This window comes from Mya arenaria, chromosome 14 (genome assembly GCF_026914265.1).
Source record: "Mya arenaria isolate MELC-2E11 chromosome 14, ASM2691426v1".
NCBI lineage: Eukaryota > Metazoa > Mollusca > Bivalvia > Myida > Myidae > Mya > Mya arenaria.
Window position 1 is genome coordinate 32117153 of NC_069135.1, and position 72089 is coordinate 32189241.

The window sequence follows — 72089 nt, forward strand, 5'->3', positions numbered from 1 at the left end:
TTACCAGAGTTTGATTGAGAATTTAGTTTCTTAAAACACTTCAAAAGACCTTTTCACAATACGGCCGTCCGACGGAGCACTGTCAAAACATTATTTTAGAAATAGGTTTGTCGAAGTGTTTGATGAAACTAATCACCTTCTCAAACTTCAGTAATTAAACGAAGGCGGGGCTCTTTTAGCGGCATAGACTGCCCTTTGTTTTATATAAAATGGTGTAGTGAAAGAAAAGTTATCTTTGATTTATTTTAAGCAAAATGTTGCCTTCCGACGTAGCATATATGACGTAATTTATCACGTGGTATACACAGACTGAAACTGTACTGTAAGCAACACTATCACAACCACTTAATTGGTTTATTGGATATTTTAATACCCTGCACAATATCGGGTCACAATGTTTTCATTTTTATTCATCTTCACTTGTAAAGGCTACTTGTTTTTTACTAAGGTATCACATGAGTGTGTGTGTGTGTGTGTGTGCGTGTGCGTGCGTGCGTGCGTGCGTGCGTCGTGCGAGCGTGCGAGAGAGAGAGAGAGAGAGAGAGAGAGAGAGAGAGAGAGAGATAAACTATGTACGTTTTTGTTGATACCAAACCAGTTTCAGTTTTGGTTTCAATAGTTTCAATAGTTACGAAACCAGTTTTGCTGGAAGTAACAAGTGCATGGATTAATATGTAGCTACTGATCTACACACTTACTATTATAACCCTTTTCATTTAGCTCATTTGCCCAATGTCAGGCATTGTTATCAAAAAGATTGAGTTTCAACAAACTTGGTTGATCACTTTCCGCCATGTTGTTTTCGAAGTAAACTAGTGTTCGGATGGAAACCCAGGTAGGGGTTTTGATAGTTTCCAAAACCAGTTTTGGTTTTTGTTAAAAACGATTAAAACTGGTTTTGGTTTTATTTGAAACTATTACAACAAATACACAGTTCGTGAAAACGATATAAAACCGAAACCAGTTTATTACCAACAAGAACGCACTAAGTTTGATGTTTTGTTGAGGTTACTCTATGGAACAATCATCAACATACCGAATACACACATCTTAAATATGAAACTTGGTAGAACATATCAGAGAAGTTATATCGGCACTATGTTCTTGTAACTTAAAAGGTGTACCATCTTTAGCAGTAGACATTTTTGTGTCTTAATCAGCTGTAGTCATCGAAATAGAAAAGTCAGAACTATGTATGACTTTATTCTGATTCTTCCGGCCCCTCCCCAAGAAATGAATCCATTGTGTGGTTCAGACACTTATACAAATAAGATAAGTCATGAAACTAAACTTGATTAAAACTCTTCTGAAAAAGTTTTCTTCGCCATTATTTAGCGATTTATGATATAGCTTCACTTTAAATAAGCTTGATTAAAATATAAAGAATTGTGTGTTGTTTTAAATTACAAGTTCTTATTTTACTGAGAGCATCATTCTCGACATATATGAAAGTGACCTTATCACAACAATAATAATAATATATACTTATCAAACATTAAGAGCAATAGCACTTTGTAAAATGCAGTGTGTTTTTTCAACATTAAAACATTTCTAAGATCGCTACAACGTTTCAAAGCGGTCGGAAAACGAAATTGGTCGCTGCCCTTCGCTTGAGCATACACCAAAGACGGGTGCTACCAATTTGATCACTAAGTGGTTTCATTGATTTCCTAGAAGTCTCCAAGCGTTTTATTTCTGAAAATTCGATTGGATTGTATTGTGATCAGTTTCTGTGACCTAACTGTGGTTGATCAGTTGTGAGGTGGTGATCGACCGTTGCTTTATCGGCGACTGGTTGCCAATCGTTGAAAAGTGGTGTCAAAGCGTGCGCCGATTATTCGACATTTAATTTGCAATATGCCACTTTTTATAAAATAATAATACCTGTTTGCGCATAACAGCATCATTTTGTCAGCTCATAGCAACGATTTCTTTTTTATAATATCATCTTTTTACAATCATATATATATATATATATATATATATATATATATATATATATATATATATATATATATATATATATATATATATATATATATATATATTGTGCGTAAAGACAAGAAAACAATCTGTACACCATCATGACTACAACATTTTTATTTAGTCTTCCTACGTGTACAAAACACAACTCTCTTCTAAATAACAAATACATGCATGTAGTATGTTATCGGCGGTCGATCGCCAACTAATCACCGGTCAGTCCGCGTCCGGTCGCAACCATAAACAGAGGATTCGCAGATTATAGTTCAGTTACCGCTAACTATAGATGCACCCGTTTGTGGTACAACAATTCCCCAGACGTTGAGAAACGTGCAGTGGAAGCCAGTTTCCTGTTTGGAGAAGTCTATTTCGAAATTACATATCATATGATTCCCCTAAAAATAAAAAAAATAAAAATTTAAAGAAACGTCTGCCCCGATGGAAAAAAAATCATGACCGTGCGTGTATGGTATTTGATACTTGTAATAAATACGTGAATAAGTTTTTATACGGTATTTAATAACGCTAATCGATTGTTTTGATTTAAATTATCTATGAACATTATCATCTGATAAACTATGTTTACATTTGAGAGATATGTTCAACAATTACGATGTATATAAATATATATTCAATTTTGAAAATATATGCACAAAAAATGTCAAAATGTACAGGCTTCTCACCATCGGCATCGTTCTTTTGTGTTGGAAATCTTCAAAGGTAGGACTATTTTAATTATTATTGTGTCCTAAGGAGTGTATTCAGGCATTTTAGATTTTTATAGCCAATGACTCTATAAAATGATTTTTAAAGGCGTTTACTATGGTGGCATATAATTGCCGTAAGATAATCTGCTAACTTTCGCGAATCATTCCGTGTTAACCACTTAATATTCTGGATAATTATCTAGCTATCTAGTTGCGGTAAGAAAAACACGAATCTTATCTAGTTAACGAATTATGTTATTTATTATGTGGAATTCGCAACCCCTAACTAGTTAACCTTAAGAGGTGTAAAGCTAAAAATCGTAATAGGTGGCAATTCTGGGCACTTTCACGCCAGTGTTTAGTCTCTTTGATATGTATCTAACCAAAATCGTATCGCGAATATTAACTAGATAGCTATTTAACTTTCGCGAAAATTAAGAACTTCACACAAAACATTTCGCGCAAGCTATCAGGTTATCTTTAGACAGTAATATGCCACTATTATTTACAAATCATATAATTTAAAAGAAGTAATAGCATAACTGTGCTTATGGCAGAGAATCGTTTCGTAAAGAGAATGAGGCTACAGGTATCTTCCCTAAGCGCCCAGCACAATAACGCAGCCACTTCATTGGAGAACAATTATGTTCATATTTTACACAACGATGATAATCATCATCGCGAAATTATGATCGGTGATATTTCTACAACTCATCGACTTTCGTTTTTACCTTAAAGGTAACCTGTACCATTTGTGACAATAAACCCTGTGGCTCCGGTGGCACTTGTACCTCATTAATCACGTCCCCGGGTTACGAGTGCTCGTGCTTCTCGGGTTTCTTGTCGCCAAACTGCGCGGACCGCGATGAGTGTTCAATGGCGCTCGGCGTTTGCAACAATGGAAGTTGCGTCAACACACCAGGAAGTTACCAATGTGCATGTTTCAAAGGCTTTACCGGAACTCACTGTAACAATGTGATGGAGGCTTGCGGGTATGTTTGCAATTTCCCTTTTGAAATATTATAATGCCCGTTAGAAAACATTGTACCTACGTTAGCCGTCGATTGCTCAATGGTATATCAAGGTCAGTGTTCTTATGGCACACATGTATTTTTTGTATATGTACAAAATACTGTATACTTTGTAGGTTTGCCATTGGCATATTTTAAATATAAAATAATTAATTATACTTTGCGACATTTATTTTCTCTTTGGTGCATTCGGATTTACATATCTACTTTCACTTTGTTTCATCCGTTATTTTTGCAGTTAATTCCATCATTGAGTTTCATTGGACGAAATTTTAATTGGCTATTCATTCGCGCTAATGAAATTCCTTGGGTAAATTGTGCGGTTTTTATCATTCGATCTTGATTGTCGTGGCAGTCAGTTGACTTTAAAATATATTTTCAATTTAACCTACCCACCCAACCCTTTTAATATTCTTCATTATGAAAGACGTTTATTTGTTTGTGTTGAATAAGAATTTCATGTCTGTTGTGCATTGAAGTATTGTGATGGTACTAAGATAGTTGTGTTATTTTTGTTGTACTAGGTTTAATAAGTGTGTTTATGTTGCTATACGTATGAGCCATGTTAATTATAAGTTGTGATATTGTACGTGTGCATCACATTTATCATGTTAATGATATGTACAACTTATTATTATGATAAGAACTTAGTTTATTTAACACTGTTGTTAAGTCTATGGCGAATATATACAAATATGTGTTGAGTTATTTCTTTGAAATGAGAATTATTTGTATTCTAATAAATGTCACGACATTATAAGCTACATAAACATGACAATCATTTGGCGTTGTTCTTATTCTTCCTAAGTAATGGTTTTTATTTTTAATAATTAGCTATATAAAGAGCTGAGGATAATTGGAAAATGTTACCCATCTATTCCGTCTTATAATGCCTTTAACCTATGCACTAACGTTAACACTCGATTGCTCAATGCTATGTCAATGTACGTTCACTCTCTTTCACCAGGTCGTCACCATGCAAAAATGGGGGCACGTGTTCGGTGACGTCAGATGGCAGCCACGTGTGCAAGTGTTACATGGGGTTCAACCCGTCTATGGACTGTGATGATATAGACGAGTGTAACATGGTTTCCGGCCACAACCCATGCAATAACGGAACCTGCGTCAACACTCCAGGCAGCTTCTCTTGTTCCTGTAACGCCGGGTACCAGGGGAAGTTTTGTCGCGACGACGTCGACGAATGTTTGGATCGGTCCTGTCCTATATGTGTGAATACCCCAGGGTCGTATTCGTGTCAATGTACTGAGGGATATACTGGACACGACTGCAAGATGGACGTGGATCCATGCGCGTCTAGCCCTTGTCGTCATGGATCTTGTGTGATCACAAACGGATCTTTCAAATGTAACTGCAATAATGGATTTAACGGGTCTCTTTGCGAAAATGACTTCACACAGTGCTTACCTAGTGTATGTCTGCATGGCAGCTGTCAAAATATGTCAGGCAAGTTTGTATGCGTCTGCAATAACGGATGGAACGGCACGCATTGCGATGATGACGTCAACGAGTGCTCATGGGATCAGCCATCTGTCTGCGCCCATGGACAGTGCACAAACACAAAAGGGTCGTACTCGTGTCACTGTGACAACGGTTACCATGGAAACACATGTCAAAATGACGTTAACGAATGTGAATTTCGTCCTTGTGGAAACGGTTCGTGTATAAACAATGATGGTTCTTACACTTGTAACTGTCCTTCGGGTTATTCCGGATTGCACTGTGAAAGAGATATTAACGAATATAATGATACAATAAAATATTGCAATAGAAGTGTTTGTATTGGAGGTGTTTGTAACAACACAGTTGGGTCGTTTCGCTGTGACTGCAATGATGAAGCAACTGGTGAATTTTGTTCAAACATTACTACTAGTATTATGCCGGCAAAAACTTCAAACTCTACGCAGCACCAGGTCAGTCTCAAACAAGGCTACCATTGAGAATACATCTATACAAAAGAAGAATGAATATGAGTGAAGAAATCTTTGTCTTATATAAACTGCATGCTTTCCTGAAAATCAGCTCAATTTAATTGTGTTATATCATAATTTCATATTTTATTACATTTAAACCACATATTATGAACTGCGTTTCTAGACATATAACAAATTATACTGCAAAGAATAATTATACACAAAACTAGCCTTATAAGGTTTGCTTTATAACAGTCTTTATCAGTGGTTAGAAAACGACTTTTTTAACAAACGAAAAAAAAGAATAACAAATCAGATCTGAAAGAAATATTTAACACTGCAAATCTTATAGAGCTGGTTGGACGGTCATGCCTGGGTTTTTGGCGTTGTCGGTGCGGTTGCCCTGTGTGTACCATTTGCCATATTGGTGGCTGTGAAAATAAGAAGGTAAGACTTTAACATTTCGTTTCTACTACGTATGCACACAATGCTTACTTAATACGTCTTTCAAGAATATTTTGATGGTCTAGATATATACAAAACAATTTTCAAATGAGTTTCTATAGATGGTTCATCTAGAGACTATTTGTACAGCAATTATTTATGCAAGATACATTAAATAATTTCTCTCGAACAGTCTCTCCTCTTGCAGAAGACGTCAGGCGAACGCCGCTGATGAACAGTTCGGGCGGCTGGAAATCTCTTCTAATCCCTCCGTTTCCAGCACGTTCGACTCCCGCATGGTAGCAGGGAACCTCCTGTTTATGCAAGACATATTCGAGGGAATCGACGAAATATAAGCTGGTTTAACAGCTTTGAATTTTATCTCAGTTACCGGTTCTTTAAAAATTTATTTGGATATGTTAGTTTGACGTTTAGCATGTTTCCAGAATAGTGTTACGGCTCAACGGACAAGACATCAATTTTTCGCAAGTTAAAGATATCCTTTACAAAACAATGTGTATGTTGGAAGGAGGCTGGGTGGTGTTGAAAGGGGGTTTGTGTGTAGAAAAGAAAATGTAAACATATTACCAAATATAAAACGTTTATTCAAGAAGTGTGAGAAGTTGGCGCGTTGCCCGTAGAATGACATCATCAAAAGGTTAAAGAATTGGCACGACCAATTAAATTAACAATTGGCATTATACAAAAAAAGTAATATGATTTTCAGATGGTCGATCTACGCTTTACGACCCAGTTTTACCTTTTTTGTTATTTTCATTTGTCGAGCTACGATATATGACTCACGTAAACCAAATTATGATATACTATGTTCGGCTTTAGTCGAAATAGTGAGCAAACAAACACACAGAAAAAACTAACTTAATGTGTGATATTTGCTTTACTTTTATTTTAAATTAGCAATCAGCAAGCATATATCTTTCAACTGATAAAAACACATTATAGGGTCACCAGTCAACACACGTTTAAACGCGGTTAATGCAGCTATCAGAGAACCTAACGTTTTACTTCAGTGATAACATTCCTATGTTAAATGATGGGATCTATAACCAGATGGCCTTGACCAAGTCATTTTAAAATATTTCAGCCTGTTTGATTTTTTATAAAATATCTGCATACCTGTGAAATAATAAAACGCCAGGAACTCGTCTATTTAAAGTTTTTTTTTTCTGAAATCAACGTGTTTCTGCGTCCGGTATTTTGATATAGTTTACTCCGTTTCCAAATCCAAGGGTTGAATGCGAAAAGGTTCTAAGTGACATAACATATAGAAGCAGATAGAACCGTTTCGCATTCACCCCTTGGAATGTCCAGTTTCTCAAAACCTCGTAAAGTTACAATTTATTAAGACATGTCGGTTTGACATTTTGCTTATTCCTAGCATAAAGTTTCGGATTAACGGATATTGTTTAAACGAACCAGACAACGATACTCTCAAACATAAGAGATATTCGATACACAACTATTTGATTCTGGATAATTGGATGCACACGATATTTTGAAAGAACTATTAAAAGGTGGGGAAAAAGAGAATATCTTCTCAAATTACCGAAAAAATATACATCAATATATTAAACAAGTTATTTTGGTGCTAAAATGTTGTAAAATATGCCGTTTATGTTAATGTTCGATCTCCGCTGATATAAGGAACAAGTGTTCGAACTGAAATCACTTCGTTCTAAGTACAGTCCCTAGAGGTGTTTGTGCGCATTTTTTGTCTAGAGCGTTTCTTTGTATATTTGTGTTGGGGGATGACTAAAGTCCAATTATTTCTATTCATCAGTAAGCAGCAAGCAAAAACGTTTCAACGACGTCTAAATTATATAAGGTCACCAGACAACACAAATTGTCAAACAGCTTGTACAGATTTCAGAGAAACTGTGGTAGTTGTGGATCGGAGCCATTGAAATACCGTTTGTACTGATCGTTAGAGGAGGTGTGGAAATTGTCCTGTACACCGAACTGTTTTGTTGACTTATTTTGCTGAAGGTTTTAACTGTGACTTATGTGTATTTGTGTGTTTTGAGACTGTTATTCAGTTTAATGCTTAAAACTACGGTAACATATCATTAATAAGATAAGAAAAGATAAGATAAGATAATCTTTATTTAAAGTCGGTTATGATAAACATGAAAACACTAGCTGATAGCTATTTTACGACTTAATAGATTATCCAATAACAGACAAACAAAAGACCTGCAAAGATTCAAGATCATAATATCACATGTTAAAACGTTAATACATAGGTTGCAAATCGTATATTATAGTGTTGTTTTTTTTCTTATGATAATATCAGATAATATTTCAAAACCGTCTAGAGTCAATCTGGTTATGATTATCATATTACCCTTTTTTCGTTCATAATAAATTGATGTCATTAAACGGAATTAAAGTTCGCCGATTTTTCTTTTGTTAAAGCTATGCATCTTAATACCGCCAATATGAATACCTTAAACCTCGGTAACACCAACATAGAAAGGAAATTGGTCGCCACTAGTCTTTTCAGCGTGCACAAAACCTGGCTGTGACCGATGTGATCGCTGAATGGTTACAATTGATCTGTTAGAAGTCTTTAACCGTTAAATCTTACTTTTGAAGATTGGGTGGATTGTGATGTCATCGGTTTCAGCTAGACAAAGTTTTGACTATTTCAACATTGGTGCGACCTATCTGATTGATCAGTGATGAGGCGATGACCGGCCGATGCATTAAGGCGACTGATTGCCGATCATTGTTTGATGATGGTTTCCAAGCGTGCGCCGATCATTCACCATTGAGGCAGCAATATTTCATTTTCTATAAAATAAATACTTATCTGCGCATAACAACATCATTCTGTCATATCTTTTACTTTTTTTATTTTACACTCTTCATTTCTGTGTGTGAATGCAAGAAACAAGTATGTACATAATAAGGAAAGCAACTTCAGCCATTTTATTGAGTCTTTTCATGCGTATAAAGTGCAACTGTTCTTCTATGAGCATAAATAGCTGGCGAAAGTCCAGTAAACGCTTATTTAAGATGCACCTGTTTGTGGTACAACAATTCCACAAATGTTGTAAAAGGGTGCAGTTGAAGCAAATTTCCTTAATTGTAGTTTTTCTTTCGAAATTACATAGTTTTACCTTTCAAAAAAAAAGTATAATTGTTAAGAAACGGCTTACCCGATGGAAAAGATATAACAAATCAAAATAGGGTGTGTATGGTATGGTACTTCCGATAAATGTGTGAAAACTTATTTTGATACGGTATTAATAGACGCTATTCGATTGTTTTGATTTAAATAATCTTCGAATATTATCATCCGATAAACTATGTTTACATTTAAGATATGTAACACAATTACAATATATAGAGATATCCAATTTTCAAAATATTTGAACAAAAAGTATCAAAATGTACAGGCTTCTCACAATCGGCATCGTTCTTTTGTGTTGGAAATATTCAAAGGTAAGAATATTTCTGATTGTTATTGTGTTCCCTTTAGTGTATATTCTGGCATTTTAGCATTATTTACAATAGCTCTAAGTGTATATGGCAGAGCATCGTTTCGTAGAGAGCAGGCCCCAATTTCTCGAAACTTCCTAAGTCCCGTATAACAGGATTAAGCTAAACTCAATGTTTTTGTTTTTCAATTAGTTGCATAATATTTACTTAGTTGTTATACCTTAGATAGGAATTATCTATATGCTTATTACATTTAACCATTTTTCATTTATCGAAATTCATTTCAAGTTTGTATTTTGGACAATTGAAATAAGCTACTTAAGCCTATTAAGCTTAAGAAATTTCGAGAAATTGGGGCCAGGAGGCTTTCCTTACATTCTCCTAGACCCCGACCCCATTTCACCTCAATGGAGCACAATACTGCTCATATTTTACACAACGATGGAAATTACTATCACGAAATTATGAACGGTTATGTTTTCATAAATCGTCCATGTTCGTCTTTAGTTTAAAGGTTAGGTGCACCATATGCGAAAATAAACCCTGTGGCTCCGGCAGGACTTGTACCCCATTGCTCACATATCCGGGTTACGAGTGCACGTGCTTCGCAGGCTTCCTGGCGCCAAACTGCACGGACCACAATGAGTGTTCAATGGCGCCCGCAGTATGCAACAATGGAAGTTGCGTCAACACACAAGGAGGTTACCACTGTGCATGTTTCAAAGGCTTTACCGGAACTCACTGTAACAATGTGATGGAGGCTTGCGGGTATGTTTTCTTTTTCCATTTTGAAACATTATAATGCCTGTTCGAAAACATGGTTCCAACGTTAGCCGTCGATTGCTTAATAGAATATCAAATTCAGTGTTCTTATGACACACATATAATTTCTGTATACGACTTTGTTTGAACTATCAACGACATGAAAGTTGCAACACTATCTTCACCAGGTCGTCACCATGCAAAAATGGGGGTTCGTGTTCGGTGACGTCAGATGGCAGCCACGTATGTAAGTGCTACCTTGGGTTTAACCCATCCACGGACTGCGATGATAGGGACGAGTGTTACATGGTTTCCGGTCACAATCCATGCAATAACGGAACCTGCGTTAACACTCCAGGCAGCTTTTCTTGTTCCTGTAACACGGGCTACCAGGGAAAGTTTTGTCGGGAACAGGTCGACGAATGTTTGAGTAATTCCTTTACCAATCGATATATGTTAATTGTGTGTCAATGTATTGAAGGATATACTGGACACGTCTGTCAGATGGACGTCAATCAATGCGCGTCCAGTCCTTGTCGTCATGGTTCATGTGTAACACACAAAGGAATCTTTCAAATGTAATTTTGATAAAGGATTTAACGGGACTCTTTGCGACAATGATATCACACAGTGCTTGTCAAGTGCGTGCTTGCATGGCAGCTGTAAAAATTTTGTGAAGAAAAAATGTTAACTAATTAACCAAAAAAGGTATACAAAAGAGTTGTGTGAAATTGACGCGTAGCTCGTAGATCGCATATCGATATTAATTGGCTGAGCTACGAAATATAACTCAAGTCAATCAACAAATGACATTTACATTCGATTGCAGTTGGAATGAAGGTCAGCTTTACACACTTACTATATATAATGTTCTCTGAGTCATTTTTTAATTACTTACATATTAATTAATAATCAGCAAGCATATTTCTTTCAAATGATATCAAAATTATTTATGGTCACCCCGCAGCACACTTTAGCATACGGTTAAAGGAACTATCAGATATAAGCTGACTTATTTGTGGGTTGGAGTCCTTTAAGTATGACGTTTGTGCTGACTGGTGGAGAACTAGTGAGTATTTACCAATGAACCGTTACTGGTATGCTGTCATATTTTGTTGATGATTATGGCTGTTCGAAATGTGTGTTTGCATGTTTTTTAGATTGATATTCAGTCAATGCTTAAAACTACGGTAACAACTCATTAAAACATCAGATATAGGGTACAGTTTATCCAATTGAGTATTATAGTCTGGTTTTTTTCTGCTGATAATATATTGATGTTAATCTTTCAATATCGTCTAGAGTCCATCTGGCTATGATAACCCCGTTATCTTTTTACATTGATAATAAAACTGATGTCATAAAATAGAATTGAAATTCGTCAATTAAGGTTTATATATAGCCATTTCTCTTTATACCGCCAATATTTATATCTCATGACCCAGTCGCTTCAATGTTTTTGAGCGGTCGCAAAACATTATCGGTCGCATCCAGTGTTTTGAGCTTACACAAGAGACTGGCTGTGACTGATTTGGTCATTTAGCGGTTTCATTGATCTTATAGAAATCTCCCAAAGAGTTCGTATTCTTCGTCTTTTTTCGATGACTGGCTTGCAATATGACACCTTCTATATAAAAATACCTGTCTGCGCATTACAACAGCATTTTGTTACATGTATTTACAGAGTTCACATAACCGATTCTTGCATTATCACATTTCTTCCCACAGATACGCAATGTGAACACAAACAAAATAAAAATAATAAATCAAACGTTTGTACACCATCATGAAAGCAACTGTAGCATTTTTATTTCTTCTGCACGCGAACAAAGTGGAACTGTGTGATATTTTTTTATCGATCGACAACTCGCCATTCAGTAGCAACCAGTCACAGAAGATCCGCTGACTGTATCCACCGACCGGTATCAAGCAGCCCTGGTTTTCTTTAACGCTTACTACATGCTTACGAAACTTCAGCTCCACCAATTATCGGTGTTGCAAAGAAATCGATTATTCTTTGGTTCAACTATGCCTTTTGTTTACTTGTTGATATGTTCCCGTATGATTTATATTTCATCTGATATGACATGGAATTTACCTTAAAGATAACCTGTACCATTTGCGACAATAAACCCTGTGGCCCCGGTGGCACTTGTACCCCATAACTCACGTCTTCGGGATATGCTTCTCGGGTTTCTTATCGCCAAACTGTGCGGACCGCAATGAGTGTTCAATGGGGTCCGGCATCTGCAACAACGGAATATGCGTCAACACACCAGGAAGTTACCACTATGTATGTTTCAAAGGCTTTACCGGACGTCACTGTAACAATGTGATGGAGGCTTGCGGGTATGATTGCTATTTCCCTTTTGAAACGTTATAATACCTGTTAGAAAACATTATACCTACGTTAGCCTTCGATTGCTTAATGGTATATCAAGGTCAGTGTTCTTATGGCACACACGTAATTTCTGTACATAAATTTATTTGACCTATCAACGACATGAAGATTTCATCACTATCTTTCACCAGATCGTCACCATGCAAAAATGGGAGTACGAGTTCGGTGGCGTCAGATGGCAGCCACGTGTGTAATTGTAACGTGGGGTTCAACCAATCCAAGGACTGCGATGTTATAGACGAGTGTAACATGGTTTCCGACCACAACCCATGCAGTAACGGCACCTGTGTTAACACTCAAGGCAGCTTCTATTGTTCCTGTAACGCCGGGTACCAGAGCAAGTTTTGTCAGGACGACGTCGACGAATGTTTGAGGTATTCCTGCCCTAAAACAAAAATATGTGTAAACTCCCCCGGGTCGTATTCGTGTCAATGTATTGCGCGATATCCTGGACCCAACTGCCAGATGGACCTCGATCAATGCGCTTCTAGTCCTTGTCTTCATGGTTCTTGTGTAAACACACAGGGATCTTTCAAATGTAACTACAATAAGGGATTTAAAGGCTCTCTTTGCGACATTGACGTCTCACAGTGATTATCTAGAGCATGCCTGCACGGCAGATGTCAGCATACGCTAGGCATGGCGGTATGCGTCTGCAATAAAGGATGGGACGGCGCGCATTGCGATGTCAACGTTAACATGTCGCATTAACATTAACGAGTGTTTATATCAGCTATCCGTCTGCGTAAATGGAAAATGCATGAACACGATGGTGTACTCGTGCCAGACTGACAACAATGACCATGGAAACGCGAGTCAAAATAACATCAACGCATGTGACACTCGGCCTTGTGGAAACAGTTTGTTTATAAAAAAAATGTTGGTTCTTACAGATGTAACTGTTCTTCGGGTTATTCCAGTGTTTACTATGAAAGATATTTTAACGAATGTACTGATACTCCTTACAAAGGATGTGATTGTGTCAATACAAATAGTTCGTTTCACTGTGACTGCCATACTGTAGGTACTGGTGAGTTTTGTCAAAACGTTACTATTATGCCGGCAAGAGCTTCAAACTCTACGCAGCCTCCGGTCAGTTTCAAACAAGGCTACCATTGAAAATACATCTTCACGAAAGAAGAATTAAAAGGAATAAAGATTTCTTTGTCTGATATTAACTGCATGCTTTCGGGAGGAAAACTAAGCTCAATTCGAAAATTTGTTATATCACTTTGATTATTTTAGTACATCTTAACCACATATTATTAGCCACGTTTGAAGACATTAAGCAATATATTTTTGCTGAATAGTATAATAACTTCGAATACTAGCCTTATAAGGTGTCCGTGTTATTAAAACGTATTGAGTATCAAACAGTCTTTACAAGAAGTAATAAAACGACTTTAATATAAACAAACGGAAACACAAAAATTATTGACAAAACCAAAATTTAGACCAGTCCATCTGGAATTTCAACAAATAAGATGAAATACAAAGTTTACATTGCAAATTTTTTAGAACTGGGTGGCCGGTCATGCCTGGAGATTTCGGTGTTGTTGGGCTGGTTGTCCTGCTGGTATCAATCACCATTTTGGCGGCTTGGAAAATAAAAAAGTAAGACTTCAATATTGCGTATCTATAACGTATGCACAAGCTAACAAAAATTACAAAGAAAATTGCTTGTTTTCAATTGTTTTGGTGTCTGTCTTTCATTGTACGTATATATAACCCTGATTCATCAGAATTATGATTATGATATATTCTATAACATATTTAAATATATTTCAGAACGTTCTTCTTAAATATTGCAAAAAAATATTGTGATTTATTCCAGAACAATTTGATGGTCTAAATATATCTAAAAAGTTTCAAATGAGTTATATAGATTGTTCATCTATAGACTATTTGTACAGCGATAATTTATGCAAGATGCACCAACATCTCTTTCGAACAGTCTCTCCTCTTGCAGACGACGCCAGGCGAACGCCGTTTATGAGCAGTTCGGCGGCTGGAATTACTATCTATTCCTTCAGTTTCAAGCATGTTTGACGACCGCATGAGTACAGGAAACCGCCTGTTTATGCAAGACATATGCAAGGAAATCTCAGTTATTGGTACTTCAATAATTTATTTGGATTTGTTGGTTTGACGTTTAGCATGTTTCCAGAATATTTTACGGTTCAACGGATATCGTTAAGACGGACTACACATCGATATATGCATAACTAAGATATCCATTACAAAAGAATGTGTCTGTTGGAAGGGAGCTGGGTGTTGAAAGGGTGTTTGTGTCCAGAAAAGAAAATGTAAACATATTACCAACCATGATTCTTATATTAAAGAGGTGTGAGAAGTTGGCGCGTAGCTCGTAGAATGATTCCATCCAAATATAAAAGAATTGGCTCAACATAAACAATATTGGTTATTAGTAAAATCTAACAATTTGTATGTTCATCAGATGGTCAATCTACGATCTACGATCCAGTTCTATCAAATGTCCATGTTATTTTCATTGGTAGAGCTACGACCGAGGTAAACCATAATATTACATATATGCTCGATTTCCGTCGAAATAATGAGCAAACATACAAACTAAAATAACTTAATGCATGATAATTGTTTTAATGTAAATTAATTCAGACACCAGCAAGCATATGTCTTTCAAATGATATTAAAACAACATAGGGTCACCAGGCAACACACTTTCAGATACAGCTAATGCAGCTATCAGAGAACCTTACTTTTTTGTGGGTCTAAGTCCGTAAAATAATATAAATTTCGAAATGTCAAATCGTGATTCAACTTACTCGACTGAGTTGAAAATGTTCAAAAATCATTCTTATTTTACAGTTATATATTTTTTTCGGAAGCCCATACTTGTGTGATGAAATGACGTCAGAAACTCGTCTATTTACAGTTATATATTTTTTGTGAAGCCAACGTGTTTCTGCTTCCTGTACTGTAAGTTATTTTAGTTCGTTTTGTCAGGAACTTGCTTAGTTAGAGTTATATTATTTTGTAGAGACCAATGTCTTTTCCCTTCATGCATTGTTTTAGTTATCTTAGTTCGTTTCCAATTGTTCAGTTTTGCAATACCTGGAATGTCCGATTGTTGCTTACATATTGTTCCCCGAACGATTCTTAAGTAAACGAAGGGGGTATAAAAACCAAGTTAGTTCTTAGGTTTTGACCACATAATTATGAGCTAAGTTTCGATACTTCGAGCAATATATTTTTGCTGAATAGTATGATTTTATCCAATACTTGCCTTATAAGGTTTCCATATCATCAATAAGTGTTGCATATTAAACATTCTTTACCAATAGTTAAACAACGACTTTTATAACAAACAAAAAGCGAGGAAATATTTAACATTGCAACCAATTTCCATGTGTATCAAATGGTCGATCTACGACCTACGATCCAGGTAACCCATAGGTTCATGTTGTTATAAATGGTTGGAGAAGTAGTAGAAATTGTCCATTGTATCGCAACTGTTGTGCTGTCATATTTGGTTGATGATTATGGCTGATCTTAATGTATTTGCATATTTTTATTAGATTGGTATTAAGTCATTTTTTACAACTACGGTAAGAAATCATAAACACATATGTTATAGTTGAAAGTCAGCAATGTGTGTTTATAAATAATATATGGTGATAATCTTTTATTATCGTCAAGAGTCCATCTAACTTTGATTACCCCCACTATCATTGTACACTCATAATAGTGTTGATGTCATACAATTGAATTAAGGTTCGTCTATTTAGTTTTTTTAAACATTTCTCTTCATACTGCAAATATTCAAGATCTTAAGGCCCGGTCACCTTGCGACGAAACATATTGACAATCGCTAAGAAGTTTAAGAGGCTTAGGTCGCTTTAATGTATCAGATCGGTCGCAAAACGAAATCGATCTCAACCAGTTCGTTAATCATGCACAAAGGACTGACTGACTGACTCTTTTGCAACATTTTGGCGACATATAAGTGAGCAGTGGTGATGTGGTGACCGTTCGGCGCTTCATCGGCGACTGGTTGCAGATCGTTGCAAAGTAGTTTCCATTTCCAAACGTGCGCCGAGCATTCACCGTTGATATTGCAATATGAAACCTTTTGTAAAAAATACCTGTCTGCGTATTACAGCAGCATTTTGGTCACATTTAGTTACAGAGTTCTCACCAACGTTTTTTGCATTATCACATTTATTTCCACTGATAATTGATGTACGTAAAGGCAAGTAAACAAAACACTGTCTGTTCACCATCATGAAAGCAACGGAAGCATTTTTGTTTAATTTTTGCACACGTAAAAATGGTTCTTATTCAGCAACAACCAGTCGCAAGAAATTCGCTGACTGTATTCAACGATCGGTATCAAACCTTGAGGTAAAAGTGTTCCTACACGGTACTTCATTCTCCGATTGATAAATATGGCAATTTAATACAAATAACAAATGAAATATAAATTTTATTCACATGCGTACAAATAAAAAGGCACAGTTGCACCACGGAAGTGTCGCCATTTTAATTTCTTGTACAACCGATAAGTAAGAAAGAAAGCACCCTGTCAAACTTGCTCAAATTACCAGTGAGTCGGACTCCATCCTGAAAGGCGTACCACAAGGATCAATATTAGGGCCTTTAGTTTTCAATGTCTTCCTAAACGGCATCTTCTATTTTATCAATAATGCAGCTTTGTATAATTATGCAGATGACAATACTCTTTCTGTGTGTGATATAAATCCTGATGTTGTTAAGACCACTCTTGAAGACGAAAGTAACGTTTTGTTAAACTGGTTTACTTCCAATCAAATGCAGGCTCACCCTGACAAATTTCAGGCAATTTCATTTGGCTCAAGGTCTGTTAAAGAAATAAAACAATTCAATACATTTAATCACACCATTGTTTTGAAGAGCAAGTGCAAACTTTTGGGTGTTGAAGTAGATAGTTTATTAAATTTTGATGCCCAGATTTCTAAAATGTGCAAAAAAGCTGCTAAGCTTTAATTCTGTTATCAGATCCAATTTCAACTACTGTCCTGTCGTTTGGCATTTTTGTAGCAAGACCAACACAAAAAATGGAAAAGATTCAATACAGAGCTTTAAAAATTGTTTTTAATGATTACACCTCAACTTACGAATATCTTCTTCATAGAATTCAATTGCCAACATTAAATTTGAGCAGGGTAAGATACATTGCTGTTGAAACTTACAAATGTTTGTATGGTATCTCACCAGAATATGTTCACAACCTTGTAACATTTAAGGCATGTAATTTTAATCTGAGATATGAAACTGTGTAGACGTTCTATCAGTAAGAACTACTAAATATGGAAAAACTCTTTCCGCTTTGAGGCCAGTCAGGTATGGAACAGCCTCCCAAAGGAAAAAAGGGTCTCCCAAAGCTACTTGGAATTTTAAAGGCTGATCTGTACCTGGACAGGTCCCTCTTGTAAATGTTCAATTTGTCAATAATACCATTTTTTCCTTTAAAAAATTAGAAGAAATTGAGAACTATAAGATGTTTCACTGAATATCTGTTATCCTTTGTTTTAACGGAAAAGGGAGTTTTGTTTTCAATGGGATGGCTTACACCCACTGGACAAGACATGACATTCAAATACTAGCAAAGATTTCAGCGGACTTCTTTGACAACTAACAACTTATTAAATTAAATTACATTGGCTAATATATAATTATGATTGTTCAAATTTATATAACATCTGTCGAAAATATACCACTACTTGTGTTTTTCTTTCGGCAAGTTTTTTGTTTAGGTGTTACGACTTTATTTGTTCAATTAACATTCTTTTACAGTGATAGGTGTAATATCAAAATAACATTAAACATATCATACCTCCTCTAAGCATCACTTTCAAAGGATTTTTTCTATCATGCTAGATTAATTATATGTTGTTTTTTTACAAACTACACATCGATGTGCAAAGCTGTTATTCCCTGTAATAGTTTGCTACTTACAATTTTGCTACTTCAATGTATATCACTACCCTTTAAGTTATACTTTTGAAACAACTAACCATTTTACAGTGGTATATCAACTAGTGGAACCGTGCGCGTGTGGACTGGCCGTACAGCCGTTAAAACTTGTTGGTGTTATCACTGTTCTTGATGCTCTAATCCTATTTTCCTATTTGTATTTGTATGCTTACTCCAGTATGTGTTCATTTTAACATATATACTCTTATTTCCAGGTCACAAGCTCATTGTTATTTTATTTGATATGTTATGTATGTCTGTTATTCATGTCGGAAAATAGCTCATTGAGCTAAAGTTTCTTGTTAACACATACCCGACTTTAAATAAAGATTCTTGTATCTTGTATCTGGTATCTTGTAAGTGATGGAGCTGGCGTTTAGTAGACGTGTTCTATAGTTGTTAAAATAACTTGCAATCGAGGCAAATCTTTTTCAGAGAAAAAATAAGAAACTTCTGACCCAATGGAAAAGATAAAAAAACTCATGATGTTGCGTGTATTGTATATGGTACTTCTAATAAATATATGAATAGTTTTAGTTTTTATATGGGTTTTATTAGACGCTATAAGGTATTATTAATCGGATGATAGTATTCAAAGATAATTTAAATTAAACAATTGAAAAGATGAATATTATCATCCGATTAACTATGTTTACTTTTAAGAGATATGTAATTTTAACACTGACGAAATATATAAATATTAATTTTTAGAAATATTTTCACAAAAATGAACAAGCTTCTCACAATCGGCATTGTTGTTTTGTGTTGGAAATCTTCAAAAGTAAGACTACTTTTTTGTTCTTGTGTTCTGTATTGTGGTATATATGAAAGCATTTAAGTAATATTTGCAATGGCTCTATGAAATAATATTAAAGATTTTTATCCATCAGAGAACATAAACGAACTGTGCATATGGCAGAGCATCGTTTCGTTTAGAGAATGAGGATATCCCTACCCCCCCCCCCCACCCAACCCCAGCCTACCTTCTCCCATCCACTTAGTGTGCACAATAATGTTCATATATAACACAACTATGGTAATGATCATCACGAAATTATGATCGGTTATGTTGTCATAAATCGTAGATTTTCGACTTCACCTTAAAGGTAAGCCGCACAAAATGCGACAGTAAACCTTGTTGCTCCTCCGGGACTTTTACCCCATTACTCACGTCTCCGGATTACGAGTGCACGTGCTTACCGGGCATCCTCTCGCAAAACAACGCGGACATCGATGAATGTTCAATGTCGCCCGGCGTCTGTAACAACGGTAGCATTATGTAGGGAAATGACTGAAGATGTTTAATGAATTATTTATACTGGCCCAGGTATCCAAAGTTTTCTATATGCTTATACAGTTATACCTCATCTAAAACTGCAGGGCCAAGACCGTTGGTAATTTGTTTGTAGCCTCATGTAGTGCATAGTAACTAACTACATCTAAAGTTACCTTTTTTACAACTTATTTCAAACGACAACTGTCAGGCCGACAAACAAAGATCGAATGAATATTTTAGCGCGGAAATATTTGCACCAAAACTATCGCAAAATAAAGCAACCAATCAGAATTGATACAATATTGATAACTACCGGAAGTGACTACCTGTAAACTTTGACATATTCGAGGTTAATAATTAAATATTTTAAAGTTAACATTTAACATTTAAGTTTGCAAAAATTCCGGATTTGCAAACTTAATCCGGATGCTGTTAATACTGGCCCAGGGATCCAAAGTTTTCTATATGCTTATACATTTATATCTCATCTAATACTGCAAGGCCAAGACCTTTGATAATTGGTATGTAGCCTCATGTAGTGCTTAGTAACTTACTACATCCATAGCAACCAGTGACTTTCATAGCTGTTAATGACTTCCTTATCAACAACTAACTTTAAAATCTTCTTCAGCAAGCAGATAAATACTGAGCATCAAATTACTTACTTTGTATTCAATATCATTCACAAACTAATCGACAACCACTTAATTCCTGGGCAAGCTTAAACAACCTTAATAACCACTGAATTGTTGATCATTAAAGTAGGTGAGCGACATAGGGCCATTTTGTCACTCTTTGTTTTGTTATATGAAAGTTGAGCTATCGCGTCAAAGAAACATTTCACAACAAGAATCAAACTCATCGCAGTATCGAATGTTACATTTAAATATGTACCAATTTTATTAATATAAACATAACAATAGATTATGGGGACTTGAATGTTGGAAAAAGTCAAGTATGAGACGTTTATATGCTTAAGCTTTACTCCATCCAGGAGAGATTATAAGTATTATCTGCAAGCAGTTGTACTTGATGTAAGCATAAGACTGAAGTTTAAGTAAACTTTTAATAACACACTTGACAGCTGTTTGTCGCAGCATCGAACACTGAAACGATGTTGAAACTACAACAGTTTAACATGTACTAATGGTGACATTGCAAATTTTGTATTATGTTCTTTTCAAAAGATGCTTTAATATTTTTTGACAAGATTTTCTCAACAAATACAGTCGAAACCCATAGGCTGGAACTTGCTTGGCTTAATTTCCTCATTGGCATGAACTGGATGTAATGACTGATTTCTTTATACTGAAACTTTATACTGAAAGCATTCCCGCTTTGCTCGAATTCCCCAATGCTCGAAGTACGTACGCCTGTACCTCGAGCCAACGGGGTTTCGATTGTTTGATAAATATTTTGACATTTTCATTTCCCATTTAAATTTGCAATAGTTTGCTCTTTTGCTTTTCTTTAAACATTCTATTATAAGAAGTTTATGGAGACTTGGAAATTTTATTAGTAAAACATGTTCATAAGCTTGAGCCATTCAGGAGGGTTTAGAAGTCTTATGTGCAAGTATTTATTCTTAATGCAAGCATAAGGCTAAAGTTTAAGTAGTTTTTGATAACATATTTGGCAGTTGCTTTAAGGTTGAAAGCGTCTACAACACTTTCGTATCAACTCAGTCAAACAATAACATATTATTGCAAATTTGAAATTATGATTTTACCATTGAACCATTTGAAGGTTTTCAAGTTGTAAGTTTCAAGACAATATCACTTTCACTTAGTAAACAAACACTCGAGAAAATCAAGGCATTGCCGGTTTCAGCACTTGAAAAAATCATGATGTTGTGTATATGGCATGAAACTAGACATAAATATGTGAATAATGTTATTGTTATACTGACTTAACATACGCTATTCGATGGTTTGATCTTGAATTATCTGTGTACATTATGATTTGATAAACTATGTTTACATTTGAGTGATATGTTAAACAAAAACGATATGAAAGGATATTCATTTTTGAAAATGTTTGCACAAAAAGTATCAAAATGTACAGGCTCCTCACCATCGGCATAGTTCTTTTGTGTTGGAATTCTTCAAAGGTAGGACTATTTATTCATTGTTATTGTGTTCGATTTGGTGTATAAGTCGGCATGTTAGCATTAATATTAAATGACATTACTGTGCCTATGGCCGAGTTTCGTTACGTAAAGAGCAGGTGGCTATCCCTACGTTATCTCGCTACCCCCCCCCCCCTCTCCCCCCCAATTCAATTCTTTGCTCGGTGAAAATTATATAATCATCGATTTTCAAATTAACTTTAATTTAGGTAACCTGTACCATTTGCGATAATAAACCCTGTGGCTCCGGTGGCACTTGTACCCCACTACTCACGTCTCCTGGTTACGAATGCACGTGCTTCTCGGGTTTCTTATCGCCAAACTGCGCGGACCTCAATGAATGTTCAATGGCGTCTGGCATCTGCAACAACGGAAGTTGCGTCAACACACCAGGAAGTTACCACTGTGCATGTTTCAAAGGCTTTACCGGAACTCACTGTAACTTTATGATGGAGGCTTGTGGGTATGTTTGCTATTTCCCATTTGAAACATTATACTGCCTGTTAGAGAACATGGTACTAACGTAAGCCATATATTGCTCAACGGTATATCAAGGTCAGTGTTCTTATGGCACACATGTATTTTCTGTATATGACTTTGTTTGAACTATCAACGACATGAAAGTTGCATCACTATCTTTCACCAGATCGTCACCATGCAAAAATGGGGGTTCGTGTTCGGTGACGTCAGATGGCGGCCACGTGTGCAAGTGTCACGTGGGGTTCAACCCATCCACGGACTGCGATGATAGCGGCGAGTGTAACATGGTTTCCGGCCATAATCTATGTAATAACGGAACCTGCGTGAACACTCAAGGCAGCTTCTATTGTTCTTGTAACGCCGGGTTCCAGGGGAAGTTTTGTCGCGACGACGTCGACGAATGTTTGGATCAGTCCTGTCCTATATGTGTGAATACCCCTGGGTCGTATTCGTGTCAATGTACTGTTGGATATACTGGGCACGACTGCCAGAATGACGTAGATCAATGCGCGTCTAACCCTTGTCTTCATGGTTCTTGTGTAAACACACAGGTATATTTCAAATGTAACTGCAATAATGGATTTAACGGCTCTCTTTGCGACAATGACGTCTCACAGTGCTTGTCTAGTGCATGCCTGCACGGCAGCTGTCAAAATATGTCAGGCAAGTTTGTATGCGTTTGCAATAACGGATGGGATGGCGCGCATTGCGATGATGACGTCAACGAGTGTTTATCTCAGCCGCCCATCTGCGCTCATGGAAAGTGCATGAACACAAAGGGGTCGTATTCGTGCCAGTGTGACAACGGTTTCCATGGAAACACATGTCAAAATGATGTTAACGAATGTGACTCTCGTTCTTGTGGAAACGGGTCGTGTTTAAACACTGATGGGTCTTACAGCTGTAACTGCTCTTCGGGCTATTACGGTGTGCGCTGTGAAATGGATATTAACGAATGTTATCACAATCCTTGCAATAGAGGTGTTTGTATCAATAATGTTGGGTCGTTTCATTGTGACTGCCATGATGAAGCAACTGGAGAATTTTGTGAAAATACCATTAATCGGGGTGCACACACTCAAACTTCAAACTCTAAACAGCCCCAGGTCAGTTTGAAACAAGGCTACCATTGAAAATACATCTCCACAAATAAAGTTTGAAAATGAATAAAGAATTCTTTGGCTGATATAAACTGCATGCAATTTTTAACTTCATAATTTATTATTTTGTGCACATATTATGAGCTAAGTTTGATGACGTTTAACAATATATTTCTGCTGAAAGTATATTTTTCAATACCTTAGTTATGTTGTTTTATTAATACTTGTTGAATATCAAACAGTCTTCACAATTTTCAGCAAACGACTTTTATAACAGCCGATTACAAAAATACAAATTATAATTGATATAACCACAGTTTATACCAGTCCACCGGTAGTTTTAACAAATTAGAAAGAAATTATTTAACATTGCAAATCTTACAGAGCTGGGTGGCCGGTCATGCCTGGGTTTTCGCCGTTGTTGGGGCGGTTGTCCTGCTGGTACCTGTCACCATCTTGGCGGCTGTGAAAATTAAAAGGTAAGACTTGAAACAAGTGTAGTTTAAGTTCACAAAATCCCTTTCCTATCAATTTGGTTTCTTTCACAAAAGTACAGAAACATTGTGTATTTACTATATCTGCTTAAGCTAACTTATAACTTCTCAGAATATAGTGTCTTCAATTGTTTGGTGTCTGCCTTCTATTTCCGTTTAAATAACACTGGTTCAGCACAGTTATGCTTAGGATTTATTCTAAAATCAGAATTTAATATTGCAAACAATAAATTATTCCAGAACATATTTTTATCTACATGCATTAAATACCATTTTCGAATAAGTTTCTATATATGGTTTATCTATAGACTTTCTGAATAGCAATAATTAATCCAAGATGCACAAACAACTCTCTCGAACAATCTCTCCGCTTGTAGACGACGTCAGGCGAACCCCGTTTATGAAGAGTTCGGGCGGCCGGGTGACAGTTCTATGCCCTTAGTCTCAAGCACGTTCGACTCCCGCATGGGTACAGAGAACCTCGTGTACATGCAAGACATATGCGAGGGAATCGACGACGAACTATAAGCTGTTTTAACCGTTTTGAATGAAATCACAGTTATTGACGCTTCAATAATTTATTTGGATATATTGGCTTGACGTTTAGCATGTTTCCAGAATAGTGATACGGCTCAACGAATATCGTTTAAACAGACTAAACATCGATATTCACAAAACTAAGATATCCTTTACAAAATAATGTGTATGTTGGAGGGGGTGTTTGTGTGCAGAAAAGAACAATTTACCAAACATTATACGTATATTCAAGAACTGTGAGAAGTTTGAGCGTTGCCCATAGAATGACGTCATCAAAAGATTAAAGAATTGGCTCGACCAATTAAATCAACATGAAAAATTTCATTGGTCATTAGAAAAAAACAACATAATATGTTAATCAGATGGTCGATCTACGATCTACAATCCAGTTCTACCATTTTTGTTATGTTATTTTCATTTGTCGAGCTACGAAATATGACCCACGTTAACCAAACTATGACCTACTATGTTAGATTTTAGTTGAAAAAATGAGTAAATATACAACCTGAAAAAAACTTTATGTGTGTTATTTGTTTTAATATTATTTAAATTTAGCAATCAGCAAACATATATTTTTCAAATGATATAAAAACAATATAGGGTCACCAGTCCACACACTTTAAAATGCGGTTAATGCAGCTATCAGGGTACCTAACCTTTAGGTGGGTCGGTGTCCGTAATATAAGTTAACGTTCGAAATGTCAAATCGTTATTCAATTTACTGGACTGAAATTAAAACGTTCAAAAATATTTATTTTTATTATTTTAGTTACAGCATTTCTAATTAATTGAAATGATGCGATCTATAATCAGGTGACCTTGGTCATTTTAAAACATTTCGCCTGGTTGTTTTTTTATAAAATATCTGCATACCTGTAAGATAAAATAAAACGTCAGGAACTCGTCTATTTAGAGTTATATTATTTTTTCTGAAACCAACGTGTTTCTCCTTCCGGTATTTTAATTATTTTAGTTCGTTTCCAAATGTCCAGTTTTACAATACCTGGTATGTCCGATTGGTGCTTTCATATATACGTCAATTATAAGCCCCTCAATGTACGTATGACCGTTTTACCTTGTGTTTCTTTATTACGTATTCTGGAACTGCAAGCATTTGAGTGAAAAATGAGCTCAGTTTCAAATTTTGTAAATGTTTTTGCCCTAGTTCTCATATAAAAGTTCCATCAATTTATCAGCAGTTTCTAGCTGATAAGTATACTTTTTTACCTGCTACATGCCTTATACGGTTTCGATAAGATTTAATCAATAAGAGTGTTGAATATCATCACGTCTCTACCAGGAGTAAGACCACGACCTTTAGAACAAACGAAAACATAAAAAACGTTACAAAGAATAAATGACAAAACCACTCAAAAGTTAGACCAGTCCTTTTTGAAACTTCAATAAAGAAGACATAACATAAATATATAACCTTGCAAATTTAACATAGCTCGGTTGCAGGTCATGCTTAGGTTTTTGGACGGATGGCGGTTGTCCTGCTAGTACCTGTCTCCATATTGGCGGCTGTGAAAATAAAAAAGTAAGATATAATTAAATGTGTTGCTGCTATTGTTTTCGTTTACATAACAAGATAAACATCGCGAATCTATAACATATGCAAACGCTTACAAAGTACTTACAAAAATATTGTTATTTCAATTGTTTGCGGAAGCTGTCTTCTTTATATTGTTACATTCAAATTATGTTCGTGATCTTTTCTATAACATTTTAGATCTCTTTTTATAATATATTCAAGTTTTTGAGTTGAGCTTGAACATTGTTATGTTTTTTGCAGAACTTTTCATATACTGCAACACATTATTATTGTTCATTCCAAAACATTTTATAATTTACAATGCAAGAGTTTCAAATGATTTTCTATACCCGCGTTGGTGTAGAGAACCTAATGTACCTTGACTTTAATGACGTTAGCCCGGGAACCTTCGAGCTGTTAACTGCTGTTTTGGGTACTTTAAGTAGTACAAGCTATTAAGACAGGTTGGTTTGACGTTTAGCATATTTCTAGAATAGAGTTTCTGCTAAACGGATAGTGTTAAAACGTGATAGACAACGATACTCGCAAACTTATTCAGATAATGCTTAAAACTACGGTAACACATCATGAATGCATCTGTTAAATTTAAAATATATTAAATTGTATGAGTAAATCGTATATTGTAGTGTTCTCTGATGATAATATCAAATTGTATTTCAATACCATCTCGAGTCAATCTGACCATGATTATCCTATTATCAGTTTTCATTCATAATAAACTGATGTCATAAAATGGAATTGACGTTCGGCTTTTTTTCTTTAGTTAAAGCTATTTTTCTTAATACTGCTATATGAATATCTTAAGGCTCGGTTACACCAACATAGCGGCCACAATTCGACCTCTTCTCGACGTTTTAAGTTTGAATTGTTTTGCCTAAGCCTCTACAATATTTCAGAGCGGTCGGAAAACGATATCGGTCGCCACTAGTCTTTTGAGCATACACGAAACATGGTTGTGGCCGATTTGATCTCTAAATGGTGACAATGGATCTCTTCAAGCGTTTAATCTTTCTTCCGAAGATTGGATTGGATTGTGATGCCATCGGTTTCAGCAAGACAACGTTTCGACTCTTTCAACATTGTGGCGACCTATCTGATTGATCAGTGATGTGGCGATGACTGGCCGATGCATTAACGGGGACTGTTTGCCGACCATTGTTTGGTGGTTTCCAAGCGTGCGCCGATCATTCGCCATTACGTTTGCAATGTGTCATTTTCTATTAAAAAAAGACCTATTTGCGCATAACAATATCATTTTGTCAGTTCATATCAACGATTTGTTTTATTTTACACTCATCATTATTGTGTGTGAATGCAAGTAAAAAGTATGTACACAATTATTGAAGCAACTTCTGTCCTTTTATTGAGTCTTCGCATGCGTATAAAGTGCAACTGTTCTTCTCTAAGCATAAAAAGCAGGATAAAGTCCCGCAAACGCTTATAAAAGATGCACCCGCTTGTGGTACAACAATTCCACAAATCTTATAAAACCGTGCAGTTGAAGCAAATTTTCGTTTTAGTAGTTTTTCTTTCGAAATTACATATCAAGTTTTACCTTTCAAATTAAAATATCTCATTGTAAAGAAACAGCTTACTCGATGGAAAAGATATAACAAATTAAGATTCTGTATGTATGTGTCGCAGGGTCATTTGTCTATGTGTTTGTCATTGTTTGTTTGTGTATATGTGTCTAATATTATTCATCATTGTAATAGTAGAACTTAACCCCTGCCACTCACTTTCACTTTCAGTCTTGTCTTCATTATTCTTTCACTTTCATTTTTCACTTTATTTTTCTATATCCGTTAACCTTAACCTTTCACTCGTGCACGAGGAATCTGCGCATTCGTATATTAGATTTTGGACATCACCGACGTGTTTTGTTTATTTCTTATAATTATACTTTGCGTGGCTTTTTCTTCAGGTAAATTCCATTTATATTTCATTCTATATTCATTTTATATCTTACATGCTGTATTTGTATTTAAGCACTCGTATATTAGATTTTGGACATCACAGACGTGTTTTGTTTATTTCTTATAATTATACTTTGCGTGGCTATTTCTTCAGCACGCCTGGGTTTTGAACCCTCGTACTCCGAGTATCGCGACATATGGTATAGTACTTTTGATAAATATGTGAACACTTTTATTTGTATACGATATTAATAGACACTATTCGATTGTTTTGATTCAAATTATCTTTGAACATTATTATACGATAAACTATGTTTACATTAAAGAGATATGTAAAACAATAACGATACATATAGATATCCATTTTTAAAATATTTGAACAAAAAGTATCAAAATGTACAGGCTTCTCACCATCGGCATCGTTGTTTTGTATTAGAAATATTCAAAGGTAAGACTATTTTTTATTGTTATTGTGTTCCCTTTAGTGTATATTCTGGCATTTTAGCATTATTTACAATGGCTCTAAGTGCATATGGCACATCATCGCTTAACAGAGAGCAGGCCCCTCGAAACTTCCTTAGTCCCGTATAACAGGATTAAGCTCAACTCACTATATTTGTTTTTCAATAATTTGGATATTATTTACTTCTTCAAGAGTTGTTATACCTTATATAGGAATTATCTATATACTAATTACATTTAACCATTTTTCATATATCGAAATTCATTTGAAGTATTATTTCGGCCAATTGTAATAACTAATAAGCTACTTAAGTCTATTAAGCTTAAGAAGTTTTGAGAAATTGGAGTCAGGAGGCTATCCTTACCCTCTCTTAGACCCCGACCCTATTTCACCTCAATGGGGCACAATACTGTTCTTATTTTACACAACGATGGAAATTATTATCACGAAATTATGAACGATTATGTTTTCATGAATCGTCCATGTTCGTCTTTACCATAAAGGTAAGCTGCATCATATGCGACAATAAACCCTGTGGCTCCGGTGGGACTTGTACCCCATTACTCACGTATCAGGGTTACGAGTGCACGTGCTATACAGGCTTCCTGTCGCTAAACTACATGGACCGCGATGAGTGTTTAATGGCGCCCACTGTCTGCAACAATGGAAGTTGCATCAACACACCAGGAAGTTACCAATGTGCATGTTTCAACGGCTTTACCGGAACTCACTGTAACAATGTGATGGGGGATTGCGGTTATGTTTCCTATTTCCCTTTTGAAACATTATAATGCCTGTTGGGAAACGTGGTACCAACGTTAGCCATCGATTGCTCAATGGTATATCAAGTTCAGTGTTCCTGTGACACACATGATTTTTCTGTATATGACTTTGTTTGAACTATCAACGACATGAAAGTTGCATCACTATCTTTCACCAGGTCGTCACCATGCAAAAATGGGGATTCGTGTTAGGTGACGTCAGATGGTGGCCACGTATGTCAGTGCTACCTTGGGTTTAACCCATCCACGGACTGCGATGATAGGGACGAGTGTTACATGGTTTCCGGCCACCACCCATGCAATAACGGAACCTGCGTTAACACTCCAGGCAGCTTTTCTTGTTCTTGTAACGCGGGTTACCAGGGGAAGTTTTGTCGGGAAGACGTCGACGAATGTTTAAGTAATTTCTGCCTTAACCAATCGATATGTGTTAATACCCCCGGGTCGTTTGTGTGTCATTGTATTGCGGAATATACTGGACACGACTGCCAGATGGACGTCAATCAATGCGCGTCTAGCCCTTGTCGTCATGGTTCTTGTGTAAACACAGGGGGATCTTTCAAATGTAATTGTGAGGAAGGATTTAACGGGTCTCTTTGCGACAATAACATCACACAGTGCTTGTCAAGTGCATGCGTGCACGGCAGCTGTCAGCATACGTCAGACATGGCGGTATGCGTCTGCAATAACGGATGGGACGGCGTGCATTGCGATGATGACGTCAACGTGTGCTCATCGCAGCCATCCGTCTGCGCTCATGGAAAGTGCATGAACACACCGGGGTCGTACTCGTGCCAGTGTGACAATGGTTAACATGGAAACACATGTCAAAATCTCTCGTCCTTGTGGAAACGCCTCGAGTATATCCACTGTTGGTTCTTACAGCTGTAACTGTTCTTCGGGTTATTCCGGTGTGCGCTGTGAAATGGATATGTACGAATGTTATCACAATCCTTGCAATAGAGGTGTTTGTATCAATCCTGTTGGGTCGTTTCACTGTGAATGCCATGATGAAGCATCTGGAGAATTTTGTGAAAACATCATTTATCAGGAAGCACACACTGTTATGCCTTCAAATTCTAAGCAACTCAGGGTCAGTTAAAAACAAGAATACCATTGAAAATACATCTTTACAAGGTTGAAAATGAATAAAAAAATCTTTGTCAGATATAAACTGCATGTATTTGAGAAGATGAAAATAGTTTATTTTTATTTCATGTCGTTTTGACATAATTATGACCTTATTTGATAATATAATTATGAAGATTCGAGCAATTTTTGCTGAAAATTTTTCTTATAAGGTTCCATATCTTCAATACGTGTTGAATAACAAAAGTGTTTTACCAATAGTTAGAAAAGGGCTTTTATAGCAAACAAAAACAAAAAAGGAGGTAATATTTAACATTGCAAATCTTACAGAGCTGGGTGGCCGGTCATACCTGGTCCTACCTGGGTATTAGGCGTTGCCTGTGCTGTTGTCCTGCTGGTACCTGCCATCATATTAGCTGCTGTTACAATAAAAAGGTAATGCTGGAACCAAAGTAATTTAATTTCATAATGTATCCTTGCTGTCAATGTGGTTTCTTTCATGTTAGGACAGACACTATGCGTATCTATAACATATACACTAGCTTACAAAATAGTTTTAAGAATATTGAGTGTTTTCAATTGGCTTGGTGTCGTGTTCCATTTTACGTTTATATTACACTGTTCCTTAACAGTTATGCTTAGGTTTTATTCTATACCATGGTGATGATCTATTTCAGAACATATTTAGTTTTAAATATTGCAGAATTCTTATCTGATCCAGTCCAGACTATTTGCATGACCTACAGGCTACATGCATTGTAAAATATTTTCTTTTTTTTCAAAATAATTTCTATAGATTATTCATCCGAATATAACTTTGTATAGCGATCATTCATGCGAAATGCATGATTGCCTTTCCAGACGACGTCAGGTGATTTCCACCTATAAACAGTTCGGACGGTCGAGAGACAGGCGTATTCCCTCGGACTCTAGTATGCCCGACGCTTGCGTTGATGCAGAGAACCACCTCTGCATGGATTTCAATAATGTTAGCCTGGAAATATCTGGTTTAAAGGCTGTGAATGATATTTTGGATAATGATGCTTTAAATGGTACTAGTAACTAGGGTTTTAGCCTGATTTAAAAAAGTGCAACATCCTTTCATAACTCTTTACTTTATACACTATAATACGTATTATGTGGACATGTTGGTTAAACGTTTAGCATGTTTCCGGAATAGCGTACATAATGTCTAGACGTATATTGTAAAGACGGACATTCGATATGTATGTGACATTGTTTGGAAGGGGTATCGTTTGAAAGGCAATGTTGTGCAGCAGAAATGTAAACAAATTACCGAAAATAAAACGAATATTAAAGACAAACCTATAAAAGGTGTTAGAAGTTGACGCGTAGCTCGTACATCGTAAATCAACGAAAGGATAAAATTTGTCAACCAATTAAAACAACATGAAAATTTACATTGGTCAACCATTTCCATGTGTATCAAAAGGTCGATCTACGACCTAAGATCAAGGTAACCCAAATGTTCATGTTGTTATAAATGGTTGATCTACGACATATAACCTAGGTCAACCCACATATGCCATTTACATTCGATTTTAGTTGAAAATAAAGTCAAATATACAAACTTAATGTAAACAAATAAATTGCTATAAATTTATTTAATTATTTACAAATTAATTGATGATCAGCAAGCAATTACCTTTCAAATGATATCAGCATTATTTATGGTCACCTCGCAGCACAATTTAACATAAGGTTAATACTTAATAGAGCTATCAGATATAAGCTGTCTTATTTGTGGGTCGGAGTCCTTAAAATATAACGTTTGTGCTGATTGTTGGAGAAGTAGTAGAAATTGTCCATTTACCGCAACTGTTGTGCTGTCATATTTGGTTGATGAATATGGCTGTTTGTAATGTTTTTGCATATTTTATTAGATTTGTATTAAGTCAATTCTTACAACTACGGTAATAAATCATAAAAACATATGTTATAGATTAAAGTCTAGTCAATTGTATAGACATATGTGTTTATTGATAATATATTGTGATAATATTTCATTATCGTCAAGAGTCCATCTAACTTTGATTACCCCCACTATCAGTGTACACTCATAATACTGTTGATGTCATAAAATTTAATTAAGGTTCGTCTATTTAGTTTTTTTTTAAATTTCTCTTCGTACTGCAAATATTCAATATCTTAAGCCCCAGTCACATTGCGACGAAGGCAATGACAACCGCGAAGAAGTTTTAGAGGCTTATGTCGCTTTAATGTATCAGATCGGTCGCTAAACGAAATCGATCTCAACCAGTTAGTTAATCATGCACAGAGGACTGACTGTGACTGATTTGTTCGCATACAGGTTTCGTTGATCTCCTTAAATTTCCGAAGACGTTTTCCCTTCTTTTTCAAAGACAAGTTTCCGCTGTGAAGCAAACGGTTTTATATATACAAACTTATTGACTCTTTTGCAACATTTTTGCGACCTATTAGTGAGCAGTGATGACGTGGTGACCATTCGGCGCTTCATCGGCGACTGGTTGCAGATCGATGCAAAGTGGTATTCAAACGTGCGCCGGCCGCAATATGAAACCTTCTATATAAAAATACTCGTCTGCGTATTACAGCAACATTTTGTCATATAAATTTACAGAGTTCACACCATCGCTTTTTGCATTATCACATTTATTTCCACTGATATTTGTTGTACGTATAGGCAAGTAAACAAAACACTCTATGTACACCATAATGAAAGCAATGGAAGCATTTTTGTTTAATCTTTGCACACGTAAAAATGGGCAACTGTTCTTATTCAGCAACAACCAGTCGCGGGAGATTCGTTGACTGTATTCAACGATCGGTATCAAGCCTTGATGTCAAAGTATTCCTACACGATACTTCATCTATCCGATTTCTAAATATGTCATTTTAATGAAAATTACAGATGAAACATAAACTTTACTCACACGCGTACAAATAAAAATGCACAGTTGCACTACGGAAGTGTCGCCATTTTATTTTCTTGTACAACCGATAAGTGATGAAACCGGCGTTTAGCAGACGTGTTCTACAGTTGTTAAAATAATCGAGGAAAATTTCCTTCTTGTAATCTTTCTCAGAGAGAAATTAAGGAACGTCTGACGCGATGGAAAAAATCATGATGTTGTTTGTATGGTATATGGTTACTTTAATGATCATGTGATAGTTTTAGTTTTTTATATGGGTTTAAATATCGGATGATATTATTCAATGGTAATTTAAATCAAAACAATCGACAAGATGAATATTATCATCTGATAAACATGGTTTACTTTTAAGAGATATGTAAAACACTGACTCACGTGTTCGATATCTGAAGACCAGTAATAAACTAAGCTTTGAAATGACTTATGTAGGGAAATGTTTTATGAATACCGGCCAAGGGATATCAAGTTCTCTATATACTTATACAGTTATATCTCCTCTCAAACTGCAAGGCCAATCCCTGAGATAATTGGTATGTAGCATCATGTAGTGCTGAGTAACTAACTAGATCTATAGCAACAAATGACTCTCTTAGAAACCGGTGACTTCCTTAGTGGTTAATGACTTCCTTATTAACAACTAACTTGAAGGGCATAAATACTGAGCATCTACTTACTTACTTTGTATTCAATATCATTCACAAACGTATCGACAACCACTCACTTCCTTGGCAAGCTAAAACAACCTTAATAACCGGTGCATTGTTGGTTATTTCAATTAAAGTAGGTGAGCGACATAGTGTCATTTTTCAGTCTTGTTTTTGTTATATGAAAGTTGAGCTAAAGCGACATTAAACATTTCACAATAAGAATCAAACTCATCGAGGCAACAAATGTTAAAACTAACACATTTAAATATGTACTAATGCCGTAATGGTGACATTGTAAATTTTGTATTATATTCTTTCCTAAGACGCTTTAACATTTTAAGACCAAATTTCCCTTAAAAAACAGTCGAAACTCATAGGCTGAAACTTGTTTGGCTTGATTTCCTGGCTCCTGGCTCCTTCAAAGTCCTCAATGCTCGAGGTACTTTAGCCCGTCCTTGGTAGCAAGAGCAAACGGGGTTCTATTGATAATTGATATTTCGACATTTTTTATTTACATTTAAGTTTGCAATATTTTGCTTTTCTTTTAACATTCTGTTTTAAGAAGGTTTTATAAATATAAACATAATACGACATTATGGGGCTTAGATTGGAAATTAGTAAAATATGAGGTGTTTATATGCTTGAGCTTTACTCCATCCAGGAGAGTATATAAGTAGCATTGCAAGTAGTTATACTTCATGTCAGCATAAGACTAAAGTTTAAGAAAACGTTTGATAACACACTTCACATTTGTTTGTCGCATCATTGAATACTGACACACTTTTAAAACTACAACATTTTAATATGTACATATAACGACATGGTACATTTTGTATTTTGTTCTTTTCTAAAGATGCTTTAATGAGTTTTGACAAAATTTCCTCAACAAATACAGTCGAAACACATAGGCTGGAACTTGTTTGGCTTGATTTCCTCATAGGCTGAACGGAATTAAAGGACTGATTTCTTTATACTGAAGCTTAGCACTCCCGTTTCGCTCGAATTCCCCAATGCTCGAGCTCGAGCCTACGGGGTTTTGACTGCATGCTTAATATTTTACATCTTCATTTCCCATTTAAGTTTGCAATATTTATTTTATTTTGCTTTTAGTATTCTATTATAAGAAGATAATGGAGACTTGGAAATTGTATTAGTATTACATGTTCGTAAGCTTGAGCTTTACGTCTTTTAGGAGGGATAAGAAGTCTTATATGCAAATATTTATACTTAAAGTGATACTCTTATTCAAAATCAATACATACAAATTTATAACAAGCATCAATTTCGAGTGATAAACCTTTAATTACTTACTAAATAATGCATTTATGGAAAAATTTAATAACTGATAAGAAGCTTGTAACCTCGTATTTAATAGCAGAAAGCACAAAAATATTAAATGATTGGTGAATGCTAAAAGAATTACCGTGATCTACTGTAGTCAGATTAGGTAGAAATACTGGACATTTCTTTCAAATTAAACACAGTATCCTTCTCAAGAACCATTGTTGTTTTTTTTACATGTAATCATCCTTTTTGAAATATTAAAACAATATTATTAATTGTGGTAAGTCTTATTTGGGATTAACAGTCCATCTTTAAAGCAAGCCTAAGGCTAAAGTTAGAGTTACTTTTGGTAACACAATTGGCAGTTGCTTTGATGTTGAAAGCGTCTACAACACTTTCGAGACCAATCATATTCACATTCCCGACATTTTAAAGTTGAAGAATGGCGTTCAATGTTAAACTGTTGTGTCTAGTGGATCTTAAAAGAATGAATATCGACTCATTCAAAAAAAAATACATATTATTACACATTTTAAATTCTGATGTTGACACTTGAATCAAAGGTTTTCAAGTATGTTTCAAAACAATATTATTTTAACTAAAACAAATACTCGAGAAAATCAAGGCATTACCGGATTCAGCACTTTGAAAACTTAAACAATCATGATATTGCGTATATGGCATGAATAAATATGTGAAGAATGTTTTATTATACGGCATATAACAAAAGCTATTCGCCGATTTTAACTTATTATTATATTATTATTATATAATTATCTGTGTACATTATCATCTGATAAAATATGTTTACCTTTGAGAGATATGTCAAACAATAGCGATATGTTAGATATTTATTTTTGAAAATGTTTGCACATCAAAATGTACATGATTCTCAACATAGGCATCATTCTTTTTTGTTGGAAATCTTTAAAGGTAGAGCTCTTTTAATTGTTATTGTAAGTGTGTATTTGGTGTATAAGTCGGCATGTTAGCATGAATTTTAAATAGCATTACTGTGCTTATTGCCGAGGTTAATTCCGTTAAGAGCATGAGGCTAAATATTCCTTCTTTTGGTACCCCCACCACCCTCCCCCTATCCAATTCATTGCTTGGTGATATTTATATAATTATTGATTTTCGAATTTACTTTAATTTAGGTAACCTGTACCATTTGCGACAATAAACCCTATGGCTCCGGTGGCAATTGTACCTCATTACTCACTTCTCCGGGTTACGAGTGCACGTGCTTCTCGGGTTTCTTATCGCCAAACTGCGCGGACCGCAATGAGTGTTTAATGGCGTCCGGCATCTGCAACAACGGAACATGCGTCAACACACCAGGAAGTTACCAATGTTCATGTTTCAAAGGCTTTACCGGAACTCACTGTAACAATGTGATGGAGGCTTGCGGGTATGTTTGCTATTTCCCTTTTGAAACATTATAATATCTATTAGAAAACATGGTACCAACGTTAGCCGTCAATTGCTCGATTGGTATATTAAGGTCAGTGTTCTTATGACACACATGTTATTTCTGTAGTTGACTATTTGTCTATCCCTTGTCGTCATGGTTCCTGTGTAAACACACAGGGATCTTTCAAATGTAGCTGTAATGATGGATTTACCGGTTTTCTTTGCGACAATGACGTCTCACAATGCTTGTCTAGTACATGCCTGCACGGCAACTGTACGGATACACCAAACATGTCGGAATGCATCTGCAATAACGGATGGGGCGGCGTGCATTGCGAAGGTGACGTCAACGAGTGTTCATATCGGCCATCCGTCTGCGCTCATGGAAAGTGCATGAACACAAAAGGGTCGTACATGTGCCAGTGTGACAAAGGTTACCATGGAAACTCGTGTCAAAATGACGTTAACGAATGTGTCTCTCGTCCTTGTGGAAACGGTTCGTGTATAAACACTGTCGGTTCTTACAGCTGTAACTGTTCTTCGGGCTATTCCGGTTTGCACTGTGAAAGAGATATTGACGAATGTTATCACAATCCTTGCAATGGAGGTCTTTGTATCAATACAGTTGGGTCGTTTCACTGTGACTGCAATGTTGAAGCAACTGGAGAATTTTGTGAAAATACTTCAAACTCTAAACAGTCCCCGGTCAGTTTGAAACAAGGCTACCATTGAAATACATCTCCACAAAGGAAGTTTGGAAATGAATTAAGAATTCACGGCTGATATATACTGCATGTATTTTTTTAAGATAGGAGCTCAGTTTCATTTGTTACTTCATAATTTATTATTTTGTTACAATTGATCACATATTATAAGGTAAGTTTTAGGACTTTTAGCAATATATTTCTGCTGGAGGTATATATTTTTTTAATACCTAAGATATAAGGTGTTATAAATATGACACCTTCTATACAAGGATTTACACAGCAGAAATAGCCATTAACGCTTGCCAAATGGTGATAATTAGTTGATCGTCTAGTCTGCTATTGCAGAAGCTATTCCAAAAAATTGTATGTAAATAGATGCTTTTACAATGTTTGATATCACAAATCCTGAATAAGAAGAATCCGATATAACATACCTATTATTTTAGACTTATGGATAGGCATGCTTGTAGCTATACTCGCTGGTAGTGTTCTTATTACATCAATGTTTGCCGAATAAATATCGTCAAAGGAATCAAAAGCACAAAAGAATGGTCAAAAACTCATAATTGTGACATTTTTAAAAAAAATCTTTTTTTATTAAATCTACATTTCCCAGACCCGTCTGATGCAGTGGCTCCTACCAAAATAGTTCATAAAATGCCACTGGATTCAAAGCTGACCAGCACCCTGGACTGGTATTGATGAAATATCTTATGACCAGTAATATACTGAACTTTTAAATGACTTATGTAGGGAAATGACTGAAGGTTATGAATACTGGCGCAGGGATTTATCTATATACTTATACAGTTATATTTCATCTAAACCTGCAAGGCCAAGACCTTTGGTAATTGGTATGTAGCCTCATGTATTGCTAAGTAACTACCTACATCTATAGCAACCAGTGACTCTCTTAGCAACCAGTGACTTCCTTACCTGTTAATGACTTCCTAATCAACAACTTACCTCCTCAGCAAGCAGATAAATACTGAGCATCAACTTACTTACTTTGTATTCAATATCATTCACAAACTTATCGACAACCACTCATTTCCTGGGCAAGCTAAAACAACCTTATTAACCACTGATTTTTTGGTCATTTCAATCAGTAGGTGAGCGACATAGGGCCATTTTGTCATTCTTATTTTTGTTATATGAAAGTGGAGCTAAAGCGACATGCAATATTCCACAAAAGGAATCAAACTCATCGCGGAATCGAATGTTGAAACTACAAAATTTAAATATGTACTAATGGCGACATTGTGCATTTTGTATTTTGTTCTTTCATTAGATGCTTTAACATTTTTAGAAAAAAATCCTTAACAAATACAGTCGAAATCCATAGGCTGGAACTTGCTTGGCTTGATTTCCTCATTGGCGCAACTGAATGTAAAGGGCTGATATCTTTTTACTGAAGCTTAGCATTCCCGCTTCGCATTAATTCCCCAATGCTCGAGGTACTTTAGACAGTCCCTGGAAGCTTGAATCAACGGGGTTCGACTGAATGTTTAATATTTTGACATTTTCATTTCCCATTTTAGTTTGCAATATTTTGCTTTTCTTTAAACTTTTTATTTTAAGAAGTTTTAATATACATAAACATTACACTATTTTATGGGGACTTGAAGATTGGAACTTGGTTAAGTGTGAGATGTTTATATGGTTGAGCTTTACTCGATCCAGGAAGTGTTATTTGCAAGTAGTTATACTTGATGTAAGCCTTAGACTAAAGATTAAGAAAACTTTTGATAACACACTTGACATTTGTTTATCGTAGCATCGAAGCTGAAACACTGTTAAAACTTTTTAACATAACATTTTAAAATGTACTTACGGCGACATTGTATATTTTGTATTATGTTCTTTTCTAAAGATGCTTTAATATTATTGGACAAAAGTTCCTTAACAACTTAAGTCGAAACCCATAGGCTGGAACTTGTTTGGCTTGATTTCCTCATTGGCTCAATTTGATGTAAAGGACTAATTTCTTTATACTTAAGCTTAGCATTCGCGCTTCGCTCGAATTCTCCAATGCTCGAGCTCGAGCCAACGGGGTTTCGACTGTATGCGTAATTATTTGACATTTTCACTTCTCATTTAAGTTTGCAATATTTTTCTTATTTTGCTTTCAACATTTTATTATAAGAAAGATTATGGCGACTTGGAAATTGTATTAGTATAACATGTTCATAAGTTTGAGCTTTACTCCAATCAGGAGGGATTAGAAGTCTTATATGCAAGTATTTATACTTAATGCAAGCCTAAGGCTAAAGTTTAAGAAACTTTTGGTAACACAACTGGCAGTTGCTTTAATGTTGAAAGCTTCTTCAACACTTACGAGACCAATCATTATTCACATTATTAATATTTCAAAGTTGAAGAATTGCTTTCAGTGTTAAATTGTTGTGTCTAGTGGATCTTAAATGAGTGAATATCGACTCAGTCAAATAATTACATATTATTGCACATTTGAAATTCTGATTTTGCAACTTGAACCAATTTAAAGTTTTCAAGTTGTAAGTTTCAAGATGATATTACTTTCACATTGAGTAAACAAGCACTCGAGAAAATCAAGGCATTGCCGCATTCAGCACTTGAAAAAACCACACAAAAAACATGATGTTGCGTATATGTCATGAAACTTGACATAATGTGTGACTTATGTAAATGTTATACGGCATTTAACAAACGATATTCGATGGTTTTAACTTGTACATTATCATCTGATAAACTGTGTTTACATTTGAGGGATATATGTTTAACAATAACCAAGGATATTTATTTCTGAAAATGTTTGCACAAAAAGTATCAAAATGAACAGGCTTCTTACCATCGGCATCGTTCTTTTGTATTGGAAATCTTCAAAGGTGGGACTAATTATATTGTTATTGTGTTCTATTTGGTGTATAAGTCGGCATGTTTGCATTAATTTTAAATGACATAAATGTACCTATAGCCGAGCTTTGTTTCGTAAGGAGAAGGTGGCTATCCCTACGTTCCTTTGCTACCCCTCCCCCCCCCCCATTCAATTTATTGCTCGGTGATATTTATATAATTATCGATTTTCGAATTTTCTTCATTTAGGTAATCTGTACCATTTGCGACAATAAACCATGTGGCTCCGGTGGCACTTGTACCCCATTACTCACGTCTCCGGGTTACGAGTGCACGTGCTTCTCGGGTTTCTTATCGCCAAACTGCGCGGACCGCAATGAGTGTTCAATGGCGTCCGGCATCTGCAACAACGGAACATGCGTCAACACACCAGGAAGTTACCAATGTGAATGTATTAAAGGTTTTACCGGAGCTAACTGTAACAATGAGATGGAGGCTTGCGGGTATGTTTGTTATTTCCCTTTTGAAATATTATAATGCCTGTTAGAAAACATTGTACCTACGTTAGCCGTCGATTGCTCAATGGTATATCAAGGTCAGTGTTCTTATGGCACACATGTATTTTCTGTATATGACTTTGTTTGAACTATCAGCGACATGAAAGTTACATCACTTTCTTTCACCAGGTCGTCACCGTGCAAAAATGGGGGCACGTGTTCGGTGACGTCAGATGGTGGCCACGTGTGCAAGTGTCACGAGGGGTTCAACCCATCCACGGACTGCGATGATAGCGACGAGTGTAACATGGTTTCCGGCCACAACCCATGCAATAACGGATCCTGCGTAAATACTCAAGGCAGTTTCTCTTGTTCCTGTAACGCTGGGTACCAGGGGAAGTTTTGTCGCGACGACGTCGACGAATGTTTGAATCAGTCCTGTCCTATATGTGTGAATACCCCCGGGTCGTATTCGTGTCAATGTACTGAGGGATATACTGGACACGACTGCCAGATGGACGTAGATCAATGCGCGTCTAACCCTTGTCTTCATGGTTCTTGTGTAAACATACATGGGTCTTTTAAGTGTTATTGTGAGGATGGATTTAACGGGACTCTTTGCGACAATGACTTCACACAGTGCTTGTCTAGTGCATGCCTGCACGGCAGCTGTCAAAATACGTCAGTCATGTCTGTATGCATCTGCAATAAAGGATGGGACGGCACGCATTGCGATGTTGACGTCAACGAGTGTTCATCTCAGCCGTCCGTCTGCGTTAATGGAAAGTGCATGAACATACCGGGGTCGTACTCGTGCCAGTGTGACAATGGTTACAATGGAAACACATGTCAAAATGACGTTAACGAATGTGACTCTCGTCCTTGTGGAAACGGTTCGTGTATAAACACTGTTGGTTCTTACAGCTGTAACTGTTCTTCGGGTAATTCCGGTGTGGGCTGTGAAATGGATATTAACGAATGTTATCACAATCCTTGCAATGGAGGTGTTTGTATCAATACAGTTGGGTCGTTTCACTGTGACTGCCATGATGAAGCAACTGGAGAATTTTGTGAAAATATCATTAATCGGGGTTCACACACTCAAACTTTAAACTCTAAACAGCCCCAGGTCAGTTTGAAACAAGACTATCATTAAAATTAATTTCCACAAAAGAAGATTAAAATGAATGAAGAATTCTTTGGCTGTTATAACCTGCATGTATTTTTGAGAAAAAAGATGAGCTCAGTTTCAATTTGTTACTTCATAATTTATTTCTATTATTACAATAGACCACATACTATGAGCTAAGTTTAAAGACGTTTAGCAAATAAATTCGAATGAAAATATTCATTTTGTTTCAATACCTAAGGTATGTGGTTTCATTAATACGTGTTAAATATCAAACAGTCTACACAATCATCACGACTTTTATAACAGCTGATTACAAAAATACAAAGAATTAATGATGTAACCACAATTTATACCAGCCACGTGTAGTTTTAACAAATTAGACATAAATTATTTAACATTGCAAATCTTACAGAGCTGGGTGGCCGGTCATGCCTGGATTTTCGCCGTTGTTGGGGCGGTTGTCCTGCTGGTACCTGTCACCATCTTGGCGGCTGTGAAAATTAAAAGGTAAGACTTGAAACAACTGTAGTTTAAGTTCACAAAATCTCTTTGCTGTCAATGTGGTTTCTTTTACGTAAGTACAGAAACATTGCGTATCTAATACATATGCTCAAGCTAACTACACAGAATGAGAATTGTGTGTTTTCAATTGTTTTAGTGTCTGCCTTTTATAGTACGTTTAAATGACACTTGTTCACCACAGTTATGCTTTGGACATAATCTATAATATTTTTAAAATCAGAACATTTTATTTAATATTGCAAAAACATTTTTATCTATAATGCATTAAATACCATTTTCAAATGAATTTCTATGTATGGTTCATCTATAGACTTGCTGCATAGCTATAATTTATGCAAGATGCACGAATAACTCTCTTGAACAATCTCTCCTCTTGCAGACGACGTCAGGCGAACGCCGTTTATGAAGAGATCGGGCCGCCGGATGACACTTTCATTCCCTCCGTCTCAAGTACGATCGACTCCCGCATGAGTACAGGGAACCTCCTGTACATGCAAGACATATGCGAGGGAATCGACGAACTATAAGCTGGTTTTACCGCTTTGAATGAAATCTCAGTTATTGATACTTTAATAAATTATTCGGATATGTTGGTTTGACGTTTAGCATGATTCCAGAATAGTGTTGCGGCTCAACGTATATCGTTTTTTTAAAAAACGGACTAGACATCGATACTCGCAAAACTAAGATATCCTTTACAAAAGAATGTGTATGCTGGAAGGGAGGGGTGTTGAAAGGATGGTTGTATCCAGAAAAGAAAAAAGAAACAAATTACCAAACATAATACGTATATACACGGGATGTGTGTGAAGTTTGCGCGTAGCCCATATAATGACGTCATCCAAATATAAAAGAACTGGCTCGACCAACTAAATTAACATGCAAAATTTCATTGGTCATTAGAAAAAAAATAATGTGTTCATCAGATGGGCGATCTACGATCCAGTTCTAACATTTTATGTTATGATATTTTTATTGGTCGAGCTAGGATATATGACCCACGTAAACCAAAATATGACATACTATGATCGACTTTGGTCGAAATAATGAACAAATATACAAAATTAATGTGTGATATTTGTTTTAATATTATTTAAATTTAGGAATCAGCAAGCATATATCTTTCAATTGATATAAAAACAACATAGGTTCACCATTCCACACATTTTGAAATGCGATTAATGCAGCTATCAGAGTATTTAACTTTTTGGTGGGTTGGTCTCGTAACATAATGTAACGTTCGAAATGTCAAATCGTTATTCAACTTACTCGACTGAAATTACTTATTCTAGTGACAGTATGACTATGTAATTTAAATGATGCGATCTATAATCAGGTGACCAAATTATTAATACTATTTCGAAGGCCGAGCTACGATCTACGACCAGGGTCAATCAAATTGTAATGTGTTGTATAAGGGTGAGGTGCAATACACTACTGATAACGACTAGAGTTAACCATCTTAATAAATGTTAGATGGTCGAGCTGCGATCCATTACCAATGTCAACCAATCGGTAATGTATTTAAAATGATTGAGCAACAATCTCCGAACAAGGGCCAACCAGTTATTCATATATTTGAGATGTTCCATATACGATCTTCGACCCAGGCCAACCAATGTTGAATGCATTTCTGTTGATCGAGCTACGATCTACAACCTATGTCAACCGATTGTTGTTGTGAAGAAGGTCGATTTACAATTTACCAGCTACGCGCCAACTGGAAGATTTTCTGAATAAGAACAGTGCGTTTGCCCATATTACAATCCAATGTAGTGCCAATGAAGTCAAATGCCATTTTTAAACATTTTAGACTTATTTAAAGAAAATATGTGCATACCTGTGTGCTAAAATAACGTAAGGAACGCACCTGTTTAGAATTACATGTGCATATTATTATTTCTGACACCAACGTCTTTCTGCTTTCTGTATTTTTAGTTATTTTCAGTTCCTTTTCAATTGTCCAGTTTTGCAATACCTGGTGTGTCCGATTGGTGCTTACATATTGATTACTGATCCTTCTGCCCTCCACCTGCCCCCTTCCAACGTTTCTCAAGTAACGAAAATGTAATAAAAACAATATAATACAATTCGTCAATGAATTAACATAAATTCTACGTCATCATCTTCCATGCAAACCATCGAAAACAAACGATTGGCCAAATGAATGAACGTCAATTATAAACCCCTTAACAAAATGTACGTATAACTGTTTTACTTTTTGTGACTCAGATACGTCTTTAAAAAAGAATCCATGAACAGGTATTAAGAAACGTTTGTCAAAAAATAACTGCATGCCTTTAAGAGAAAAAAATAGCTCAGTTTCAAAAATTTAATTGTAAATCCTCATATAAAAAAGTTCCCGCATTTTTTCAACAGTTTCTTGCTGATAAGTACACTTTTGTGTCTTCTACATGCCTTGTAAGGTTTCCATGACATGTACTCAATAATAGTGTTAATATCTACACGTCTATACCAGGAGAAGGAACACGCCCACTAGAATAAACGAAAACACAACTAACTTTACAAAGAATAAATGACTAAACCAAAAAGAAGTTAGACCAGTCCTTTCGGGAACTCTTACAAAGAAGACATAATATAAATACAAAAATTATAACCTTGCAAATTTTACAGAGGTGGGTGGCCGGTCATTCCTGGGTTTTTGGAGTTGTCACGGCGGCTGTCCTGCTGGAACCTGTCGCCATATTGGCGGATGTGAAATTAAAAGGTAAGACATAATTAATCGTTTTGTTTTCACTGTGATTTCGTTTACCTAAGTACAGAAACATCGCGCATCTACGACATATGCAAACGCTTACAAAAATACTTATAACAATTGCGTACATTCAACATTCAATTGTTTAGAATCGATACTTTAACATTTTTAGTTCTCTTCATATGATATATTCTTGAACTTTTTTAGTTATGCTTGAACATTGTTTTGATTTATTTTAGAACTGCTGATGTATTGCCAAACATTATTATTATTTATTCCAGAACATTTTATGATCTACATACATGCAAGTGTTTTAATGATTTTCTATACATGGTTCATATATAGAATTTTGTGTACAGCAAAAGTTTATCCTATGGTCACGAACAACTGTATCATCTCCTGCTGTAGGCAAGGTCAGACGTCAGAGTTCAGAAGACCAGGAAACACCACTGCTCCCTCGGACGTTGGTGCACCCGACTCCCGCATGAGTTTAGAAAACCAAATGTACATGGCCTATCACGATATTAGCCCGGGAACCAACAAGCTGTAAATGGCCTATATGCTATGATTGGTAGTTTAACGTAGGACAAGTAACAATATATATTTGGACAAGTTAGTTTGGCGTTTAGCATATTTCTAGAATAGAGTTACAAGATGTTGTTAAAACGAACTAGACAACCATACTCGCAATAACACCACACAAATTAAAAGAAATATGTATATATTAAGCAAGTTGCTCTGGCCTTTAGAAAATAAAAAATATGATCCGACTTCCGTTTAAAAAAGAGCAAGTATTCACATTAAAAAAACTCAATGTATGATACACTTTTGGACATTTATTTTTACACATCAATGATCAGCTAGCAAGAACCTTTCAAACGACGGCAAAATAATATAAGGTCACCAGACAACACAATTTAACATTAAGTTTCTGAGGCGTTCAGATCATCTAGATATTCCCTGAAATATATAAAATATACCATTTGTACTGATTGTTGGTGGAATAGTCGAACATTTCCTGTACACCGTAGCTGATTTGTTGACTTATTTTGATGGTGGTTTTGGCTGTTACATAAGTGTATTTACGTGGTTTGACATTGTTATTCAGTTAACGCTTAAATCAGCGGTAACACATCATGAATGCTTCTGTTATATTTCAAATACATTAAATTGTATATATCAGTAATAATTATATTGATGTTAATCTTTTAATAAAATCTAGAGTCAATCTGGCTCTGATTACCTCATTATATTTTACATTCTTAAAATAATTGATGTCATCCAATGGAATCGCTCGTCAATGTTTTGTCTATTTAAAGCCATTTCTCAAAATACCGCAAATATTTGTATATTTATACCTGATCGCTACAATGTTTCAGAGCGCATTGAAATGGTCGAAACAAGTCTATCATGCTCAAAGGCTGTCTGTGAATCGTTTGGTCGTCAACATGTTTCATTGAACTTCTAGAACTATTTAAAAACGTTAGATTTCTTTTTTCTTTTTTTTCTGAAGACTGGTTTCCACCGTGAGACAAAAGTATTAACTCTACAGTATGGCAACATTGTGACAACAAATTTGTGTTTATTCTGTGATGGGGCGGTGACCGCCATCATTAACGACTGGTTGCCGGTCGTTGCAAAGTGGTTTCCAAACGTGCGCCAACCATTCGCCATCATGAAAGCAGCTGCAGTTTTATTTAGTGTTTGCACGCGTATAAAATGCAACTGTTCTTCTGTGAAGCTATTTCTGTTACGTTTTTTTACCCGGTGATCGAACGACATCTTTCCAATCAGTAGCAACCAGGCCCGGAAGGTTCAATGACTTTATTCACCGATCGGTATCAACGAGTCTGGTTTTCTTTAACGCTTACAACATGCTTACTAAACGCCAGCTCCACCACTTATCGGTTTTGCGAAAATATATGCTGTCGAAAATTCTGTGGTGCAGCATGCATTTTATTTACTTTTAAATGGGTTACTGCAAAACGAAGGTAATGCAATTCAGTTATATGGTTACTAGGCAATAAAAAGTTGAAGTTCATACCAATACACGGAAGTAACTCATTATTATTTAATGTTCAATGTTTATTTTTAATTTTGTACACAAACTTGCACGTGGGGGATCGTCATGCGCAGCAAATTGCGCATGCGTGTGAACCTAATTTGCATATCTATGAATAGCTGCAAGGTTTTCCTAAATTTACTTATTCAAACGACGATCTTTGTTGTTATATTTCAGAACACTGTTGCCGTGCTAGTTACACACCCACATTCACTAAAATGACGATATTTGACTTCCATTTCACCTGTATCGTGATAGATATATTGTTTCTCTTATGCACACGTGTTGAATTGATGGTGCAATAGCGGGATAATGCATTTTAGTCTGGAAAATTTCGGTGAAAATTGCGGGTAGTTGGTTCGTCGAGTAACATGTTTTAGGAAATTCGGGTTTGAAATTGCATTTGTTTTCGTTAAAACTGTAAATTTTCTTAAAGATTGACACTAACTCTACAAGGAAAGACCAAAAATGTAGAGTTTGGTTAAGATTTGATAAAGTTATGGCCTCTTAAACAGGGTCATGTCGGCAAATACATGAAAATTCAGGGTCAATTCGTCACCCTTTACAAAGATAATGAAATAAAAAAATAAAAAATAAAAATTGCCAATTTTCACAAGTTACAGTTACCACATCATATTCTTACTAAAATTTGATTAAAAAAATGATAAAAAAATGGACGGGGGCGTGGTGTGTCAAAACAACGCAATCTGCCCCTGTGATATAAAGTGCATGTGTTTGAGAAGGAGAAAATTAGCACAACTTCAAAATTGTTATTTTACATTTTTAATATATTAGGTTTTGACCATATAATAATGAGCTAAGTTTCAATACTTCAAGCAATATACTTTTGATGAAAAGATTATCCAAAACTTGTTATATGGTTCCATATCTTTATTACGTGTTGAATAACAAAAGTGTTCACCAATAGTTAGAAAAGGACTGTTATAGCAAACAAAAACAAAAAGGAAGTCATATTTAACATTGCAAATCTTACAGATCTGGATGACCGGTCATTCCTTGGTTTTTGGCGTTACCGGTGCTATTGTCCTGCTTGTACGTGCCATCATATTAGCTGCTGTTATAATAAAAAGGTAATGCCGGAAACCAAAGTAGTTAAAGTTCATAAAGTATCCTTTCTGTCAATGTGGTTTCTTTCATGTAAGTACAGACACAGTATGCGTATCTACTACATATGCACAAGCTTACTAAATAATGAATATTGACTGTTTTCAATTGGCTTGGTGTCGCGTTCCATTGTACGTTTATATTAAACTGTTCCATAACAGTTATGCTTAGGTTATATTCGTTACCATTTTGATGATCTATTTTAGAACAGTTTTGGTTTTAAATATTGCAGAACACTTATCAGATCCAGTCCAGACTATTTGCATGACCTACACGTGCTTAAACAGCGGTAACAACTCATTATAACATCGGATATAGGGTAAAATTTATTCAATTGTATATTACAGTCTATGGGTTTTTTTCTGCTGATAATAAACTGATTTTAATGTTTCAATTCGATCAATAGTCCGTCTGGCTATGGTAAACCAATTATCTTTTTATATTGATAATTAAACTGATGTTATAAAATGGAATTGACGTTAGTCAATTTAGGTTTATTTACAGCCATTTCTCTTAATGCTGCCAATATTTATATCTTATGACCCGATCGCTACAATTAGAATTATCTTTGTGCATTATCATCCGATAAACAATGTTTACATTTGAGAAATATGTTAAACAATTACGATATGTAAAGATATTTATTTTTGAAAATATTTGCACACAAAGATTAAAAAATGTACAGGATTCTCATAACAAGCATCGTTCTTCTGTGTTGGAAATCTTTAAAGGTAAGACTATTTTTGATTGTTATTTAGTTCTAATTAGTGTATATTTCGGCATTTTAGAATTAATTTTAAATGGCATTACTGTGCATATGGCCGAGTTTCGTTCCGTTAAGAGAAGGTTGCTATCCCTACCTTCCTTCGCTACCACCACCCCCCCCCCTCTCCCAACTCAATTCATTGCTCGGTGATATTTATATAATTATCGATTTTCGAATTTACCTTATAGGTAACCTGTATCATTTGCGACAATAAATCCTGTGGCTCCGGTGGCACTTGTACCCCATTACTCACGTCTCCGGGTTACGAGTGCACGTGCTTCTCGGGCTTCCTGTTGCCAAACTGCATGGACATCGATGAATGTTCAATGTCGCCTAGCATCTGCAACAACGGAAGTTGCTTGCGGGTAGGTTTGCTAATGGAAAAGGTTGTCCACATATTCCCCTGTGAATCATTACGCTGTAAGGAAACAAAGTCCCAACGACAGCCGTCGATTGATCAAAGATATGTCAATGCTAGTGTTCTTAGTCCATACATGTACTCTCTGTATAAAATTTTATTTAAACTATCAAAGGCCTAAAAATTGCATCACATTCTTCAACCAGGTCGTCACCATGCAAAAATGGGGGCACGTGTTCGGTGAAGTCAGATGGCAGCCACGTGTGCAAGTGTTACGTGGGGTTCAACCAATCTACGGAATGCGGTGATATGGACGAGTGTAACATGGTTTCCGACCGCAGCCCATGCAATAACGGAACCTGCGTTAACACTCAAGGCAGCTTCTCTTGTTTCTGTAACGCTGGGTACCAGGGGAAGTTTTGTCGCGACGACGTCGACGAATGTTTGGATCAGTCCTGTCCTATATGTGTGAATACCCCCGGGTCGTATTCGTGTCAATGTACTGCGGGATATACTGGACCCCACTGCCAGATGGACGTCGATCAATGCGATTCTAGTCCTTGTCGTCATGGTTCTTGTGTAAACACACAGTGATCTTTCAAATGTTATTGTGAGGAAGGATTTAACCGCTCGCTTTGCGACAATAACGTTACACGGTGCTTGTCTAGTACATGTATGCACGGCCTGTATACGTCAGCAATAACGGATGGAACGGCAAACATCACGATGTTGACGTCAACGAGTGTTCATCTAAGCCGTAATTCTGAGATAACTGAAATTGCAACAACAAACGGGGATCGTACTCGTGTCAGTGTAGAAACGGTTTCGATGGAAACGCATGTCGAAATGACGTCAACGAATGTGACTTTGGTCCATGTGGAAACGGTTCGTGTATAAGCAATGTTAGTTTTTACAGCTGTAACTGTTCTTCAGGTTAATTCGGTTCCCACTGTGAAAAAAAATAACGAATGTAATGACAAGCTTTGCAGTATAGATGTTTGTATCGGTACAGTTGGGTCGTTTCACAGTGACTGCCACAATGAATTAAGAGGATTTTTTGTGAAAACATCATTAATCGGGGCGCACGGTGTTTTGCCGTCAAAAACTTCATACTCTATGCAGCCTCAGGTCAGTTTGAAACAAGGCTATCATTAAAAACACATCTTCACAAAAGAAGAATGAAAATGATTGAAAAATGATTGGAAAACTAGTTGTGTGATTTAAACTGCACGCAATTAAGAAATAAAATGAGCTCAGTTTCAAATTTGTAATGTGAAATTGTATCATTTTATTTCATTTTGACCACATATCTATGGTTCATCCACTACTTGCCTTATACGGTTTCCTTATCATCAATATCAAACAGTCTTTATGAATAGTTTGAAGACGACTCTTATAACAAAAGAAAACAAAAAACACAAAGAATATTTTGCAAAACCACCATTTAGACCAGTCTTCCGGGAATCTTCTACAAAATAGACATTGAAGGAATATTTAACATTGCAAATCTTTCAGAGCTGGGTGGCCGGCCTGGGTTTTTGGCGTTGTTGGCGCAGTTGTCCTGCTGGTACCTGTGATCATAGTGGCGGTTGTGAAAATAAAAAGGTAATACTTGGAAAACTGTAGTTTAAGTTCACTAAAACTCTTTGCTGTAAATGTGGTTTTTTTCACATAAATACATAAACATTGCGTATGTACTACATATGCACAAGCTTACTAAACACTTCTAAGAATACTGTGTGTTTTCAATTGCGTTGGTGTCTGCCTTCTATTGCACGTTAATGTAACACTGAGTCATCACAGTTATGGTTAGGATATATTCTATAACAATTTATTCTTTTCAGAACATTTGATTTAATATTGCAAAACATTATTGCTTTTTATTCAAGATCACTTTTATGATGAACATGCATAAATACCATTTTCAAATGAGTTTCTATAGATGATTCATCTATAGACTTGTTGTTTAGCAATAATGTATGCAAGATGCACGAACAAATAAAGTCTCTTCACTAGCAGACGTCGTCAGGCGAACGCCGTTTATGAACAGTTCTTGGGGCAGGGAGACACATCTATTTTCTCGATCTCGAGGACGTCCGACTCCCGCATGGGTAGAGAGAACCTCCTGTACATGCAAGACATTAGCGAGGAAATCGACGAGATATAAACCGTTTGAACTGCTCTGAAAGAAGTCTCGGTTATTGGTATTTAGTTTGACGATTAGTATGTTTCCGGAATAGTGTTACGGCTACACGGATATCGTTTAAACCGGCTATACATCGATATTCGCAAAATTAACATATCAGATACAAAAGATTGTGTATGTTAGAAGGGATAGGTGTTGAAAGGGTGTTTGTGTCACGTAGGCATTTCACATCATGGATAGAGATGGTCTATGGCTGCAACGTAACCATCTAGGTTACGTGGCAAAACTTTAAAAAGCATACGTGAAATATAGTCCAAGGTTAAAGCACGTGAAAGAAACTGTAGTACTTTTCTGACTTCTTTAAATGTTCCGAATGCTTAAATCAAGGTCAGGTTATGTCCCTTATATCATTTTCTCTATTTTTATAAGATCTGGAGTTGTTTTAATGGATAGTGTTTATTCGGATTTGACCTTAGAAAAAATATATTCTATAATTATGTTATTTGCAGATGACATGGTTATAATGGGGCATTCCCCCGAAGATTAGTCAGAATGTGTTGGCTTTATTTTTTTAAAGTTTGTGATTAGAAGTTAACCCTGATGTAAGTAAGATTGTCGCGCCTAGAAAATGCGATCCTTTCAAAAATGCTGAAACGTGGTCATACATTGGCTATGACTGTCGTCAACATCAATTACCTTGGGAAAGGCTTAATGGCTCTTAGTGTACCTTTTTCAAATTAAAAAACAAGCCCTGAAACTAAATGATATGTCAAGTAGTTGACGCATTTGTATCCCCAGTCTTGAATTATGTTTTTGAAATTTGAAGGTTTAAAACAATAAAGGGATTGAAAGTTGTTGTTTTTTAAAAACTGTAAATTATTAGTTCAGTAAAACAGTCAACAGAGGCAATGTCAATATATGATTTACTTGGTAGATACCCATTGTTTATTACCAGGAATACTAGAATCATAAAATGTTTGTGTAAAACACTTAAATAGGGTAATATGATTGTCAGCACATTGTATAATGGTCTTGTAGCATCTGTTGAAACTGTGCGTTATGGTAACAATAGAATTGCTCATAATCAACGCTATTGCACCATGTGTAGTAGTGGTGATATTAAAGATGAGTTTCACTTTGTTTGTGTTTGTATTGTATTTGGTGATTTACGTAGAACATATCTTAAAAGAAAATACGTTGTTATGCCTAGCTTGATGAAATTTATTGAGCTTTACGAAAAATTTTTTTATCCCATTCAACTTAATTTGTACAGATTTATTCCTTTCGGATTCGAACGTCGTCATAGCATTGTTAATATTGTTTAATAATAATAATGAATTTAACCCTATTATAAACATATGTTAATACATTATAATTGTTTACAACGTACATATTTGTCATATGATATATCTCTGTTCGTGCAAAATAAAACATAGCTATTTTACTAAACGTTTATTTGTCAATTCTCAATCTTGATTTGAACAATATTTAATAAAATTTTAGTGATTATTTAGTATTTCTCATATTTTTCGAATCTCACATTCAAACCTATTTTGTTGTCGTTGTATATATGTATAATTGAATTAATCATGTACTGATGAATACGTTTGTGTTCGAATTGCATAATAAATGTGTTCAATCTAATATACTTTTTGTTTACTTCAACATCTAGCAATCAGCGAACAAATACCTATCAGATGATATAAAAACTACATACTTTCGCCAGGCCACACACTTTAAAATACGGTTAATGCAGCTATCAAAAAACATACCATTTTGTTGGTCGGATTCCGTAACATAATGTACATATAATAAAAACTCACACTGGTTTTGAAACGTTCGAAATGTCAAATCGTTATACAACGTACTCGACTGGATTTAAAATGTTCAAATGTTTTTAGTCAGCATTCCTATGAAATTTATATGATCGAGATCCGATCTATAATCTGGTCACCCAATTCTTAATACTATTTCAAAGATCGAGCTACGATCTACGACAAAGGTCCACCAAATTGTAGTGTGTTAGGAGCTACAATAAACTACTGATTACAACTTAAGTCAACCATCGTTATGTATCTTAAATGGTCAAGCTACGATCGAAGACCAGTGTTAACCAATCCTTTATGTATTTAAGATGTAATCTACGACCCAAGTCAGCCAATGTTTAATGATTTTCTAGTGAACGAGCTACGACCTACAACCTATGTCAACCAATTGTTAGTTTGAAGATGGTCGATTTACAATCTACGAGCTACGCGCCAATTTCAGAATAAGAATGCCGATTGTTACCGTAAGTTTACCCATATCACAATCCAATGTAGAGCCAATGAAGTTTTATTTCATTTAAAAAAGATCAGCCTGTTTGTTTTTCTTTGAAAGTATGTTTGCCTGTGTTATAAATAATGTTAGAGACTCAGGCGGCCCAGCTGCGTGAAGTTAGCAGCCTAGCGGCCTTTCAGCGAGATGTTAGCAGCTTATCGGCGTGAAGTTGGTGGCCAAGCAATGTACGTGAAGTTAGCGGCCTAGCGGCGTGAAGTTAGCGGCCTAGCGGCCTGGTGTCCCAGCTGCGTGTAGTTGGCGACCATGCGATGTACGTGAAGTAAGCGGCCTAGCGGCGTGAAGTTAGCGGCCTAGAGGCGTGAAGTTAGCGGTCTAACGGCGTGAAGTTGGCCTTGCGGCCTGATTTTTTTTTTTTTGGAAAACAATGATAAATCAGTGGTTTTATTCATAAATTAACATAGCGGCCTTAAATTGTTTTATATTCAGAGCATTTTTCTATACGTTTTCTACTAAAACAATGATAAATTAATTGTTTTAATGCACAAATTATCAATTTGAAGCGATTAAAAACTCTTTTTTTTCAAAAAAAGTCAATCAAGCAGTTCGGCGGCCTTGCGGCGTGAAATTAGCGGCATGGCAGCCTAGCGGCCTAAAATTGTATCCTATCTTAAAGCATGTATACATGCCTTCTCTTCCAAAGCAATGATATGTTAACTGTTTTTATGCACATATTATCACTCTGAAGCAATTATCACCATTTTTTTTTTAAAGTCGATTAACCAGTCACCTATTTTAAAGCATGTAAACATCCATTTTCTTCTAAAGCATGACATATTACTGTTTGCATGCACAAATTACCACTCTGAAGCGTTTTTCAACTTTTTTTCATAAAAGTCGATCAAGCACTTCAGCGGCTTGCGGCGTGAAGATAGCGGCCTGGCGTCCTAGTGGCCTAAAATGGTATCCTTTTTCAAAGCATGTATACATGCCTTTTCTTCTAAAACAATTATATATTAACTGTGGTTATGCACACACTATCACTCTGCGGCGAAAGTCAGCTATTTCGAAGCATGTGAGGTTAGCGGCCTAGCGGCGTGAAGTAAGCGGCTTAGCGGCGTGAAGATAGCGGTCTAGCGGCGTGAAGTTAGCGGCCTAGCGGCGTGAAGTTAGCGGTCTAGCAATCTCATTAAAATCAGATCCCCAATACACGCTTCACGACGTTACGCTATGTAACGTAATGAAATGAAGTGAACGTCACGATATGATTTTAATGAGATTGGCGGTCTAGCGGCGTGAAGTTAGCGGCCTAGCGGCGTGAAGTTAGCGGCCTAGCGGCGTGAAGTTAGCGGCCTAGCGGCGTGAAGTTAGCGGCCTAACGGCCTTATATGGTATCTTATTTCAAAGCATGAATACATGCTTACTATTGTGCGTGATTACGCTGTAGGCCGCAATTCCTACATACTTACATACATACTAAGTACTGCATATCGAAATCCGAATAGTCAGATCTACTTTTTGACAAGACAAGTTAAAATTATTTATGAGCCGGGGCTACAAAACGGGACGTATGTTTTTATGCAGTTAAAATAGCGCGAATAAAAAGATCCCTATATTTATAAACGTTCGTAATATAACAAGATAAATATGAATTTGAAAACAAACCGAAAAGTCTTAAATAAATCATAGTGTGGCCGATGGTAAAGATAAAAATAGACAATTACGAAAAAAAATGGAATTGTGTTGACTTAAAGACCATGCCTTCCATTACATACTACAAATATCGGGTTTCATTTATGAAACTTAATTCTAGCAAAAAACTTGAGAGATGAAATAAATGTTCGTAAATCCTAGTACATACAGGTATATCAGTTACTGTAATGAATCTCATTGTATTAAAACATCATCAAATTGCATTACATATCATTAGGTAATGGCAGGCATTTATTGGTTACAGTTTGGGGATATCCTCTGTATCTATTAGTGCCTGTGAATAGAATTGATAAAAAAGTAAAATCACGCTTGTCACGCCTACAACCTTTCAACTCTCTCAACGCTTTTAAAGCTGCACTCTCACAGATTGAACGTTTTGACAACTTTTTTTTGTCTTTTGTCTCGGAACGACCCAATATTTGCAAATATCCGTTGAAACCAGTCATATAAGACTGCTGACAAAAACTAGATCGCAGGTTTTTATATTTAAGTTAACAAAATGATGTTTTATTTTTCTTAAACCGTTAGTAACGGCTTAAGCCATAAAACATTAATTTTCAAACGGAAGTTTTAAAATGTGCGATCTGATCTTTTGTCAGCCATCTTTTGTCATTAGTTTGCAGATATTTACGCAAAAAAATGCTTTTCCAAGACAAAAATTAAAAAGTTGTAAAAATGGTATATCTGTGAGAGTGAAGTTTTAAAGTCTATAATAATTTAATTAGCGATTGACCGACTGACTCCTGTTCAGTCGCAACCAGTCATCATATACCATTCTCACCTTCTCGACAGTATAACGTTAAGCAATTGATAAAGGCTTTTCATACTTATACCTAATCTATTTTCGTAGATTTAAAGCTGAATATTAACTATCCGCCGGACACCTATGCAATTTCCCGTTACAAATCCAGCCATCATTATATAATATCTGCAACCAAGTTACTGCAGTTTCGCGTCATTATTTTTCTAATATTTTATAAAATGTATTCAAACTCTTTGACATCAAAATCCGAGTTGTTTTTCTATAAGCAGAACAGACATCACGTTTTCTCTCCAATTTTTAAAGACAAATACTGAATACAAAGGAGAAAAAAGAACCAAATTAAAATACAATGGTATGCTATTGTGTTAACGATAAATAACACTTTCTAAAATGTCGTGAAGAAAAAAAATATTATGTCATTTGTTTCGTAGCGGTCGTTTAAAACAGCTGATATTCAAAAAGATGTTTTACCATCTGGGTAAAGTAAACCTATTAATATTAATTACTGATAAAATCACCACGCTTTTTCTGATCTTAAGAGAAAATGGGATAATAAATAATAAAATAAAAACGCTATGGGATTTTGAATAGCATTTTATAAATAATTTAACTTAAATTAATTATTATTCTAAAATTTCATATTCTTAAGATTACAATTTCGTCTGTCTTCTTTGTTCTCAATGAGCTCGTAAAAATGTCATTATCAAACCAAACCTACAACGTATAAAATGCGAACAGCGAACGTTCGCTGCAGTGAGGAATTGATAAAACCGTACTATTTATGCTGGTAGAGGTTATTCAAATACAGCGCTCGCCATGGAAAACAACTATGTTTTTCTACAATTGATCATTACAACCTTTTGCAATGGTGTTTACTGTCAGAACAACCTATTATTAACCGCATACACGAAACGCGAGTTCTTGGACAAGGCAACCGCCATTTGCAGCAGCAGCAGAAATCTGTCGAAACCTTTAAGATTTTTGGAAGCAAAAGAACATCGGCCAGAGTGCACTTGTAAGTAGACAGTTTTAGGCTGTAGGCCGCTAGGCCTGCAGACTTTTATAACCGTATCTCGGAAATCACATCGGCAGATCGACATAACATTTTTAACTGTTGGCGAATTAATGTGCGCACAGGCGTATCAAGCCCAGCGCGGTTAGAACTGCGGTGGTCACATACCTAATTTACATCGAAAATATACCTAGTAAGCAATCTACCCTAATTGCTACGGACTGCGTTCTGCATATTAATAAGCTTGCTATATATAGCCCTGTTATAAGTTTTCAATGTTTGTTATGCGGTTAATATAGTTCGAATAAGCTGCGTTTTGCGTAATATAACGCAGTTGCATATAAAAATCATAGTCCAAAAATAGTTTCAAAATGAACGCGTACTGAATTGAATAGATACATGTATTATATACCTGTGTTTAAATTTTGCTTCGGCTGAGGACCGATACATATACTTCATTTCATCCTACGATCAGTTTTTTGGTGAGTGTAGTTCATTTATGGGTATATTTTCTATGTTCTAAATTATCTAAATCGGCTATTACTTGGTATTTTTTTATTGAGATTGTTAGTTTTTACTTGTGTTTGTAAAATGCGTGTCACATCAAACCACTCTAATGTAAGATTAGTATTCATGCTGTGACTAAGAGACTATCCTGAAACCTGCTATCAATATGACTAATCAGTTGCTCACTTATGACCCGTTCATACAGACATTGGTTGTAAATTGGTGACTTGTCTAAACTGCTCTTTTCTATAAAGGGGACATCTTTCTTGACCATATGAGTAACTTGTGCTGGCTTGAGACGTATATACATTTGGAAATGATCATAGGCTTATGATTTCATTAACCATGTTTCGGATGAGAATTTGTAAAGTTGCTTTGCCAGCAATGATGATTTTGGGAGGAATCAGATCTATTCATATTTGTTTCCTTGTTTTTGGATTTTACCTATAAATAGATAAATAGATTTTCCAATATCTGTATCGAAGACCGGGGTGCAATTTGGCATTTTTCCTGTGTTTTTGTCAATACTTGTTTATGTTTATCTTTAAGCTGATTTCTAGATATTCCAATATTTCCGTTAAATTGATATAAAATGAGTTTATTTATTTGCCATCAGCTATTGATCAGAAACAAAACTTTCTCTGTTGTCTTTAAGTATTATTGGGTTATCCGATTTATTTGTATGTTTCTGTGAGAGAAATTTGATTGTCGCCCAGAAGTCTTAAGATTTCGGTCTTCCGTACAGGGATTTTTTCACAAATTCCAAAGGACAAGTATTTATGGATATTTTATTTTAATAAGGAATGTTAGACAGACGGCAATAACGAAAAACAACAAACTTATTCTCTTACATTTATTGAGACTGGTTAAAGGTCAGACGCTGTGGTCATTTCCTTTTGTCAAGGGAAAGCACTATTCCTGAAAATCCCTACATATTAATGAACATCTGTCGTAAGTTTTAACGATAAGCATCACTGGGTACATGTACCGGGATAATGCCGGATGATCATATCACTGGAATATGCAGACCATTTAAAAATGCTGTGTTAAAATTTCTTGTCAATCATTTCCAAACATATTTGCTTACATTGCAACTAATTCAATGATTTTAATGCTTTGCACCAATGGTCTTACTCGTGTGCCTACTAAACTGAGCCTCGTGAGAACAAGGTTTTCAAGTTTACTTGTCGGTGTTGAGGCAATCGTAACTTTTCTCTTTCTATCTCTGGCGATTATCGTAGGCAAGCTCGTGATAGACCCATGAAAAGGCCGAACATTAAATCGTTACTATTCGGTGATTTCCGGCAAGCTCGTGATAGATACATGAAAAGGCCGAACATTAAATCGTTACTATTCGGTGATTTCCGGCATGCTCGTGATAGACCCATGCAAATGCCGAACATTAAATCGTAATTATTCGGTGATTTCCGGCAAGCTCGTGAAAGACCCATGGAAATCCCCGACCATCATCTGATTATATATTGTGCGTATATCGCGCTTGTGTTTGGGATTGACCCATTCGGCGAGTACGCGTCTTTCACCCACCGTCAACGACTTCAATCGATTTTATAGCCGACAAAACAAACCTTTACAATAAGTCGAATCTTTCGTAGCTTTTTTTGTTCACAATTAACATTTTTACAATATTTTGAAGAACGAGACAATGCTTGGTAATTTGATCATAAAGTGCTTAAACGTATGCGCTAAAAGCATAGTTTTCATTAATTTCCAGAAAGTGTTTCGAGCTTGTAAACATGTGATTTGTAAGACAGTTCGAAAGTAAACATTGTTATTTTGGACCGTTTTCATCGTCCCTCAATGCTGTTATTTATCGTGTCCATCACTTTTATTCCATTCAGTTTGCTTGGATGATGCAGATTGCGGGAAATCACATGCATGCTGCTTTGAAGAAGATGATACCTTCCAATTAACAAAAACTACTGAATATGAATGCATAAGTTATCGCTACCCCGAGGAAGGGATTTTAGCCTATAATATGATCGTAGACGACGGACATTGCAAACATATTCCAGGTATGGCACATGCTATTGTATGATATAATTTGTTCTCGATTGTGTTTAGATTGATCGTTTTTCTTTTATACATTTATTGAATGATAACCTTATGTTTAGAATGACTTAAAAAGTCATGTTTGCTTTAAATGCCTAGTTTAATATCACTTTTATAAGCGACTGCACGCCATTCACAAATCAAGTATTATATACTTTAGTTTATTTGTCCTAATCTTTATTGTCCTAAGTCGTTTGTTTTCAACCAATACATATCAAATAAATAATTATTGATCAAAGCATATCTGGTGCAGTCCCATTTCTGCGCACAGCCATAAATGGAAAAGTGCCATATATCCGGGACTGGTCATCAAGTGACTAGATTGTCAACGCACTTTCATTATAATTATGTATCTGAATTTATATCGCTTATTACATACGATTTCGCATTGGTTTGTCCTTAACGGCTGGAAACAAACTCGGAATATGATGCTTTCAATATTTTACGTGTATAGTGAAAACTCATGTAATTTCGCAAAGCGTCTGTTACAGCTGTATAGAATAACTTTTCAATTATATAACAATTACATCCATCGAAATTTCACAGGGTATTTGTATCACCAAAGGTGCCGATATACTAACCAGTATACATACATGCACGTGTACATAACCGTAAGACTCGTCCAATAAGGTTTTCCCAGCATGTGTATTGTCCAGATATCACACATATTTGTATTTTACAGGACAATATTGAACTTAAAACCTACACATATTTTACAGGTCACGTTCCCTGTAGAGAGCGCAATTTGTCCGTTCTTGGGAGCTTGCACCCAGTCTCGTCAACAAAGACAGGAAACGTTTACAAGAACGAAATATGCGCTCAGTGCAATAACGATGCGGACAGTCTGGAGGCCTGGGGTATGTTCTTCTCATGTAAGCCGGAAGAAGCAAACAATTTCTACACACTATTGGATATCATCAACATCTACGGTAGTGATATGTTCAACATTTTTGACTGTGTGGTTACACTGCGTCCACCTGGATGGAGTGAAACTAATTTGCGACACTCCCAGCAGTGCTTCAAACAATTGTCAAGCAAATGCTCCGGGTCAATGCCTCCGCTCTACGGTACAGGCCTAACAAAGGCATATATATCTTCTTCGTGTGAACGCGATTTCTTTAATCCCTGCATTTACAACGATATTGCTTACAAGAACATTTATTGTGCACTTTGCAATTTTGTCTCAACGCCAAATGCATTATCTTTCTGTAAGCGCAATTACATGACTATATATGCCAGTCCGAATGATTTCATTGTCCTTCTCCAATACAAAAATCCTATAGCCAGTGTTGAAAGTAGCCTTAACTTCAAGATCCCAGTGCAACTAAAGAATTCAACGGTATGTGTGTTTTATCAATACATTTATTTCAAAGGTGTTGTATTATAAAGTAATGCATAAAACGTAAAATAAAAGCCTGGTTGAACATACAGGAGTTCATGTACAGGCAAATACTTGTATTTTGATATGCATTAGGCTTTTTACATAATAGTTCAACAATAGCATAACACATTGAATAAGAGTTGTGGTACTACATTTGACTGATTTTCCCTTTCCTTACATTTCTTTGTTTAACCTAAATGTGGACATAAATGTTCATCCCCAGAATTTAACATATAGGATAGTCCCGTCGCGGCCAATAATTGGTCTCGTGCAATAAAACTGTAGTGTTAATATTATGAGCAAGTCCTTATTTACCGTTATTTGTGTTATTTTCAGACATCCGCGTCATGTCGACAGCTTCATTGCCCTACAGGTAAACAAAAACTCGGAACTGGGGAATGCAAAACGGTGTATGAGCGTTCAAATGTTATGGCTTTAACAGTATTATTTGAAATTACGTTGGATCAGTCTGAATTCAACGCACTTATCCGAGTTGTTACACCAGATACCATTAAAAGTCTGTATGGTGATATTGTATTTATTGGTGCCGACACAGCTAAATCAACCCGTGTGTTCATTGGTAAATTATTTAATATGGGTCTTGTTGGTGACACGATCGATGAAACAATTCTGAAGGTCGACAATAACATTGAACAAGGAGTTGTTATACACCTCGATGGTACATCCATACACGCAAACATAACATTAGTTAATAAGCCTCTACCTTGGTATATCAATGAATCACTTGTCGTCGACTTTGATCACGAAGCTCTACTAAATGCATCTAAAGATTACGCGACATACAAACCGTTGTACGTTTATAAACAGTTTTTCCAACAGAAGCAGATGAAACGTCTTACAACTCTGGAGTACGGAAGGTTTTACTCCTCTGACCAAGTAGAATTGAATCAAGATGAATTTGTTATCTACAAAGGCGTTAATAAAGGACTAATTTTGTACAACAGGTATACACAGACATATCTAATGAGCAATGCATTTTACTTAATTCAAAACAAAGAAGGGTCTGATGTAAAGGCGCGAGTAGCTTTGGAAGACAGTGGTTTTGAACTAACAGTTTGCAACACTTCTAAAAATTGTCAATGCCATTTGGGAGATGTTCTTTCTGTTCTTTTAATAGTAAATATGATGGAATATTACTGGTAGTTGCATTTTAAACATACATGTACACACTCATTTTTACTGTTCCCAAGTGTCAGAATCTCTTCATGTACATGTAAATTATACTACAATACATTAGTGGTTGGCATTCCCTAGTGTATGTAAATATCACGTCGATGTAAAGTTTACATATTATGTAACACTTTTTAGTGTGATTTTTTTCCATATTTGATTCGTTTCGTGTTATTTTAGTTTCAGTGAACTGTATACAAATGTTACATTAGAATATGTACTTGCTGTTGTGATTAGTTATGATCAATATCATTTGTTTTATGTTTTACTCATTACTGATATCAGTGTTGTATATAATGCACGTAATATTTTTTGTGTATAATTGTGAGTTGATTTAGCAATCACAATTGATGTAAATGTACTGTATAGTTTTGTGTAAATCAGTTAGTAGTTAGTAGAATAAAATAGTTTTTCACGAACCGTAAATAACGTACTCATAATTCAGTTATAAAAGAGCTTGTCAGCTTGCTATTATGTGGAATCGAGCGAAAAAAGACATTATTAGCTTTTGATTATGTAAAACTGTTGCCTGTGCTGTTCTTACTCTATGTGGAGCAAACACCCAGTTTCGTTTTGTCATCGCACAGATAGCTAGTATTCCCATGATAGAGGTTCAGAGTAGCATTGAACTTTGAGGTAAATCGGAACAACCTTGCGCCGAAGAGGTTACGATACGCTCAGAACAACTGCATCGATCTGGGTTTGCTGCAACAAAGACAGATAGATAGAAGTTCGCCATCGTAAAACCATTAGCTGTAGGTAATGCTTCAAACGCAATGAATTGTGCTTACTGCTTAAACTTAATTCACATACACCTTACGGCCGGACCTATATAAACACCAAGATAGTAGGGTTAGACAGCTTTACGGCATAGACTAGGCCAATCAATATTGACACAAAATAACGATAGTATAAAGTCAAGGACGATGTGTAGATACCATTATTGATATAAATACATGCATTGTATCTTTTTGTAACCCCCCTTCGAAAAGTGAAGATTATATAGTAATGGTTGGCACATGTGCGGGTATGCTTCCGGGCAAACTTGCCCGAGGAGTAACTTGAAAAAGTCTTTGAGATATTGAGTTCAAACTCAATATAAAGATATATCTAATTGCGGAGAAGTGTAGTGCACAACTATAAATCTGACTGCAGTTTTTGTTTTGAGTTATTGCCCTTTATTAATTTTTATACTTATTTTTGTCCGGAGCAAAACCCGAAAACTTCATATACAAATACAGTTCAGTGACGGGAAGTGAAGAACACGGGAAACATAACTCTGGCTGCATTATTGCTTGAGTTATAGCCCTTTGTTTAATTGCATTCTTATTTTTTGCCAAAGCATTCTTTGAAAACTCATGGAAGTATTAACGTCAAACTTCATATACAGATATATCTCATGTAGGAAAAGTTAAAAACACTGGAACAATAACTCTAGCTGCAGTATTTGTAAAGAAATAATTTCCATATACTTGATAATGAGACGCTTTAAGTTGTCCCGAGTATGGCATAATCTTTAAAAGCAAAGGAGAATCCTCGGTTTATTCTGTTTTAATGAAAATGATAATATATCTACTTGCCAAGCACATTTTAACTCTTTCTAAATAGTTTAGAACGGTATCATATGTTTTCAATGTTATTTAAAATAACGAGAAGCAGATACCAGCATTGACTACAATCTCGTCTTATACACAGAATCCTACTCACTAATTCGTTTCCAAAGAAAATGAAGAAGGTTGATCATGACGTATATTCATTTTGTCTTAAAACTTTGTATAACATCTTAGAAATATTTCGGACTCTATATTTCTCTTGTTAAACGGAAGTGCAGCAAAACCTTAAATTGTATCCGTCTGGTGCATAACAACGATTAAATCCCTTAAAGAGTTTAGTCTTTAGATGAAAATATGTATACCTTTTAACAATAAGATGTATCCGATATTCCCAAAACGTTGATTGTTTAAGAGTTTTGGTAGATTAACTATATTTTGTTTGATGGGTACCTTAACATTTATAACTTGTGTTTGTCAAAGCTCTACTACATTTTAAGGGCAGTATTTTTTGTTCCTTTGCAGACAATTAAATATGACAACTACATATACTGGTTGAGTTTGTAAATCCGAACAATTTTGACAGTTTTTTAACAATTTCTTTGCGAGTTTGGTTCTAGTAACTTCGAACTTGGTATTAATAATGTTTGGGTCAAACCTCAGCCTCTGCTGAAGTACACATGCACAAAATAGTTTGATTCACGCAAAACGTTCAATTCAAGCACAGTAAATCACCATTCTATCGGTGAAATGGAGTATGTAAATCCCGATCGCTTTTAAAATTATATTTTATACCCACAATGGGAATGGGAATCAATTCGAACAGAATTTAATCTTAGAAAATTTGAGTTGTTTCCCTTGCTTCAAAAATCTAAGAACATTCCTTACCCATGATATTGATTACAGTGCGATTTAAATCTGTGACGTCATTCCCCGCGTGCTGCATATTTGCATTTCACCTGATTAGGAGTTTGACCGGGTTTTTATAAGAAAAATACTCACCTAAACTTGACGAAAATTCGCATTCGTTGCTAAGGCAAGCGTTTGTATCGATCTAGATCATCGAATTATTGATCGAGGTAAACAAACGCGTGATTTAACAGGTGTTCGGTATTTATAGACTGTTCTGATTTACAAACTCAACCAGTAGGGTTCTAAACTTCTGTTTAGCAGTATATTGTGATGATATGGATGGTGATAACGATAAAGCATTTTCGACTTAAAGATGCACTCTTAATCACAGATAGGATTTACCACACTAAAATAATGTTGTTTTGATATTCCAAAAAGGATGAATAAATGTCAAAAACAATTGTTCTTATGAAGGATACCTAGATAAATTTGAAAGAAATGAGCATTTGACACTGTATTTCAACCAAAGACGCTCGTCACATTGCCTGGATACAGTCTTTTATAAAAAAAAAATAAAAAATAAAAATAAAAAATAATAATTATTATTTATTTTGGTCAAAATAGTGAATATATGTCATTTAAAAAATTATTCCACGATTTTTCATGAAAGAAAATTAGTATTATATATAAATAAATATAAGGTAAACATGTGCAAAAAATCATCAATTCCAAACGGACCTAATCAATAGAGCATAGTTCCTAAAATAACTGAGATAATCTAATAATTTTTACTGTTCTGATAAGGTAAGATTCCCATCTACAAGAAAAATATAACTTTTATGCTAGTAAGATTGACCTTTACGGCATATTCAAACAAAATGCACCGACCAGAAACTGAAATTCGCCATAACGAAAGAACCGGGAGGTTGAAAAACAACGGATTTTTCCCCCCTAAAATAAGTTCAGAAAAGACTGACATGCAAACTTTGCGCATGTATTACAAAGAGAAGCTTAAAAGATCGTCCCTACCGTTAAAAACTCGTTGAATAAGACGCGTATTTATCCAAATCGAACGTTTTTTGTTGCAGTATTTCTACTTTCACTTTGGATCACATTTGAAAGTTTTTCAAATTACGTCATTAAAACAAGGAAAGTCGATGGTAGCCGTCCAATGAAAACGCTTCGTGAATTTAAGTCATAGCCGAGCGCGCGGTCAAGGTCAAAATTGCAAGAAGGTGATTCGAAGTGAAAGTAGAAATAATTCAACAAAAAACGTTCGATTTGGATAAATACGCGTCTTACTCAACGAGTTTTTAACGGTAGGAATGATATTTTAAGCTTCTCTTTGTAATGCATACGAAAAGTTTGCATGTCAGTCTGTTTTTAACGTGTTTTAGGGGGGGGGGGATCAGTTGTTTTTCAACCTCCCGGTTCTTTCGTAATGGCAAATTTCAGCTTCTGGTCGGTGCATTTTGTTTGAATATGCCGTAAAGGTCAATCTTACTAGCATAAAAGTTATATTTTTCTTGTAGATGGGAATCTTACCTTATCAGAACAGTAAAAATTATTAGATTATCTCAGTTATTTTAGGAACTATGCTCTATTGATAAGGTCCGTTTGGAATTGATGAATTTTTGCACATGTTTACCTTATATTTATTTATATATTATACTAATTTTCTTTCATGAAAAATTGTGGAATAATTTTTTTAAATGACATGTATTCACTATCTTGACCGAAATAAATAAATAAAAAAAAATATTAAAAATAAAAAAATATATATTTAAAAAAAGAATGTATTACTGTATCCAAGCTATGTGACGAACACCTGTGATTTCAACCTTATGAGACTATAGTAAACCACAGTAAATGTTTTAGCATTCAGCAATTATTTAATATTTTTGCGCTTTCTGCTATTACAAGGTTACAATCTTGTTATCAGTAATTAATAATTTCCATAAATGCATTATTTACTAAGTAGTTAAAGGTTTATCAGTCAAAATTGATGTTTGTTATACATTTTCATGTATTGATTTTGAATAAGAGTGTCACTTTAAAAAAAAATGTCTATTCCCATCAGCAAATAACTTATGAAAAAGCCATATTTTGAAGAAAACACGATTATCGAATACTTCATACCAAAGTCCAATATTTCATGGGCCAACGTTTGCTGAATCTGAGAAAAAAGGAGCCCTTCAGTAAAATACAATAATACTCTTTGCGGTACCAAGTTTACCACCGATTGAGGCTTCTAGCTTCTGAGGAGAACGCCCACAATGACAACAGATTGACGTTCGCTTTTCGGCGCTCTTGATTAAACTGATTTAAGTTAAAATTTTGTTTGTATTTGCAAACTTATGGTTTAATGCGACTATGTTTCATTCTCGTATATTTTGGTAAATACATACGCATAACCATTAATTGATTTACATTTATGAAGTATATATTTGTTTACAAAGTCTCCTTTTACACCTACCATTATTGTCAGCGATGTCAAGTTGAAGAATCAGCATGTTGGCTTAGCCAGATTTACGTCAACCTGCCCGACAAATGTAGTTTCAGTGGCCAATACGTTTATAGGTTCCACCTTAGCACCTTGAAATAACCCGTTCCTGGGTCAATTTGATAGGTGAACTGAGCCACGCCTCTGACATGAATTCATGCGCCTACGCATGAGTACCAACTACTGATATTTTTTTCACGCATTGATTTTCCAGATTATATATTATCTTTTTTTGACACGGTAGCAGATAATGACGTCTTTAGTAATGTGGGTTAACTAGCTAGGTATTGTGACTGTCTACGTTTGAGGAAACGTTGGCAATCGTTGCTGGTAAAGCGCCAGAAGAGTGTTTTGTGAACGCTGGTGAATGCTAGTAATCGTCGATGATCGGCGGAAAATGCTGGTCCGAAAATAAAGTCTTGAACATGCACAAAAACTCTCATGGAAACTAGCATTCTTCAACGTTTAACTTTAATCGCCAGTGAACGCTTTTGGACGTTCGTGGAACGATGTATTAACGTAATCCGAACGCTGCTCACGTTTGGATAATGTTAGTCAGTCGTCTCCTTAGCGGAACTTGGTTGTTATAATTGTTCTCCCAATGGCGATCTTTACATGGCCATTAAACGGTCCCATAGCACACACAATGTGTGAATAACGTCAAATGTCATTAGTCAAACGTGAATCACACACTGAACACGTCCTCTAACTTAGACTATTTGTCGTCGGGCGTCAGTGACACGTGCGCACAAGTTTATAGTTGTCAAGGGTGTCGTTACTGTTATGAAACTCATTGCATAAAAACATCATCAAATTGCATTACATATTCTAAGGTAATAGCAGGAAATTATCGGCTACAGTTTGGGTATGCCAATTATTTTTTTTATGATTTAAATTTAACAGAACAGTGAACAGAATTGATCAAAAAGTAAAACCACGCTTGTCACGCCTACAAACTTTCAACTCTCTTAACGCTTTTAAAGTCTATATTAATTTATTGGCGATTGGCCGACTAACACCCGTTCAGTCGCAACCAGTCACCATATACCATTCTCACCTTCTCAACAGTATAACGTTAAGCAGTTTATGTAGGTTTTTCATAGTTTTACCTAATCTATTTTCGTAAATTTAATCAAAGCTTAATTATATTAACTATCAGACTGACACCTATGCAATTCTCCGTTGCAAAACCAACCATCATTATATAATATCTATTTGAAAACTAATATTTCTAATATTTTGTAAAATGTTTTGAACCTCTTCGACATAAAAATCCGAGTTGAAAATTTAATATTTTTTTTCAAAAAGCTAAATCGAGTTCACGTATTCTCTCCGATTTTTAAAGACAAATACTTAATACAAACGGGAAAAATGAAACAAATTAACATACAATGGTTTTCTATTGTGCTTACGATTAATAACACTTTCTAAAATGTCGTGAAGAAAAAAAAAATATATATATATATATAATTTTATATATTATATATGTATATGTCATTGCTTCGAAGCGGTCATTAAAAGCAGCTGATATTCACAAACGTGTTTTAACATCTGGGTGAAGTGAAACCATTAATATTAATTACTGATAAAATCACTTTTAACAAAGGCTTTTTCTGGTCTTAAGAAAAAATGGAATAATAAATGATAAAATAAAAATGCTATGGGATTTTAAATAGCTTTTTTAAATAATTTACCTTAAATTGATTATTATAAAATCTCATATTCTTAGGATTACAATTCCGTTTGTCTTTTTATTTTTGTTCTCGATGAGCTCGTAAAAATGTCATTATCAAACCAAACCTACAACGTATAAAATGCGAACAGCGAACGTTCGCTTCAGTGAAGAATTGATAAAACCGTACTATTTATCCTGATAGAGGTTATTCAAATACAGCGCTCGCCATGGAAAACAACTATGTTTTGCTACAACTGATCATTACATGTTTTTGCAATGGTGTTTACTGTCAGAACAACCTATTACTAACCACCTACATGAAACGCGAGTTCTTGGACAAGGCAACCGGCATTTGCAGCAGCAACAGAAATCTGTCGAAACCTTTAAGATTTTTGGAAGCAAAAGAACATCAGCCAGAGTGCGCTTGTAAGTAGACAGTTTTTAAGCTGTAGGCCGCTAGGCCTGCAGACTTTTATAACCGTATCTCGGAAATCGCATCGGCAGATCGACATAACATTTTTAACTTATACGTGCACGGGCGTATCAAGCCAAGCGCGGTTAGAACTGCGGTGGTCACAGACCTAATTTACATCGAAAATATACCTAGTAAGCAATCTGCCCTAATTGCTACGGACTGAGTTCTGCATATTAATTAGCTTGCTATAAATAACGCTGTTATAAGTTTTCAATGTTTGTTATGCGGTTAATATAGTTCGAATAAGCTGCGTTTTGCGTAATATAACGCAGTTAAATATAAAAATTATAATCCGAAAATAGCTTCAAAATGAACGCGTACTGAATCAAATTAATACATGTATTATATACCTGTGTTTAGATTTTGCTTCGACCGAGGACCGATGATATCTACATGTACATTATTGTTAAGAATAGAATGTGGGTCATCGCATTTAGACAGGTTTATACCCGGGAATAAACTCTGAAAAGTCGTTAAAACCCGGACAAAATATCGATCGTATTATAATGCAATTAAATGCTAATTAGGTGTTAAATGTCAATTTATAGTATTTTAAATGAAATTATAATACATGTAATTCATTTCATTCTACAATCATTTTTTTGGCGATTGTAGTTCATTCATGGGTATATTTTCTATGTTTTAAATTGCCTAAATCGGCTATTACTTTACTTGACATTTTTTATTTAAATTGCTTGTGTTTGTAAAATGTGTGTCGCATAAAACTATTCGCATGTAAGATTAGTATTCATGCTTTGACTAAGAGACTATCCTGAAAGCTGTGGGGAAAGGATGGAAAATGCTATATGGCTAATCAGTTGCTCACCTTTGACCCGTTCATGTAGATTGGCCATTGGTTGTAAATTGGTGACTGGTCTATAGCTCTTTTCTATAAAGGGGCCATCTTTCATGACCAAAGGAGTAACTTGTGCTGGCTTTAGACTTATATATATTTGGAAATGATCACTGGCTTCTGATTTCATTAACCATGTTTCGTATTTTAACTTGAAAAGTTCCATTGCCAGCAATGATTATTTTGGGAGGAATCGGATCTATTCATATTTGTTTCCTTGTTTTTTGGATTTTACCTATCAATATATTTTCCAATATCTGTGTCGATGACCGGGGTGCAAGTTTGCAGCTTTCCTGTTTTTTTTGTTAATACTTAGATGTTTATCTTTAAGCTAATTTCGAGATATTCCAGTATTTTCCGTTATATTGATATAAAATGAGTTCATTTTTTTGCCATCAGCTTTTGATCAGAATTAAATTGTTGTCTTTGAGTATTTTTGGGTTATCCGATTTATTTGTATGTTTCTGTGAGAGAAATTTGATTGTCGGCAAGAATCTTAAGATTTCGGTCTTCCGTACAGGGATTTTTTTTAACAAATTCCAAGGACAAGTATTTTTTTTTAAATAAGGAATGTTAGCCAGACGGCAATAACGAAAAACAACAAACTTATTCTCTTACATTTATTGAGACTGGTTGTTGGTCAGACGATGTTGTTATTTCCTTTTGTCAAGGGAAAGCACTATTCCTGAAAATCCCTACATATTAACGGACATATCTGCCGTAAGTTTTAACGATAAGCATCACTGGGTACAAGTACCGGGATGAGCATCACTGGGTACAAGTACCGGGATGAGCATCACTGGGTACAAGTACCGGGATGAGCATCACTGGGTACAAGTACCGGGATGAGCATCACAGGGTACAAGTACCGGGATGAGCATCACTGGGTGCAAGTACCGGGATGAGCATCACTGGGTGCAAGTACCGGGATGAGCATCACTGGGTGCAAGTACCGGGATGAGCATCACTGGGTGCAAGTACCGGGATGAGCATCACTGGGTGCAAGTACCGGGATGAGCATCACTGGGTGCAAGTACCGGGATGAGCATCACTGGGTGCAAGTACCGGGATGAGCATCACTGGGTGCAAGTACCGGGATGAGCATCACTGGGTGCAAGTACCGGGATGAGCATCACTGGGTGCAAGTACCGGGATGAGCATCACTGGGTGCAAGTACCGGGATGAGCATCACTGGGTGCAAGTACCGGGATGAGCATCACTGGGTACAAGTACCGGGATGAGCATCACTGGGTACAAGTACCGGGATGAGCATCACTGGGTACAAGTACCGGGATGAGCATCACTGGGTACAAGTACCGGGATGAGCATCACTGGGTACAAGTACCGGGATGAGCATCACTGGGTACAAGTACCGGGATGAGCATCACTGGGTACAAGTACCGGGATGAGCATCACTGGGTACATGTACCGGGATGAGCATCACTGGGTACAAGTACCGGGATGAGCATCACTGGGTACAAGTACCGGGATGAGCATCACTGGGTACAAGTACCGGGATGAGCATCACTGGGTACAAGTACCGGGATGAGCATCACTGGGTACAAGTACCGGGATGAGCA

At 35.8% G+C, this 72089-nt stretch overlaps 5 protein-coding genes across 5 annotated transcripts; all 5 read left to right on the forward strand.

Annotated features, from left to right (window-relative positions):
- The first annotated feature begins 2642 nt into the window (after positions 1-2642).
- LOC128216014 (neurogenic locus Notch protein-like) lies at positions 2643-6452 on the forward strand. Its single transcript, XM_052922609.1, has 5 exons — positions 2643-2703; positions 3429-3682; positions 4689-5652; positions 6005-6099; positions 6305-6452. Exons 1-5 carry the CDS (start codon positions 2650-2652, stop codon positions 6450-6452), a joined length of 1515 nt encoding a protein of 504 aa, XP_052778569.1. The 5' UTR covers positions 2643-2649.
- A 3602-nt stretch (positions 6453-10054) lies between these two features.
- Positions 10055-13361, forward strand: LOC128216016 (delta-like protein 1). Its single transcript, XM_052922610.1, has 3 exons — positions 10055-10329; positions 12856-13098; positions 13250-13361. The coding sequence occupies exons 1-3, from the start codon at positions 10055-10057 to the stop codon at positions 13359-13361; spliced, it is 630 nt and encodes a 209-aa protein (XP_052778570.1).
- Positions 13362-21867: 8506 nt separating this feature from the next.
- On the forward strand, positions 21868-25752 carry LOC128217148 (fibropellin-1-like). The gene is made up of 5 exons (XM_052924076.1): positions 21868-22107; positions 22335-22588; positions 22772-23711; positions 24090-24184; positions 24577-25752. Exons 1-5 carry the CDS (start codon positions 22054-22056, stop codon positions 24725-24727), a joined length of 1494 nt encoding a protein of 497 aa, XP_052780036.1. The 5' UTR covers positions 21868-22053; the 3' UTR covers positions 24728-25752.
- Positions 25753-30442: 4690 nt separating this feature from the next.
- LOC128217149 (uncharacterized) lies at positions 30443-32510 on the forward strand. Its single transcript, XM_052924077.1, has 3 exons — positions 30443-30545; positions 30872-30976; positions 31403-32510. Exons 1-3 carry the CDS (start codon positions 30460-30462, stop codon positions 31605-31607), a joined length of 396 nt encoding a protein of 131 aa, XP_052780037.1. The 5' UTR covers positions 30443-30459; the 3' UTR covers positions 31608-32510.
- Positions 32511-40157: 7647 nt separating this feature from the next.
- On the forward strand, positions 40158-43107 carry LOC128216530 (fibropellin-1-like). The gene is made up of 5 exons (XM_052923118.1): positions 40158-40395; positions 40613-40866; positions 41050-41989; positions 42405-42499; positions 42894-43107. The coding sequence occupies exons 1-5, from the start codon at positions 40342-40344 to the stop codon at positions 43039-43041; spliced, it is 1491 nt and encodes a 496-aa protein (XP_052779078.1). The 5' UTR covers positions 40158-40341; the 3' UTR covers positions 43042-43107.
- Positions 43108-72089: the final 28982 nt, after the last annotated feature.

What these genes read in the sequence shown, in the direction of transcription:
- LOC128216014 (XM_052922609.1), top strand. Translation starts at nt 2,650, where the DNA reads ATGTACAGGCTTCTCACCATCGGCATCGTTCTTTTGTGTTGGAAATCT. An exon ending in TGTGTTGGAAATCTTCAAAG is followed by an intron (nt 2,704 to 3,428) that starts GTAGGACTATTT and finishes TTTACCTTAAAG; the next exon opens with GTAACCTGTACCATTTGTGA. An exon ending in CAAACTCTACGCAGCACCAG is followed by an intron (nt 5,653 to 6,004) that starts GTCAGTCTCAAA and finishes CAAATCTTATAG; the next exon opens with AGCTGGTTGGACGGTCATGC.
- LOC128216016 (XM_052922610.1), top strand. Translation starts at nt 10,055, where the DNA reads ATGTTCGTCTTTAGTTTAAAGGTTAGGTGCACCATATGCGAAAATAAA. An exon ending in AATGTGATGGAGGCTTGCGG is followed by an intron (nt 10,330 to 12,855) that starts GTATGTTTTCTT and finishes ATCTTTCACCAG; the next exon opens with ATCGTCACCATGCAAAAATG. An exon ending in GACGTCGACGAATGTTTGAG is followed by an intron (nt 13,099 to 13,249) that starts GTATTCCTGCCC and finishes GTAAACACACAG; the next exon opens with GGATCTTTCAAATGTAACTA.
- LOC128217148 (XM_052924076.1), top strand. Translation starts at nt 22,054, where the DNA reads ATGTACAGGCTCCTCACCATCGGCATAGTTCTTTTGTGTTGGAATTCT. An exon ending in TGTGTTGGAATTCTTCAAAG is followed by an intron (nt 22,108 to 22,334) that starts GTAGGACTATTT and finishes ACTTTAATTTAG; the next exon opens with GTAACCTGTACCATTTGCGA. An exon ending in TTTATGATGGAGGCTTGTGG is followed by an intron (nt 22,589 to 22,771) that starts GTATGTTTGCTA and finishes ATCTTTCACCAG; the next exon opens with ATCGTCACCATGCAAAAATG.
- LOC128217149 (XM_052924077.1), top strand. Translation starts at nt 30,460, where the DNA reads ATGATGAAGCATCTGGAGAATTTTGTGAAAACATCATTTATCAGGAAG. An exon ending in CAAATTCTAAGCAACTCAGG is followed by an intron (nt 30,546 to 30,871) that starts GTCAGTTAAAAA and finishes CAAATCTTACAG; the next exon opens with AGCTGGGTGGCCGGTCATAC. An exon ending in GCTGCTGTTACAATAAAAAG is followed by an intron (nt 30,977 to 31,402) that starts GTAATGCTGGAA and finishes TTGCCTTTCCAG; the next exon opens with ACGACGTCAGGTGATTTCCA.
- LOC128216530 (XM_052923118.1), top strand. Translation starts at nt 40,342, where the DNA reads ATGAACAGGCTTCTTACCATCGGCATCGTTCTTTTGTATTGGAAATCT. An exon ending in AATGAGATGGAGGCTTGCGG is followed by an intron (nt 40,867 to 41,049) that starts GTATGTTTGTTA and finishes TTCTTTCACCAG; the next exon opens with GTCGTCACCGTGCAAAAATG. An exon ending in TAAACTCTAAACAGCCCCAG is followed by an intron (nt 41,990 to 42,404) that starts GTCAGTTTGAAA and finishes CAAATCTTACAG; the next exon opens with AGCTGGGTGGCCGGTCATGC.